The 65,971-nt window shown below is 42.2% G+C and overlaps 1 protein-coding gene across 2 annotated transcripts; it reads left to right on the top strand.

The window, feature by feature from the left end:
* The first annotated feature begins 15,736 nt into the window (after positions 1-15,736).
* mrps33 (mitochondrial ribosomal protein S33) lies at positions 15,737-35,391 on the top strand. 2 transcript variants are annotated; one of them, XM_059977746.1, is made up of 3 exons: positions 15,737-15,840; positions 27,548-27,793; positions 34,197-35,391. In XM_059977746.1, the coding sequence occupies exons 2-3, from the start codon at positions 27,579-27,581 to the stop codon at positions 34,300-34,302; spliced, it is 321 nt and encodes a 106-aa protein (XP_059833729.1). In that variant the 5' UTR covers positions 15,737-15,840; positions 27,548-27,578; the 3' UTR covers positions 34,303-35,391. The 2 variants fall into 2 exon arrangements, with proteins under 2 accessions (XP_059833729.1, XP_059833728.1); XM_059977745.1 differs by having other exon boundaries at positions 15,799-15,921.
* The last annotated feature ends 30,580 nt before the right edge of the window (positions 35,392-65,971 follow it).

Below are 65,971 nucleotides of genomic sequence, written 5' to 3'. Positions count from 1 at the left end.
GATTCCTCACAGAGTCTTCCCCTTGGCTATTATCTTCATTTTGGCTGAACCAATAATGTCAACAAATTTCTTAATACCCTCTGCTTTTTGTACTGAAAGTTACCAAAGACCAAAATGCATCCAGTGCATGTCTATTATAAATACAATACAAAATCAATGCTGGCTGAGTGCTTAATAGAAACCAACCAGCTATCAATGTCAGACTAAAGTTTCTTCTCCTTCACACTTTGTTATCTCAGAATCAGAACCAAATATATTATCACTGACATGTGACGTGATATTTTCTGATTTGCACCAACAGTACAGAGCAAAGACATAAAAATAACTATAAATTACAAATATAAATAAATTGTGCAAAAAAAGAAATAATGAGGTGGCATTTATGGGCCATTCAGAAGTTTGATGGAGGGATGGGGGAGAAGCTGTACCTAAATCTTCCAGTGTGGGTTGAGCATTTCCTCCCTGATGGTAGTATCAAGAAGAGGGCATGTCCCAGGTGGTGTTGGATGCTGCCTTGTTGACACACATTCTCTTGAAGATGTCCTCAGTGGAGCTGGCTGAGTCTACACACACAGAATTAGCCCATTATTGTCAATTTCACTTTTTAAAGGGATTAGTCAGATTAATATATCTTTCCCTGGAGGGTCCTTAATGATGGGTTACAACTTCTTGAGGCACTGTCCATTAAGGATGTCCGCCACGGTGATATCTTTCTCCTGTAGCATATATTCTACAACTAAATATATTTGAAGGGTTATTCTTACAATGTGTACAATTCCCATTTTGACTTTGGTCTGTTTTCTAATTATGATGTGTTCTGGGTCTGGGTCTTTCCTGTATTAACTTTTTAAAATTCCCAGTAATACAAAAAAGAGAAAATCTGCAGATGCTGGAAATCCAAGCAACAGACACAAAATGCAGGAGGAGCTCAGTAGGCCAGGCAGCATTATTGGAAAACTGATAAATTTTTATTATAATAATAATAATGAAATACTGCCTGGGTCTGAAACGTCGACTGTACGTACTTCCCATAGATACTGTCTATAGCTGTTGCATCTCAGCTCTGAAGTCTCCCCCTCTTTTGCCTTTTCTTTCTTACTCACACACAATAGAGTGAAAAAAACTTGCGCGGAACTTCTTCCTTTCCAAAGATCCAACTCCCTTTAATTAGTTGTTTTCTTTGTATCCCTCTGTATTCCTGTCTTGTCCTACCACTGGCCTCCTTTATTCCTATAACCCTACAAGATATTGGATCTCTTTGGATCCTGATCCCTTGTGCATCTCTGGTTTTAACAGTAGAGCTGGTATAGCTGATGATATGTCCGCTCTCCATCTCTTTTTATTCCCTTAAGACTGCCCTTACAATTTCTGACTTTGACAAAGATTTTGGTCACCTACCCTGATAGCTGTAATCAAAATATTGCAGATGCTCAAAATCTGAAATAAAACCAGAAAACCTGAAATACCTATTCTGTTTCCTGCTCCACAGACACTGGTTGACCTATTGAATATTTTCAGCACTTTCTGTTTCATGCCGCAGTAACTTCTTAAACTATACGACAATGGAGCAGAATTAGAGCCAGTCAAGTCTGTTCCACCACTCCATCATGATTAATTATTTACCCTCTCAATCCAATCTGCTGCCTTCTCTCTGTAACCTTTGAAGCCCTTACTAATCAAGAACATATCAACCTCTGCTTTAAATAACCTAATGACTTGGCCTTCACAGCCGTCTGTGGCAATGAGTTTCACATATTCACCACCCTCTGGCTAAATAAATTCGTCCTCATCTCTGTTCTAAAAGGACGTCATTATATTCTGAGGCTGTGCCCTCTGGTCCTAGACCCTCCCATTATTGAAGACATCCTCTCTATGTCCACTCTGTCTAGGGCTTTCAATATTCAGTAGGTTTCAATGAGATCATCCTCATTCCTCTAAACTTCAGCAAGTATAAGCACAGAGCAATCAAATGCCCCTTTTATTCCTGGGATCATTCCTGCAAATCTTCTCTGAACCCTCTCCAATATCAGCACGTACTTTCTTAAATATGGGGCCCAAATATGCTCACAATACTCCGGATGCAATCTGTCCAATGTTCCTCACTTGCAGCATTTCAATACAGTAAAGAACACCAAAAAGTATGAGCATGAGTAGATCACCAGGTCTCTCAAGCCTGCCCTGCTATGTAGTATGATCATGGCTGATCTATAATTAACTTAATTCCGCTTCTCTCTGCCAGAACCCCAAAGCCCTTAATTCCTCAAACTTTCAAAAATTTATCTATCTTCAGTTTAAATACTTCTGATAACCTAGACTCCATGTCCTCTGGAGTAAGAGAATTCCAGAGATTCTAAAAAAAAACTTCTAATACCTCAGTTTTAAATTACCATCCCTTTATTTTTTAACTATATTCCCTTTTCTGAGACTCCTCCACCATTAAAAATACCTCAATCCTGTTATGCTCAGTTTTGTCTCAATAAAATCAATATTCAATCTTTTAAACACCAAAGAATATGGATTCATAAGCAAAACGTGTAAAATGCTGGAGGAACTCAGCAAGTCAGGAGGCATCTATGGAAATGAATAAGCAGTTGACATTTCAGACCAAGGAGCTTCATCAGGACTGGAAAGGAAGGGGGAAGATGCCAGAATAAGAAGGGAGGAGGGCAAGAAGTACAAGCTAGAAGATGATAGGTGATGCCAGGGAGTGGGAGAAGAGGGAAGAAGTAAGAACTTGGGAGGAGATAGATGAAAAGGGCTTGAGAATAAGGAATCTGATAGGAGAGTGGACCATGGGAGAAATGGAAGGAGGAGAGGCACCAGTGGAAGGTGAGGAGAAGAGATGAGGGAAGCTGGAGTGGTGAATGGAAGAAAAGAGATGGGAGAGGGAAATAAATTTCTGGAAATTAAAGAAGCCCACACAAAATGCTGGAGAACATGTAATGAGAATGGGAAGTTGGAGTGAAATGGTGGCCACTGCAATATCTTGGCTATTGTGCTCTGAACAGGAGACTGGACCCGGCTCTGTTGACTTCCCTGAAGGACAGGTGTCTGTGCTGAAACCTCTTCACGTGAGACTTCCATGCAATTTTAGGAGCAGCCTGTGGAAAAATGTCGAGTCAGCAGATGCTGAGGTGAAGGACAGTGATCCCCACACTGAGAAAAATTAACCTTTAAGCAGGATTTCTCACATGCTTTGCCAGCATTATTACAAGCAGCCTGCACCTAGACTCGGTGCTGTCAGGGGTAAGTGTAGCTGCCACTCTGCTTCAGGGACACAGAAGTCTGCTCTCCTCTGCCATCAGATTTCTGAACAGACTCTGAATCCATGAACACTAACTATTTTTGCAACACTAATTTAATTTTTAAAATCTATTTCTTACTGTAGTTTATAGTATATTTTATGTATTGCACTGTGCCTCTGCTTCAAAGCAAAATATTTCACGACATAGGTCAGTGATAATAAACCTGATTCTGAGTTCAGGTTCGAGAAGCAACACTTCATATTTCGTCTGCGTAGCCTGATGGCTTGAACATTGGTTTCTCAAATTTCCAGTAATCACTACCCTCCTCGCACTCCTTCTCTGCCTTTTTACCATTTTGCATGCTGGTTACCCCTTCTCTTATCACTTTCACATCATTTTCATCTGATTTTCTTTCTCCTTCCATTTCTTACATGGTCCACTGTCCTCTCCTATTAGATTCCTAATTCTTCAGCCCTTTTCCTCTCCCACCTAACACTTCCCAGCCTCTCATATTATCCTCCATCCCCAGCCCACTACCTTCCCCCTCACCTATCACCTGCCAACTTGCACTCTTCCTTCCCCTGCGCCCGTCCCCCCCCCCCCCCATCTTTATAATCTGGCTTCTTCCCCCTTTCTTTCCAGTCCTGATGAACCGTCTCAGCACAAAATGTTAGCTCTTTATTCCTCTACATAGATGCTACTTGACCTGATGACTATGTAATTGCCTCCATAGATGCTGCCTAACCTGTTGAATGGTCAGTTAAGTTGCACCAGCATTCTTTTACCGTTCCAGATTTCCAGCATCAGCAGAAACTCTTGTTGACTCCTATTCCGAGACCTCTTGCCCCACCTATTGGCTAGCAGTAACACTGCATCAACTGGTTGTAACCTGGAGATCTGTTGGGCTGGGCACTTTTCCTGGATGTATGACGAGACCTTCTGCCTCCATTTGCCCAGCCTGAACATCAGCAGCAGGAAAAATGCTTGGATCTTTTATTAAGGAAGCAGTAACAAAGTACTTAGAAAATAATAACAGATCAGGGCAGAGTCATTGTGGACCTGACAAAGTTATGAAAGTGTTTAAGCATCAACTTAAGAATCCTTAAAAGGTCAACTTTATTCACCCAATACATTTACATGTATTAGGACTTTTCTGTAGTAAGTTAGCACAACATTCAACAATTATAAAGAATAAAGAACTAAATAAAGTTAAAGGTTTAAGTATGGATAGGGAATAAAATGAGATAAATTCTTGAACTTCTGGTTAGCCTCCAACCCAATGGCATGAACATCAATTTCTCGAGCTTCCAGTTATGCCCCCCCCTTCACCATTCCTCATCCCCTTTTCCCTCTCTCACCTTATCTCCTTGCCTGCCCATCGCCTCCCTCTAGTGAAGCTTCCCCCTTTTCTTTCTTCCATGGCCTTCTGTCCTCATATTAGATTCCACCTTCTCCAGCCCTGTATCCCTTTCACTGACCAACTTCCCAGCTCTTTACTTCACCTCCCACCCTCCCAGTTTCACCTATCACCTTGTGTTTCTCCATCCTCTCCCCCCAACTTTTAAATCTACTCATCCTCTTTCCACCAGCCCTGCTGAAGAGTCTCGGCCCAAAACATCAACTGTACTCTTTCTCGTAGATGCTGCCTTGCCTACTGAGTTCCTCCAGCATTTTGTATGTGCTGTTTGGATTTCTAGCATCTTCAGATTTTCTCTTGTTTGTGATTGGAATACATAAATACCAGCATGTAAACAACATTATAAAAAGTGGCTTGAAGTGTTTACAGTGCAGTGCTGAGAAGAGTATAATAAATTGAGGGAGGTGGGTGGGGACTAACTAGAATGGTCGATCAGATTAACTGCCCAGGGGAAGAAACTCTTAAGATTGCAAGAAATTATTTTTTTGTTTTAACAGCCCTATAGTGCTTTCCAAAGGGAAACTTTTGGTAAAGGCATTTTCTTGGATGGGTAATGCTAGCTTGCCAGTTTTGAGGCTAGAGAGTAGATAACGGGAACTAATGGTTGTGGTGTGCATGGAGCTTCAGAAGTTTTTGGATAAGGTGCTACATAAAACAATTAGCTGAGATGGTTTAGGGGGTGAGATATACTGGCATGGAATGATGACTGGTAAATGGGCAGGGAACAGAGGCTGGGGAATAAATGGATTGAAGTTAGATCAGCAAGCAGAAATCTGTGCTGGGGCCCTGCCTATTCACAATCTACTGTAAATCAGCGATGTGGATTAAGGATGAAGAACCCATTCAGTGTATCTGCGTTTGCTGATGCAGTAAGAGTCATGGAGTTGTACAACACAGAAACAAGCCTTTCAGCCCATCTTGTCCATGTGGGCCAGGATGCCTGCCTGAGATAGTCCCACCTGCCTGTGTTAGCCCCTGTTCCTCTAAACCTATAGAACTAGCTGTGAGTTGTAAAGGGGATGTAGTGAGACTTCAGAGAGTTATGGACAAACTACATGAATGGGTGACAGCATGAGAGACGGAGTATAATTCAGAAAAAGTGTGACATCATCAACTTCAGCGGCAAAACAGAAAAGCAGAATATCTTTAAAATGATGAGTGATTGAAAAGTGTTGTTGTTAAGAGAGACCTCGTTGTCCTTGTACATGAATCACTGAAAGGTAACAGTAAACAGTTAGGGAAACCCTGAGTGACCTAGCATTTACTCTGTGATTCCTGCTTTAGTGTCCTCCATCAAGGGAAGCATCCTCCCTGCATCCAGCCTGTAAGCCCTCTGAGAGTTCTGTACTTACCAAAAGTGAACTCTTGATCTCTTACTTGAACCCAAACAGGCCACCTTGACAAGGCTCTTGTACTTTATTGTCTATCTGCTGCTACACTTCCTCCGTAACTATTTATGTTCTGCATTTTGTTCATTCTTTCGGCTTTGCACTACCTCGATATGCGGAGGTTTTTTGAATGGTCTTTATGGATGGCATGCAAAATAATTTTTCACTGATACTTGTGACAAAACAGAACCAATTACCAATCAGATATGCACTCATTCCTCTAAACTCTAGATAACAGAGTCCTAGCCTCATCCTATGACAGACCTGACATTCTGTCATTCCAAGAAACAAAAGGGTGAATTTTCACTGCAATCCCTCTGTAGTAACTATATCGAGCAAACACGAGGAAATCTGCAGATGCTGGAAATTCAAACAACAACACACACAAAATGCTGGTAGAACACAGCAGGTTAGGCAGCATCTATAGGGAGAAGCGCTGTCGACGTTTCGGGCTGAGACCCTTCGTCAGGACTAGCCGAAAGGAAAGTTTTGATAAGTTCCTTTCGGTTAGTCCTGACGAAGGGTCTCGGCCCGAAATGTCGACAGTGCTTCTCCCTATAGATGCTGCCTAGCCTGCTGTGTTCTACCAGCATTTTGTGTGTGTTGTAGTAACTATATCCTTTGTTTTAGATAAGAAATCAAGGTTGTAATCTGATGCACCATCAATAACTCACTCTGAGACGTAAGGTGAGATATCGGCTTTTATTGACTGGAAGAAGGAACAAGCAGTGAGTGACCACCATACTACATCCTGGAGACTGAGAGGCTGGGCTCAGGCCTCAATCGCCTTTATACAGGGGTCTGTGGGAGGAGCCACAGGAGCAGTCAGCAGGGGGTGTGTCCAGACAGGCACGTAGTTCACCACATAAACAATACTGAAGTGTTCCCATATATCAGTAAGATGTCCTTCCTCTGATTCTCTAAACCAATGGCAATGAAGGATTACATGCCTTATACCTTCCTAGACTTCCTAACCTAGTGATGTATTTGGAAAAAAACACCTAGGCTCCTTTGAACATCAACATTTCCCAATCTCCAATGCACAGGGTTGAAAGAAGCTGCAAAAGGACAGAACCCCCCCCTCCCCCACCATCAGGGACATCTTCAAAAAATGCTGCTTCAAGAAGGTGGCATCCATCACCCTCACCACCCATTACATGCCCTCTTCTCAGTACTACTATCAAGGAGAATGTACAGGAGCCTGAAGACCCACACTCAACATCTTAGGAACAGCTTCTTCCCCTCCACCATCAGATTTCTGAATGGTTCATGAACCCATGAAACCTACCTCACTATTCCTCATTCACGTTATTTATTTATTTATTATTTTGTAACTTATAGTAATGTTTTGTCTTGCACTGTACTACAACAAATTTCACAGCACACTGTATGTCAGTGATAACAAACCTGATTCTGATACTCTGTTTCTGTCATTTCTATTGAAAAAGATCACCTCCCATTTTTCACGTTCTACTCCATCTTGTGAATTGTAGCCAACTCATTCATACTCGTTCACTCCATTTTGAAACATATTTGTGCCCTGATCACATTCCCACTTGCTTGGTAACATCGACAAATTTGAAAACGTCATGTTTGGTCCAAATTGCTGATGCAGTTGGTGGGTAGATGAGGCCCCAAGTATTGCTTCCCCGATACTCCTTTTGTCACAACCTGTTGACCTGAGAAGTTCATTTATTTCCACTCTGCCTTCTAACTGTTAACCAGTTCCCAGTCCTCTCCAGTACATTGTTTCCAATTCCATGTGTTCTAGTCTTGTTCAGCAATCATCTGCAAATCTAAACACAGTACATCATTATCATGGTTCCTCATCGGTATCATTAGGCACCTTTAAACCTTTAAAACTTCCAATTATATAATAATGATTTCTAATGAAAGTGGAGTCACAGGTGGAAAAGGCTTTGGCATGTCAGACTTCATCAAATCTTTCTCCTAGAGATGGGGGAATTGAGAACCAGAGGGCGCTGGTTTTGAGTGAGAGCAGAAAGATTTCATTGGAATCTGAGCAAAAACTTATTTTACAGAGTGTGGCTAGTATGTGGAGTGAGATGCAAGTGGTTGAGGCAAAAATAACTTTTAAAATTCAGTTGGACAGCTATGTGGATAGAAAAAGTTTAGAAGCTTATGGGCCAAACTCGGAATCAGAATCAAGTTTAGTATCACCAGCAAAAGTCATGAGATTTGTTGTTATGCAGCAACAGTACTTTGCAACACATAATAATAAAAATTGTGAATTACAGTAAGTATATGTAAGTAATTAAATAAATTAAATAAGTAGTGCAAAAAAAGGAGGTAATGTTCATGGTTCCATGTCCATTCAGAAATCAGAAGGCAAAGGAGAGGAGGCTGTTCCTGAATCATTGAGTGTGTGCCTGCAGGCTCCTGTACCTCCTCCTTGGTGGTAGCAATGAGAAGAGGTCATGTCCTAGGTGATAGGGATCCTTAAAGATGTCTTTTTGAGGCATCACTCCTTTAAGATGTCTTGGATGCTTTAGAGGCCAGTGACCATGATATAGCTGACTGAGTTCACAACTTTCTGCAACTTCTTTTGATCCTGTGCAGTAGCCCTCCCCCACTCCCACCCCACCACCACCATACCAAACAATAATGCAGCCACTTAGAATGCTCTCAGTTGCATGTCTGTAAATGTCTTTGGCGATGTACCAAATCTCCTCAAATTCTTAATGAAGTATAGCCCGTCACACCTTCTTTGTAACTGCATTGATATGTTGGGCCCAGGATAGATCTTCAGATATCGATATCCAGGAACTTGAAATTGTTCACTCTTTCCACTTCTTATCCATGAATGCTGCTGTGAGTTCCCTCATCTTACCTTTCTGAAGTCCACAGTCAGTTCTTTGGTCTTACTGACATTGAGTCCAAGGTTGTTGCTGCAACACCACTCAACTAGTTAATGTATCTCTCTTCTGTACACCTTCTCAGCAGCATCTGAAATTCTGCCAACACTAGTTGTATCATCAGTAAATTTATAGGTGGCATTTGAGCTGTGTCTAGCCACACAGACCTGGATGTAGAGAGAGTAGAGCAGTGGGCCTAGCACATGTCCCTGAGGTGCACCAGTGTTGACTGTCAGCAAGGTGATGTTATTTCTGATTTGCGCAGATTGTGGTCTTCCAGTTAAGAAGGTGAGGATCCAGTTGCAGAGAAAAGTACAAATGCCCAGGTTTTGGAGCTTTTCGATCAGAACTGTAGGAATGATTGTGTTAAACTGAGCTACAGTTAATAAGCAGCAAAGTGATATGTATTAGTTTTGTCCAGGTGATCTAAGGCTGAACGAAGATCCAATGAGAACACATCTTCTGTAGACAGCAGGCAAAAACAACCAGTTTGGATGAGCATCTTGGTCAGCGTGGTTCAGTTTCTGTTTCTGTGCTGTGTGACTCTCTGACTCTAAATCTATAATCTTGTTGAATGATGCAGGAAGCACAGAGGACACTTCTAATCCATTGTCCCTACACCCAATATGTTTTACAGGTAAGTAGAAACACATAAAAACCATTCCAAATGTACTTCTTCCTGTTCTCATGATTTCCCGTCATCGGTGTGTCTTCAGGAACTGTTCTGTCAATGAAGGTGTGTCAGAGTACCAATGATCCACCACTACCTCTTCCTCTGGTATACCTTGGAGTTAAATGCAACCTGATGGGTTTTGGACACTAGGAAGTGTCCCAGACCAGGGCATGATGAAGACACCAGTGCATCAAAAACTTCCAGATCTGAATTTCTTAATTTAAACTAGCGGAAGAAAAGGAAATAGGCTTCACCCAACTGTGGATGCAAAGCATCTCGAGTTCCTAGCTCCAAGATAAGGGCAGAGACCAGACTGCAACTGACATGGCTCTTCTCACTCCAAGGCTCTTCCATCATCTTCAAGGCACAAGTGTGGACTGTAATGGAATTCTCTTCTCTTACCTGAATAGTTCAACAGCATTGATGACAATCCCATCTTGCCTCTTAAACCTTCAGCATACCATCAGCATACCTTAAACATAGCCCATACCAAGTACAAAATCTGCTGATGTTACTCACCTAGGACTCTCTGAAAGTACATTCAACCAACAGGGACAAGGACTGGAGATACATAGGAATGCCACCTCTTACAGGCCCAAATAAATAAAGGGAAAATAAACTCCATGACATCAACCCTTCTGGGAATACAGGCCAATCTTATCCAACTACCCCTCATAACTTAACACTGTATTAAATTTTATAAATACATACAGCATCTCGCCAAGGACAATTAGCTCCTTTTGATGTGGTGCTTAAATCTAATCATAATACACCAAATGTGGTTTGACCCAGGATCTGTTCAACTGAAGTACAGCTGTTCCCAACTGCACCAATTACCGAGTGACCTCTCCAGCAAAATATGAATCACAATCAGAATCAGGTTCATTATCACTGACATATGTCAAGAGTGGTAATGAGGACAAGCTCCCACTACCTATTAAATGCTCCCAAAGGCATGCGCCTCAAATAACCTCTGGCAACCAAATCCAGCTCCCGGCCTTCATGTGTGGTTTAGCTATTAAGCCCGGCGGAACCATTTCTACTGACAGAAGGGGCAAAGGCGGATTATTGGCGCCTTAAAACCAGTTGCTTCAGGCAGATGGGGCTCGTCAGCCATGTTGGCAGCTCACCTAAGAGAAGGAAAACACTGATCTCAAGCCTCCACTGCCTTGTGGTTATACCCACTCATGGGGAAGGCTTTGGGAGAAAACCCTGAGGAAAATATCCAGAGTTGGAATCCCTATGGCAGTCCTACATCGAGTTCAATGATGACTAGCAAATCCTGCAACGCTTCTGGCACCAAACTGTATAGATCTCCGCCGTTCCTTTGGGTTCATCAGATGCATGGACAGGGAGAGCTTGCTACATGGGCAACAGCTTACTCTCCATACCGTACTGCCCAGGCTTGCATATCTTGACAGCTAGGACACAAATCCAGGGTCGACTCTGACTGACGGAGGCCAAGAAGAAGAAGAAGCAGAGATGTCATGAGTGCAGAGACATTTTTATACTTATTGTACGTATTACATTGTATAGGCGGAGGGGAAGAAGCTGTTCATAATATGCCGAATATGCATCCTCAGGCTCCTGTACCTCCTCCCTGATGGCAGCAATGAGAAAAGGGCATGTGCTGAATGGGAAGGATCCTTAATAATAAGGCGGCATCCATCGAGGCAATGCCTTTTGACTACTTCCTCAATGTTGGGGAGGCTAGTGCCCATGATGGAGCTGGCTAGGTCTACATCCCTTGTGCATCCTCTTTCGATCCTGCACATTGAGCATCCATACTATTCAGTGATGCAACCAGTCAGAATGCTCTCCACTGTGCATCTGTAGAAATTTGCTATAGAGTTTTGCTATAAGCAAAACTGACTTTTCTTTCTTCATCATTAATGTAGTGTGGAATCCGAGGACCCAGGTAACACTCTATGTCACAACTCATCAATCAGATAAACAGTATTTATTTATCCTAATGAAGGGGTACAAAATGATACCTACGTACATCACTTTGAATGACTTTTTCCTACAGTTTTTCTTTTACAAAGCTCATTTCAGTAGGCTCTGACTTAAAGTTTGAATAACAAAAAAAAATCTAGTTACTAGAAACCTAAAATAGAAATATAAAATGCTAGAAATACTCAGCAAGTCAGGGTAGCACTGGACATGAAAAGGTACCTGTTTTATTTCTTTCTACGTTCACTAATTGAGCTTCCTCTGTGTTTCCACCATTTTCTGACTTGGATTTTGGTTTGAGTATGGTCTTTATCCTTCAACATCTTAATATCAGTTGTCATAATTTTCAAGATGCTTCCTTTACTAGCAAAGTTCTGCTCTTGTTCATTGTAAACCTATTATGGCAAATTCCCTTCATTTTGAACCTACAGGCTGTCCCCAGGTGACAAGCAGGTTCCATTTTCATAAGTTGAATTAGTTTGTAAATCAGGAAACACTTTCAAATCACTTTATATAAAAAAAAATACCAAGTAACATTTCTGAAAGACTGGTGTCCTGTCACACACACCTCAATATTAAGCAAATGATTTGAGAGGCTGGTCAAGGGTTACATCTGCAGCATGTTGCCACCCACACTGGACCCCCTACAATTTGCCTACTGACACAACTGATCGACAGATAACACAACAGCCACAGCTCTACACACCGTCCTTACACATCTGGAGAAGAAGGATGCTTATGTGAGAATGCTGTTCTTGGACTACAGTTCAGCATTCAACACTATAGTTCCTTCCAGGCTCGACAGGAAGCTCAGAGACCTCATCCTTGAACCTGCCTTGTGTAGCTGGATCCTGGACTTCCTGTCAGATCACTGGCAGGTGGTAAGAATGGGCTCCCTCACCTCTGCCCTTCTGACTCTCAACACAGGTGCCCCTTTACTCTCTGTATCTCCATGACTGTGTCACCACTCACAACTCCAATCTGCTAATTAAATTTGCTGACAACACTACACTGATTGGCCTAATTTCAAATAATAATGAGGCAACCTACAGAGAAGAAGTGATCACCCTGACACAGTGGTGACAAGAAAGGAATCTCTCCCTCAACATCACAAAAACAAAGGAGTTGGTTGTGGACTATAGAAGTAATGGAGACAGGCTAACCCCTATTGACATCAATGGATCTGGGGTTGAGAGGGTGAACAGCTTTAAGTTTCTCAGCATAAACATCACTGAAGATTTCACGTGGTCTGTATGTACCGGCTGTGTGGTGTAAAAGGCACAACAGTGCCTTTCACCTCAGACAGTTGAAGAAGTTTGGTATGGGCCCCCCAAATCCCAAGAACTTTCTATAGGGGTACAATTGAGAGCATCCTGACTGGATGCATCACTGCCTGGTATGGGAACTGTACTTCCCTCAATCGCAGGACTTTGCAGAGAGTGTTGCCGACAGCTCAGCACATCTGTTGATGTGAACTTCCCACCATTCAGGACATTTACAAACACAGATGTGAAAAAAGGGCCTAAAGGATCATTGGGGACCCAAGTCATCCCAATCACAAACTGTTCCAGCTGCTACCATCCGGGAAACAATATAGCAGCATAAAAGCCAGGACCAACAGGCTCTGGGACAGATCTTCCACCAGGCCATCATGCTGACGCTATTGTATTTCTATGTTATATTCACTGTCCTGTTGTATATATTTATTATAAATTACTACAATTGCACATTTGAATAGAGATGTCACATAAACAGTTTTACTCCTCATGTATTTGAAGGATGTAAGTAATAAAGTTAATTCAATTCAGTATTGGTATCTGTGCCTCCAGTGTGGTGTAATGAATGGTGCCAAAGGCAGAAAAGACATACAACATGTGGAAGAATTACTAAAAGTGAAGAGAAAAATCTGGTTCTGACCCTCATAGGAACAAATATTATGTATGTGCCTCAGCCTTTTGAATTTAATAACACCTTACAACCTGCATATATCACTTTAATATATACAGTGAATGTAGAACTCTGGAAACTTTGGGAGAACAAAATCCTCCTTCCTGTATATCAGACGAGGTTTATTTAAGTAGTTATTTTCCATACTTAAAACTCTATAAAGGAAATATAGGTTGGATTAATTTATTGAACTGAATACCTGAAGACTAGTGTAACTAGGTTCCTATGGTTGTCAAGCCAAGAGGTGGTAGTGGGATAAGCTCCCGCTACCTAAAAATGCTCCTCACGGCATGCAACTCAAATAGCCTCCAACAACCAAGTCCAACTCCTGGCCTTCTCGTGTGGCTTAGCCTCTAAGCCTGGCGGAATTGTTTCTACTGACAGGAGAAGGGGCAAAGGCAGGTCCTGGCACCTTAAAACCAGTGCTTTGGGTAGGTGGAGCTCATCAGCCTGGGAAAGCAGTCCATCTAAGAGAGGGAAAACTCTGATTTCAAACCTCTGCTGCCGTGCAGCCATACCCACTCATGGGAAAGGCTTCAGGAGTAAACCCTGTGGACAAATTTGGAGCTGGAGTCCCTAAGGCAGTCCGATGTTGCCTTCAACCTCGTTCTGGCAACTCATGAGATGACAGCAGTGCCAAGTTGTATCAGCCCTTGCCCTTCCCTTGGACAACATCGATGGCGTGGAGAGGGGAGACTCGCATACAACCTTGCCCAGGCCTGCGCCCTGGAAACCATTCCAGGCGCATATCCATGGTCTCGTGAGACTAACAGATGCCATCATCAGTGTAACTAGCAGTCAACATTCTCAAATTTGTTTACAGCTGGTCTCCCAAAAAAATGATTTGGTTGTAAAGTTTCCACAGCATAGCAGGATTTATCACAGGAGTCCCAATCTGCGGACCATGGACCCCTTGCTTTATGGTATTGGTCCATGGCATAAAACCGGTTGGGAACGCCTGATTTATCATGATGGAGTTCAGTTATCTTCAAACAAAGTGATTCAAAAGGCCCTTTTTGATACTTCTCTCATTGGCAAAATTAGCTTCAGACTTCAAAATTTCCCCAATATATGTAATCTTCAATATGCCCCACTGCAGAGTGATCTTAATGTAGATACAAAAACAACTTGGGCTTTCTTCCAAACAAGAGAAAATCTGCAGATACTGTAAATCAAAGTAATAAGCACAAAATGCTGGAGGAACTAGGCGGCATCTGTGGAAAAGAGTAAACAATCGAAGTTTTGGGCCAAAACCCTCAAGACTGGAAAGAGAGACGAGAAGTCAGAGTGAGAAGGTGAGGGGAGGGGAGGGAGAACTACAATATAGTAGGTTGATAGTTAAAACTGGGAGAGGTGGGGGGGTGTGTGAAGTTAAGAGCTGGGAAGTCAATTGGTGAAAGATATAAAGGGCTGGAGAAGTAGGAATCTGATAGGAAAGGGCAGAAGGCCATGGAAGAAAGGAAAAGGAAACGGGGAGGAGCACCAGAAGGCGGTGATGGGCAGGTAAGGAAATAAAGTGAGAGAGGGAAACAGGAATGGGGAATGGTGAAGGATGGGAGGGGAGAAATCAATGTTCATGCCATCAGGTTGGAGGCTATCCAGATGGAATATAAGGTGTTGCTCCTTCAATCTGAGTGTGGCAATAAAGGAGGCCATGGACTGACATGTCCTAACGGGAATGGGAAGAAGAATTAAGGTGGATTACCATCATGAGACCTTGCTTGTTTTGGCGGATGGAGCGGAGGTGCTCGGCGAAACACTCTCCTAATCGGAATCGCTGAGGCTCTGATTGCTGGCTTTTCCAGTTCTGATTAAGGGTTCCGGCCCGAAACATCGACTGTTTACTCTTTTCCACAGATGCTGCCTGGCCTGCTGAGTTCTTCCAGCATTTTGTGTGTATTACTGGGCTTTCTCCCAAGTTGTTAATTGCAATGCGATTGTTTTAGCAAGGCCCTGCGGGCTCAACGTTCACACCTCAGCTTAATACAGAAGGAGGCCAGGAATCGGAGGAGGGGGCGTGTTTATTTACCCTGGGATTGTCCCGGGCCTCAGTAACAGGGAGGGAAAGAAGATGAGGGTCGCACTGCTAGAACTTTGCTTTCAGTCTCCGTTTCTCGAAGTTGTGGCCTGGCTGGGTACAGAGCTCGGGACATTGCCACAGTTTTCGCTCTTCAGTCCTGGGGCCACAGGGAGGGTGGTCAAGACAAGCGACCTGGAAGTCCTCCTCCATCTCGTTAGCCGCCTGGAACTTTCTGTCCGGGAGTGAGCGGTCGGGGGATCGTGATGACGGACAAACTTCCGGCGGAAGCAATGGGTGCAGGGCACAAGTGTGAAACGCAAGGTGAGGCGGAACGTGAAGAGAGAGCTTGTGTAGCTTCGATTTGGAATAAAGAACTGAGCCTGCTTTGGGAATTGCTCTCAGGTTCGAGTCTATGTGTAGAGCCCTTTGAGATGTTTACAATATCAGGAATTTTGGCCATGTAGCAGCTGTGGTTAAGCACAGAAACCGGTGTGGTAGATATAGTGAAGAACATAATTATGACAATTGTGGAGAAGGCGTTAGGCTAAAAAGTTCTCCTTCACATAGCTCTGCTTATTCAGGGTGTACTGGATATAAGGAAGCTGTGGAAGTGCAGCGTGTTCGGATGGAAATGGACATATCATATGCAGAGGCTCTGCAGAAAGAAAAAAGTGTCAGTGGGACTTGTTAATATCAAGAATACAATACAGTCTGTGTGTAAAATGCTTGATTTTATAACAAAGGACTTGTTGATAAACTGAAGTTTACTTTCATGACAGATGTCAATTGTACAGCAGAAGCTAAAAGTAAGACTGGAAGAATTATATTAAAGGCTGCAATAAATCACCTAGCATTTAAAAAATTAACTCTAGAAGTTATGATACTTTACAAGGTGGAGTAAATATTTTCAGACTTCAAAGGTTAATTGGTTTTCTAATCTTACAATGGAATACTAGAAGCATGTTAGTTAATGGTCAAGAGTTTAGAATAAAATTATTGAAGAATTATCAAATAAACCTGATGGTTAAAATCTTGTCTAAGTTTTAAGATATAAGGTTGTGTTGATAAAAGACACAATTGGAAAATGGGCAATGGAGGAGAAGTGGCTACCTTTGTCAAAATGGGATAGCACATAGTTATTGAAATTCGGGTTGTTATGAGTTAGTTGTGGTATGTAGGGAATGTAAAGTACACTTAAACTTTTATAAGGTTAATACCTGATTTACTGGGGCGGGTGGCACGATAGTGCAGTAGTTAGCACAACAACTTGCAGTACCAGTGACCCAGGTTCAATTCCAGCTGCTGCCTTTGAGTAGTCTGAATGCTTCCCCCCCCCCCACCCCCAATACCGTGTGAGTTTCCTTCATGTTCTCCCATTCCCTTCCACAGTCCAAAGATGTACCTGTTGTATGTTAGTTGGTCATTGTAAATTGTCCTGTGATTAGGCTAGAATTAAATCAGGGGTTATGGCAGCACACCTCAAAGGGCCAGAAGGGCCGATTCTATGCTTTATCTCAATAAATAAGTATTGGAAAATGGGGGAAAAATAAGATCATGTGATAGTACTATGGGGTTGTGGTGATACAAATGCGAATGGGGCAGTGGTAGAAGACTTTCTGAAAGAAAAATGGTGTGCTTGAATGATGAGTACAAGGATAAATCTATTTAACAACACTGTTTCTGCAAAAAAACAGTATCTTACACTGGTATCTGAGGATACAGCAAGTGTGTGTAACTGAGAAGTGTATGATGATGCAACAGTGGGGAGTGATCATTCCCCCATTATCTGTACAATGAGAATAGACATGTATCAGAGGAAAGGTTTTCATATTCCCCAGGTGGAATTGGGATGTATTTGATGATTTGTGTGGAAATAGATTTCCTGATCATTTGATTTTGGAGGATATTGAGTTTAGTAGTGATACTTTGTGCTTTGCACTCAATTCAACAGCTAAGGAATCAATTCCCAGATAATTGGGAGATATTAAAAGGAAAGCTGTGGACAGATGACTGTAAAAGAGCTGTGAAGAAATTGAACGAAGTTTTTAGGGAAGTTGTGCAGTGTTACTCCTAGTTATCTTTCATATAATATAAAAGAGCTCAAGTTATAGTAGTGAGAAGGGCAAAGAAAATGTATTGGAGAATGTTCTGTGATAGCATTGGGAAAGAAATCCAGGTAGAGGAAGTTTGGGGTTTGATGCAGAAAATGGGGGGGAGGGGGGGGGGTTAAAAAAATGTTGATGCATTACTGTTGTTTTTTATGGTGGTTGCAGTTACTGTGAAAAAGGACAATTATTAGCAAAAAACATTTGTCAGTGTATATAGTTCTGCTAATTTAAGTAAAAGAAGAGCGGTGTCGAGAAACAGTTTTGGCAAGCAATACTCAGATTGCTGAGAAAAAAGGATGTTTCAGTTCCTGATTGGATGTTGAATTTACACTGTCGGAACTTAAAACGGTGCTAGTTAGACATCACCTCGAAAAGATTTGTTACAATATGTCTACGCAGTTATTGAATTTGAAACTTGTTGGTTTTGAACTTGTTTAAAACAATATGGGTTGAAGGATTACTTGTTTCCAGGAAATTAGTGGTTGTTATCCTATATTGAAATCTAGTAAGGATCAATCAAATCCTTCCAGTTATAGACCTATTTAATTGATTTCACATGTATGTAAGGTAATGGAATGAATGGTAATTGCAATGTTTTCTTATGTTGCGGGAAGTAGTGGGAAATGAGCTGCATACCTGTCAGAATTTCATAAAGGGAGAATGACCATGAACTTGCTGTTAAGTTTGGAATCTGGTATTCGTAACGCCCAGGTTAATAGAGAATCTGTGGTAGCAGTTTTCTTCAATGTAGAGAAAACTTATGTTGTATTATGGACTCAAGTATTGCTGCTTACGCTAGAAAGATGGGAATAGGTGGTAGAGTGTTCAGTTGTTCTTTTGTGTTGGGAAGGTGCGAGTTAAGGTGGGGGCAACATTCTTTTGAGTATGAGATTAGAGAATGGGACTCCTCTGGAGAGTGTGTAACCCATTCCTTTTTTAATAATATGATTAATGATATTTTCTTAAATGTTGACTCAGGCATTTCCAAGTTGTTATATGGCAGTGCCGTGTGAAAGAGAGGGAGGAATATAAATTGTAGAGTAAGGAAAATGCAGACAGCTTTCAATGAAAAAGAGGAATGGTGACGTCAGTGAGGGTTTACATTCTCTGTTACAAGTTATTTGTTTTTCTAAATGTGCCCAGGTCCCTAGTTTGGTGTGATCGGGTTGGAAGTAGGAGGTCACTTGATGTATTTTGTTTAATCAGATCTGTTTTTGATTTTGGATGTGTTGCTTATGAGTCAGCCTCACCACTCATCTTAAACCCCCTAGACGAAGTTCAAGCTCAAGCATTGAGATTATGTTGTAGTGCTATTAAATCATTACTGGTGGAAATGGGTGAAGTACCTTTATATCGACAGAGGTTACGGTTAGCAATGGTTCATTGGGTTAACGTAAGAACATAATGTTGGTCTTCCAATATTGGCAACATTTGTAGTGTTGGGAGCACTTCAATTTTGGGTGGATGTGAACTGAATGAGCACAAAATCTTGAGCTGTTTAATGTGAAATGTGGCCCCAGTGTGCCCCTTTCTGTCACTCCTCCATGCTTTTTCCCTTTGCCTGTGGTTGATCTGGGCCTTCAGGAAAAGATTAGGATGAGGAGTGATTGTTAATCAGTGGCACAGGAAGCTCAGCAATATGTACAAGGCAGATATCATGGCTACCAGAATACCTATACAGATGGATCAAAAGATCCAGTGACAGGTCATTCAGGTGTTAATATTTATGTTCCAACACTTCAGGTGACTGTTAAGAAAAGATGATCAGACAAAGTATGAGTATTCACATCTGAGAAGGTTGCTATCATTTTAGTCTTGGAATGAGTTGAAGAGGTCTGACCTGATTGTGTGCTTCTATGTTCTGATTCATTCTCTGTTTTGACATCTATTAAAACAGGTATTTCAAATAGTAGGCCAGACATTATTCTTGAGATTGGACAGCATCTGTTGAGGCTGCAGGGTCTAGATTTGTGTACACATTTCTTATGGATCCTTGTCCATGTCAGGGTTGAAGGAAATGTAGCAGATGTTCTAGCCAAGCAGTCGCTTGAAATTGGGTGCCACGGTACCTTGGCAATTTGCGCGACACTATTACAGCTCGGGCGTTCCGGAGTTTGGATTTTCAGCTCCAGTGCTGTTCTGTAAGGAGCCTCTGCATGTCTTTCCCAGAGAATGCATGGGTTTTCTCTAGGTGCTCTAGTTTCCTCCCACAGCCCAGAGACCTACCAGGTAGGTTAATTGGTCATTGTAAATTGTCCCATGATTAGGTTTACGTTAATCAGGTTTGTCAGGAATTGCTAGGGTGTTGTTGCTCAAAGGACTGACTCCGTGCAGTATCACTAAATAAATTGAGGATGTAGATGCAGTGGTGTCTTTACAAAAAAGGAGAGGTGAAAGCCATAAAAGGCAACACAATTGGGATAAGGAGAAGAAAGAGTGACGTGCATAATATTCAGAGGATCATGGGATTCAACTGGTAGGTGGGTATAAAAGGAGGGGAGAAGTTATACTTGCACATTTATGTAGTGGACATACCAGGTTGAATAATTCCTTATTCAGAATTAATGTGCGTGAAATGGACATCTAGGGAGTGCCCTTGTCCAGAAGCAGTACTGTTTGAATGTAGTTCCTATGAGGGACAAAGGAAACATCTAATTGCTAAATCGAGATCTTTGGGACAGACACAGTTCAACATGGAAAGTTTGTTAGGATATCACTGCCATTGTAATGTATATAAGTGTGTATCTGACTTTCTGAAAAGCATTAGACTTTTCGATATTATTTAAGGTTTTTGGGGGGTTTAATTTAGTGGGAATACTTCCTGTCTCTTTGCTCCACACTCCACTCAATAGGTGGCAGTAATGCACCTTTTGTTGGTCTGCCAACCACCATTAATCTTTAGGAGAAGGTCATCAGATGTGAATCTGTTACACTGATCCAGTGAGGATGTGGGTCTGTGAAGCTGGGTCCAGTGTGGGGCAGATGTGGCTTTATGACAGGGGATCCCATTCTGGAGCAGTAGTGGCTCTGTCGTGCTTGGTGGGTGTTGCTCTATCACACTGGATCCAGTGTAGTGGATCGAGAATACACTGGTGCCAGACTCTATCATTCTCTGCTGTTCCTTGTGGAGAGGGGGAAACTGCTGCATGGGCACCAGCTGGCTCTCCATATCATACTGCCCAGGCTTGCTTATCATGTAGAGAGCTGAGACACAACATCCATGGTTGACCCAAACCAATGGAAGGCCTCAGTGCTAGTAACAGGATAGCCACTAAGGCACAGGAATTTACCTGCATTAAATTACCAGAATATTGTGCGTGCATCAGTCATGGTATGACACTGGCATAGTGTTTTGAGATTGTTTTACTACTGTACAATTCTAGATTGCAGAACTGGGTCGCAGGCAGTCACTTCCTTGTATTGGATGCAATCCTGGGGTAGGTTGATCACTTGATAACACTGGGTTATAGGACTGGTAGTCAGGTATGTTATGGTAAGGCACGAATCTACTGGAGGTCCTTCTAGCAGTGTGTAATTTTGATGCACAATGCCATTTGCAGTTCAGCCTCTAGGACATTACAGGACTCATGTCACTGTATAATTGGGGCACAGTACTGGAATGGAAACAAGATTTTTATAACTTTGGAGTACAGTATTAGCAGATCTCTCCTTATGACATACAATAGGTACAGTAATGGGGGAACACATTTCACTATAATGTAGTTGCAGCCAACTCCTATGTTCCAGCTATTCATTCAGATATTGTAAGTTCACCCTTGTAGAATTTACAAATCACTAACTAGAAATTTGAGATATGGAATTCATTTGTTCTCATTTGAATTTATTGAGAAGGAAAGTAAATTAATACATTTTTTTAACTTGTGCTGACGTATGTGGAGATGATGTAGTTTCCTGTTACGGAAATTGCAACAGGGTCTGTTCTAAGAACATAAACCTGTTGTAATGCAGGGATCACCTGTATTGTACAACTGGTTGTCATTGGTTACTGTTCTGGAGGGTGCAGTTCTGTCATTCTGTACCAGTGGTATCAAGGATTTCAGGCACAAATTTAAGCAGGTGCCAGGTTAAGGTCAAGCTGAGGGTGGATTTGAATGCTCCATCATCCTCCCTCCCTCAGTCTTCATCATTGGAGGGAACCGTGTTTACATGGTGTTTGCCGGCAACCGAGATTGTGCTGCAACTTCAATGAGTCTGGACATGTGACGGTCCAATGCAATGCAGTGATCTGCAAGAACTGCACACAGAGCTGCCAGGGAAACAAATGCTGCAGCCCCTGTGGAGAGGCAGATCACCTTTACAAAGCCTGCCCAAAACATGCTAGAACCTATAGACGGGCAACAAGAGGGGGAGCTGGCACTGCAAATGTCAACACGCCCACCGCTAGTGCAGAAACCATGACCAACACCGAAACGTGGACATTAACGGAGAGAAAAGCCCACCATGTCGAGCTCCCAACCCCCCCCCCCAGGCCTCTCTACAAGATGAAGAGGAATCCACTGGGGGGGGGTGCAGAGGCAGAGGGACAAAAAGAGGAATGACAGGTGATGAAGAGGAAGAAGTACCAGAAGACACCATCCAAAAGAGTAAAACGAATGCGAAGAAAGGGGCAGGACAGCAAACATGGCAGCAACCCCTCTTCATTGGAGGATAAAGCAAGCGTGGAAAACCGATGGTGCAGAGGATTTGCCAAAGAGCAGAGTGAAAAGTGAAAGGGAGCCAGCAGGAAGATATGGATGGGGAAGGAACTCTGCTCGCCAAACCCCAGCCTGTTAGATCGGAGGCAGTACAGAAACCATAACCTCCCAGCTCCAGAAGACTGAGAGTAGCCCAACACCAAATTAATATCAGCTCCAGGAAACCGGGAGTTGTAGGGAGCTAACTGGCCCCCAGTTCCTGGAGACGGGGAGCAGCACAACAGCTGTCACCCCCAAGCTCAGAGTCCAGAGCAGACCAGTGACCAACCCCCTCCAGCATCACCATACCCTAGGGGAGGGGGAATCATCCTAAATCTGAGCCCACAAACAGTTTATCAAGGCTGTGGGCATGACAGCTCAGACCGAGTGATCACTGAGCTATGATTCAATAACTATCATGGGCATAACTCTGGCTGCTTTGAATGTGTGCAGTGTAAAGAAAACAATGCAATGTGTCAACACCTGGTCAAGGCCAATGTGACTAGCAAGGTCAAGGAGTGCAGGCTATCACACCTCTGCAAACTAATGGAGGTAGTAGCAATGGTGGCCCCACAGTTTGCCTGTGTAGTCAGGGTACAATTTTTGTCATGCTTCTGGCCTGGGGAATCCGCTACGGGGAGGCAACCTCAATCACCCAAGTCAAAGAGGTTGTTGTGGGGGGGGGGGGGGGGGGGAGTGTAATATACCAAACACACTACTCTGGCTAATTGATATGTACACCTCACCATGTGGAGTGAGTGCCTGGCTGTCCTCAAGCAGTCCTCTGGCTGGTGACTTCAGCTGTGCCATCGCTGTGGCTGTTCAGTTCTGTATTGCAGACTGCAGACGGAACAGCGCCTCAAGATTCCTGACGGAAACGGTTAAATTAGCCAAGCTGCCTAACACCATCAGCAGCCCTGGAAGTGGAGCTCAGTCACAACCAGGTGGTTACATGAAGCTGATAAGGATCTGGTTTGAAGGGGCCAAAGTGTGCAACTAGAATTGGCTAGAGTGGACTGGGCAGGTAGAACAGAAATTGGGACTGTGGGAAGGCACTCCCCGTCAGTGACTGGGAAGAAGCTGGTCATTAGGTGTGAGGTGATCTCAGGGTAGTTGTACTTGGCGCAGGTCTGGGCCCATCCCCTGCTGCTCCAGCTTAGGAATCACCTGAACGGTCTTCAGGTTCATCTGGGGTTCCAAGATGGAGTGGGTCACAATGCACAAGCCCCTGGACAACAGGGGCAAAAATATACCCTAAGTCACCCTCACCCTGATGACCACTTTTGTGTGTGACTACATCATGCTGTGTGTGGAACCTAAATAAGTGGGCTCCAAGTGCTGACATTCTGGCTGGTACTTTGAGCAGACGAGCCAGACCATTTGGCAGAATGGCTCATTGCCAGACCTCACCAACAGGCACTAAAACCTTGTCTGGCTGGCGGGGGTTGTGTATCAAAATTACACACTGCTAGAGGGGGGGGGGGGGGGGGTCCCTCCCAGGCAGAGCCTGCCTGCATACCCAAAGCATCACTCCCAGAACGAGCAACCTGTGGGATGACTAGTGGGGAAGAGACAGTAGCTTGCCTCTTGTGGACTGTGGGTTTGCGAAGGAGGAGTGGAGAGAGAGATTGAAGGGTCTGTGTTGCAGTTGATCCTGAGTAGCTGCGCGATCGGGCTCTTTTGATGTACGCCTGTACCCAGGGACACGCATGGAGACAAACGTCAAGTGCTGCTGGTAGATCATCAGCTTTGGTGAAAGATGCTCTTTGGTCCGCCTGAAACTTGTTGGCCTGCCAGGACATTGCGATGTCCATGGAGGAATGCTGCCAATGACTGCAGGGTATCTGCTGAGGGTTGCACTGAAGTATGGGGTAGCCACTGGAAGCCCTTGGGGAAGGACCATGGTATAGGGTTCTTCTGCTACTGGAGAAAGGGAGGCTGAGTTGAGGAAGAAAGCCCCTCAATTATTTTTTGACCCTCCCTCTGGGGTTGGATCTTCCTACAAGTGGCAGTAGTGCTATTGATGTAGAGGAATGCAATAGAACAATATTGATAGCGTCAACTTTGATTGTAAAGAATGAAAAGGCATTGCATATTTTATTGCAAATTTTCATTATGAATAAAGTGTATTTTAAAAAAAAAAGTTTGTATAATGCTGGAAAATATAGCATTGCAACAGCAATTTCAGAGTGGATGAGCAGATTCACTGTGTGAATGCTGTGGTATGGCAGGGGTTAAGATACTGTGTCGCTGTACAGAACAAGGTCCTTGGAAGAATAAACTCCCCTTTGTACAGTGTGAATTAGCAAAGACATGAGCAGACCAGATAGGATAAAGATGTTAATGAAGGATTGAGGAGCACACACTAATTACTGGACAATAATACATTATGAAAACTGAGGTAGGTACAAGTTGCTGCTTTTGATCAAATGAAATGCAAATGAAGGATTGATTAGCATGTAGTTTTCATCGAGTTATTTACGCCTGTAAGAATATATAGGGATTGGTTATTTTTATTCCATGTATGCAAATAAGGGATTAGAAAAAGCACAGTTGGTCATTATCTGTATAAAGTAGACAGTTCTGAGCAGACGTTTTAGAACAGCTTGGTGACACAGTCTGCACAGTTTGCTTGTGCACGAATAGTGTTATTGATAGTCAGAGACCAACTGATCGGCAACAACAATTGGTTTGTGACTGTACAACTTGTTGAGGAACAAGTTTGACAATAAATAGTGGAGCCACAGGTTTATATTATCGTCTAGTCAAGTCTGTTACTGTATATTGAGTTTTGTCGGGCAGATTTGCAACTGCAATACTGTGCAGAAATCTTGGACACTGGATTCTTATATAAATTTTGTTTTAGTTGTTTATTTTTGTCTTCTGCAGTAGTATGTAAGTAGAAAAGAGCAAATTTTAGATTTCCAAACATTCATTTTCCAAAAAATAAATGTCACACAGAAATGTTTTATATCTTGTGAAAGAAAGTAATGTATTATTTAAAAAGTGGTCTATTACTTATAAACCTGTTTACTTAGTAGGTATATAGCCCAGTGCATAATTAAACAAAGGTAACAAACAGGATGCTAATGATCAATGACATAATAAGTTGAAGGAACTGATCTGATAAAAAGAAACCGGTGTAGAACGAATCAATCTGGACAAAAAACAACTAAATTGAAAGGTGAGGGTGTGGCAGATATGACCGTTTAACCTTCAAATCATCAATTCTTCATGGCATGAGTATAGCAACAAGTCACAAGGTGGTCATTCTGCAACAAGTCACAAGGTGGTCATTCTGCATCAGCAAGGTTCTCCCAAGCAGAAGTTTCACAGCAGACAGGAATTTCAAGATGTGCAGTTTTCTGAAGTAGCACAAAAAAATGGGCAAGGTTGAGGACCAGAAACGCAGTGGTCAGCCACAGAAACTGAATGCACAGAAACCACTAGAACCTTGTACAATCCAGAGAAGTCTTCAAGGAAGAACTGCTGTCAAAAAGCCATTCTTCTGAAGTGGAAACAAAGCCAAGAGACTCACCTGCGCACAAAAACACTGGGGAGCTGAACAATGGTAGCAAACGGACTGGCGAGTTGAAATTTTTGCTTCAAATCTGAAGCGGTTTGTCTGTAGAAGAGCTAGAGAATGCTACATGGATAAGAGTCTGCAGCCAACAGTGAAGCTCTGTGGAGGTTCCCTGCAGGTTTGGGGTTGCATTTCTGTAAATGGAGTTGGTGAGCTGATCAGAATTAATAGATTTCTCAGTGCTAAGAATTAGCAGGTTCTCATCCATCGCGCAATACCATCAGGGATGTGTCAGCTTCATTTTGAAGTAGGACAATGACCCCAAACTCATGACCAATGTCATAAAGAACTAACTTCAGTAAAAAAGAACAAGAAGTTCTGCAACAGATGGTATGGTCAGAGTCCTGACCTAAACATTGAGGCTGTTTGGGATTATCTGGAGAGACAGAAGCAAACCAGACCTGAAGAACTGTGGCAAGTTCTCCAAGGTGCTTAGTGTAACCAACCAGCTGATTTTCTTATAAAAGCTGCACAACAGTGTACCTTAGGGAATTGATGCCATTCTAAAGGTCTTTGATTTAGTTTTTTACTGCTTACTGCTCTTTATCTTAATTTTTTTGATATTTAGAAACTTTTCATTTCATTATTATCTTCGCTTTACAGAATTATTTTATGTGCCTAAGACTTTTGCACAGTACTGTATATGACTGCTTATCTGTGGGGCAGATCTGTCAATATGGTGGGCCCTATATCAGGAGCAGTATGGGCCATAATGCAGGCACAGTACTAGCACATACAGGTCATAAATATTCAATAGAACTGTGAGGCAGTACAGTGCATGTGACACTATCATGAGTTCAATACAAGCAGACAAGTTTGTCACTGTACAGACTTGATATGTTACTGGTGAGGACAGGTTGGCCACTGAAACAATACTGCCAGGTATTAATGTACTTTGAAGTAGGTTCTGTCAATATAATGAGTCTACAACGTCAAGTGGTGGGAAGTAGAGCTGTTACTACATAATGTGGTTAAGGTGCTAAGAACATCTAAAACTACAACATGGGCACAGTAGAGGGACATGTCGTATGTAATGGATAATGTACTTGGAAGACATCTTATGATTATTGCATTTTCTCATGGTATATTACCAATGGTACATGGCTATTGTAGATGGTGGAAAGTCTATTGGGACTAGAAAGAAAAGCTTTAGGAATTCGCTTGCTTCCTTGGAGATGTTGATCAATACTGGCTGCCTCATTATGGGAAGGATTTGGAAGCTTCAGAGGAGATTTACTAGGAAGCTGCTTAGATTAGAAAGCATTTCTTGTGTGGAAAGGTTGAGTAAACTGGGGCTTTTCCATTGGGAGAGAGGGAGAATGAGAGTCAATTTGATAAGATTGTACAAGGCATAGATTGACTGGACAGCCAGCACCTTCCTCCCAGAAGGTTTTTACAGTCTGTAAGTGCCTGGAATGCACTGCTGATGAGTGGTTGAGGCGGATGTGTTAGGGAGGTAGACAAGTGAATGAAAGAAAAATGGAGGGTTATGGGCTATGTTGGAGGGAGAGGTTAGATTGATCACAGAGTAGGTTTATATGGGTCAGCACAACATCGTGGGCTGAAGCACTGTACTGTTCCAGTTTGTAACACTGAGGCCTGTACCCATTTTTGTCACTTCATTTTGCTATTATTTTTTGCAGGGACCGCTACTGTTGTTCCCGAGAAGCAGTGATGTCGACGCTGTCCAATTATGGGCGGCGCATGATGCGCCTTAGTGCACAGATATTTCAGGAGGTGGTACAACCTACTGATGAGCGGTCGATGAAGGTGGTAAAGCTGTTCAGTGAGCAGCCACTGGCACTACGGAAAGAGGTATTTGACTGGTACCCACAACATAACCACTACTACACCTTGATGCAGAGGCTGCGATTCATGGGTTTATACAGGTAAAGTAGAATTGGAATTGGTTTATTATTGTCGCATGTATCGAGATACAGTGAAAAGTTTGTCTTGCATACTGTTCATAAAGTTCAGATCATTACACAGTGCATTGAGGTAGAATGAGGTAAAACAATAACAAAATGCAAAATAAAGTCTAACAGTGCAGAGAGGCAAACAAAATGGTCTTAGGGTCACATTGTGAGGTCAAGAGTCCATTTTATCATATTAGTGAACCGTTCAGTAGTCTTATAACACTGGGGTAGAAGCCATCCTTGAACCTGCTTGTACATGCTTTCAATCATTTGTATCTCCTGCTCAGTGGAAGAGGAGAGATGAGAGAATGCCCCGAGTGGGTGGGGTTTTTAATTGTGTTGACTGATTTACTGAGACAGTGAGAAATTATACACAGAATCCATTGAGGGGAAGCTAGTTTCTATGATGTGCTGAGTTCACTGAAGTCACGGGCAAAGCATTTGCCATATCAAGCCATTATACACCCTCTTGATGGGAATGAGCCAAATTTCTTTAACCTCTTGAGGAAGTTGAGCCATTGTGAAGCTTGGCTGTGATTCATTTCTCTCTTGTTACATTAATTTCTAAGTAATCTCGCCTTGAGGTTCCAGGATCACGGTGAGGCACATCCACGTGTGGAATGATGGACTGTCCAGGCAAGCAATGAAGAGAAACAGATGCAGAGGTTAAGCACACCTTCCTTTTCACACCAGGTTCAAACTAAGTTAACAGCTTGGTTCTTTTCAAGTCCAGCATGGAGACTATCAATCAATCCATTGTGAATGATGTCTCCTGAACATAAGCAATTTGTCTTGCTCTCTTTCTCTTTTGTCCTTTGTTTGTGGGCAGTCATCTCTCAATTTGACCAAGACAGTTGGCGAGCACTGTGGCTTCTAATAGAATTTTTTTGCCTTTCAGAAAAGCCTAACATTTCAGTCTAGACCACATCTCTGTCTTCCACCCTTTAGTGTTCTTTTCCCCAAGTTAGCAGGAAATATTCCTCAAGATTCTCTCCATTCACTTGAACCATGGGAACAGGAGAATAAAATTCTGAGAAAACAGCATGTATATTAATCAACACCACAAGAAAACTTCAGTCAAACTTCCTGTGTGACGCACAACTTTTAGGCCTGCTTACCATAAGTGAGTGATTATGATGTGCTTCCATTAGTTTTGTATGTTCTGAAGAGAGGAAAAGTCAGAACACTACAGCACCAACAGGCCCTTTGGCCCATTTAGTCTAGGTCTAACCATTACTCTGCCTAGTCCCATCAACCTGCACCCAGACAATAGCCCTCCATATCCCTCCCATCCATGTACTTATCCACATTTCTCTTAAATGCTGAAATTGAACCAAATCCACCATTTCTGCTGACAGCTTGTTCCACATTCACACCACTCTTCAAATCTGGATGAGTATGCCACGGTTGTTACCAACTTCATTAAAACCTGTGTGGATGAATGTGTGCCTGCACAAGCTTGCTGTACATTCCCAAGCCAAAAGCCCTGAATGAACCAGAAGGCTTGTCATCTGCTGAAGGCTAGATCTGTGGCATTTAAGCCCGACAACCCGGGTCTGTTCAAGAATTCCAGATATGAGTTGCGGAGAACTTCTTCAAAAGAGAAGAAACAATTCTGAGTGAAGTTGGAGGCAACATTGGATGCATATAAACTCTGGCAGGATTCGCAGGATATTACTTCCTGCAAACCTGACAGCTTGAGGAGTCCGCAGCCGACAGGGCTGGGTGGCATGCCCTGACTGGAAAAGCTGCATCTGATTTTGAAGATGTCCGAAATCAGCGCCTTGCAGCAGCAGGAGACCGACGTCACAAAGCTGTGTATGCACCTGTTCCAACAACCGCCATTCCATGTCCAACCTGCAACTGCATGTGTGCTTCGACCTTCGGCCTCCAAAGCCACATGTCTAACTACAGATGACTGCACAATGTTTAGTCTTCCTCGGACCCCGAGAGACAATCACCACTTCCTACAAAACAAAACCCAACATTGTGAATGGCAGCAATGCTTCACTACCAGACGATCTCAATGCCTTTTATGCCTGCTTTTAAAGGGAGAATATAACTAGAGCTGTGAGAATCCCCGTTGCACTCTGTGATCTCTGTCTCAGAGGCAGACATCAGGTTGTCTTTCAAGAGGGTGAACCCTCGCAAGGTGGCAGGCCCTGATGATGAAGCTCTGAGAACTTGTGCCAACCAGCTGGCAGGAGTACTCAAAAAAAAAAAAAAAAAAGCAATTTGCCTATTGCCCCCAATAGGTCTAGGGTAGACATGACCTTGGTGACACTTCACACAGCCTTAGATCACCTGGACCCTATAAATGCCTATGTCAGGATGCTGTTCAATGACTATAGCTCAGAGTTTAATACCATCATTCCTACAGTCCTCATCGAAAAGCTACAGAACCTAGGACTCGGTACCTACCTTTGCAGTTGGATCTTCGACTTCCTAACTGCAAGACCACAATCTGTGTGGATTGGTAATAACATCTCCTTGTCACTAGCAATCAATACTGGTGCACCTCGGGAATGTGTGCTTAGCCCATGGCTCTACTGTCTCGATACCCACAACATTGTGGTTAGGCATAGCTCAAATGCCATCTATAAATTTGCTGATGATACAACCATTGTTGGCAGAATCTCAGATGGAGGCAAGATGGCATATAGGAGCAAGATATACCAGCTAGTTGAGTGGTGTCACAACGGCAACCTTGCTTTCAGTGTCAGTAAGACCAAAGAGCTGATTGTAGTCTTCAGGAAAGAGTAAGACAAAGGAACAAGAACCAGTCCTCAGAGGGATCAAAGAACTTCTAATTGCTCACTCTCTCCACTTCTGGTCTCAATATTTCTGTGGATCTTACCTGATCCCAATGTATCGATGCAGTTGTAAAGAAGGCGAAACAGCCACTATATTTTATTAGGAGTTTGAGGAGACGATTTGTCACTTAAAACACTAGAAAACTTCTATAGATGTACTGTGGAGAGCATTCTGACAACTGCATTACAGTTTAGTGGGGGGAGGGTCTACTGCACAGGGTCATAAGAATCTACAGAAAGTTGTAAACTTAGTTCCATCATGCGTACTAGCCTCTAGTATCCAAGACCTCTTCGAGGAGCAGTGCCTGAGAAAGGCAACATCCATTATTCAAGACCCTCATCACCCAGGACCTGCCCTCTTAAATATAGAAAACATACAACACAATACAGGCCCTTCGGCCCTTGATGCCATGCAGAACATGTGCTTACCTATGGTTACCCATAGCCCTCTATTTTTATAAGCTCCATGTACCTATCCAGGAGTCTCTTAAAACACCCTATCATATCCGCCTCCACCACCGTCGCCAGCAGCCCACTCCACGCACTCACCACCCTCTGTATTTTAAAAAAAAAGCTTGCCCTGACATCTCCTCTCTACCTACTTCCAAGCACCTTAAAACTGTGCCCTCTCATGTTAGCCATTTCAGCCCTGGGAAAAAACCTCTTGACATGAACAATGCCTCTCATCATCTTGTACACTTCTATCAGGTCACCTCTCATCCTCCGTCACTCCAAGGAGAAAAGCCCAAGTTTGGGTTTGGGTATTTGATCCTCCACAATATTCCGCGTGGGAATTTAAACTGGATGTGGCAGTGTTTTTTTTTATGAGGTCGAGTTGCGAGCTCAATATCAACCGGGCACAGATGGAGAGCGCGCTTGGGAGTGGTCTGTCACTGGATCGATCTCAGGAACCTCCGTTCTCGAGCCCGGCACTGATCTCACTGTGCCACCAGCCGACCTCACTCAGCTGTTCATTCCACCTCACTCCGTTCACTCAACCTATTCTCATAGGGCATGCTTCCTAATCCAGGCAACTCTCGTTGTTACTGTCAGGAAGGAGGTACAGAAGCCTGAAAGCACACATTCAGCATTTCAGGAACAGCTTCTTCTCCTCTGCCATACGATTCCTAAATAGACATTGGACCCACAAACACTACCTCACTTTTTTAATTTTATTTCTGTTTTTGCACTATTTTTAATTTAACTACTTAATATGCATTTTGTAATTGATTTTATATTTTACATTTTATATTTATCATTATTATTGTTATGAGCAGAGAGACAACATCTGCCGGAAGTAAATTCCTTGTCTGTACACAGGTACTTGGCGATTAAAGTCTGATTCTGATTTAATATTTTTCTATATTGTCATGTAATGCATTGTACTGCTGCTGCTAAGTTAACAAATTTCACAACATATGCCACAGATATTAAACCTGATTCTGAATGAGGTTTGTGTTCCCCTAAACGTTTCACCTTTCACCCTTAATCCATGACCTCTAGTTCTCACCCAACCTCAGTGGGAAAAGCCTCCCTGCATTTACCCTATCTATACCCCTCATAATGTTGTATACCTCCATCAAATCTCCCCTGTATTCTAAGGAATAAAGTCCTAACCTGTTCAACCTCTCCTTGCACCTCAGGTCCTCAAGTACTGGCAATATTCTTGCATATTTTCTCTGTACTCTTTCAGTCTTATTGACATTCTGTGGGAATGTGGCTGCTGTTTAAGACCAAGGGAAAAAGCTGTCTTTGTGGGCATTGTTTTTCCATTTCCTTGTGTAGTCTCGTGGGATGGAGGATGACTTGCTTCTACTCTGATTGCTGGGTTCTGGAGTGGCGGGTAGGGCCAATGCTTGAACTGCAGGCTCTTGCATTGATGGACCAGGAGGTGGCCAGATAGTGAAGTGGTGTGCTCCTTCCCTTGTTTGCTCTCTTCCTGCCTTATAGTCAATGCCATCCTTAAAGATCCTTCCCTATTTGGCATGGTCTTGGGCTAGAGATTTCCAGGAGTGAGAGGATATTTCATTTTTTGTTCAGGAGGCTTAGAATACATCTCTAAAACATTCTTGTTTCTCTCTTATCCCTGTCCCTGCACTGTAAACACTTTAAACCACTTTTTATAATGTTAGTATTTAGTGGCTGCTTTATTGGATACACCTGTGCACCTTGTTAATGCAGATATCTAATCAGCCAATCAGATGGCAGCAGCTCAATGCATAAAAACATGCAGATGTTCAAGAAGTTCTGTTCAAACCAAACATAAGAATGGAGAAGAAATCTAATCTAAGTTACTTTGACCATGGCATGATTGTTGGTGCCAGACAGGGTGGTTTAAATATCTCAGAAACTGCTGATCTCCTGGGATGTTCACACACAACAATCTGTGGAGTTTACAAAAAATACTGCAATAAACAAAAAAAAAATCCAGCGAATGTCAGTTCAGTGGGTGGAGACACCTTAATAAGAAATGTAAGAGGAGTTAAGCCAAATGGGTTCAAGGTGGCAGTGACTCAAGTGGTATGCAGAAAAGTATCTCTGAATGCACAACACATTGAACCGTGAAGTGGATGAACTACAATAGCAGAAGCCCACAATTCTACAGAAATATACTCAGTGGCCACTGTATTAGCTACCTCCTCTACCAGTGGCCACTGTGTGTATGTATTTAGCACATTTTATTCCATATCTGTACTTTAACCTCTAACTATATTTTTTAAATTTATAATCGTTTAATATTGTTTTTTGTTGCATGCTGCACCAAAACCACAGCAAATTCCTAATACATGTAAATGTATATGGTGAATAAAGTTGATGAGTGATCCTTCAATATCATCCCCTGGAGTAGGTTTCTGTTTTGGAAGTGTTGCGCAAGGAAGTAACATCCAACATCTAGGCGATTGTAATTTTCCTTACATTAGCTAGGGCTGTCCTACTGTTAAGGGCTTAGATGGGGTGGGATTTGTTAAGTGTGTTTAGGAAAGTTTCTTCAGGCAACGTATAGAGGCTGCTATCGGAGGGCAAGTCTTGACCTACTGTTGGGTAATAGGATGGGGCAACTCTCTGAGATAACAGTGGGACCAGTCATCATAGTTTTAAATTATGCAAAGGGACAGAACTTGTCCTGATGAAGGGTTTCTGCCCGAAACATCCAGTGGTTTATTTCTCTCCATAGATGCTGCCTGACCTGTTCACTTCTTCCAGCAGTTTGTGTGCTGCGCTTATCCAAAGGTTATATTTAAATTAGAGCAGGGCAGATTTTGACGGTGTGGGATAGGAGCTTCCAAAGATTTATTGGAGTAAATTGTTTGTGTCAAAGGGACCACTGACAAATGGCAGCATTTAAAGTTGAGATAGTCGGCATCTTCTTGTTACAGTGAAAAGCTATGCTGGAAGGAGTAGGGATGCCTTTATAATGAGAGATAATGAGGCCTAGGCCAGGAAAAAGAAAAGCTCCAGCTCACTCAACCTATCCTCTTAAGACAAGAATTAGATAAGATTAGAACTATGCTTTGTAGCTGCCAGGCAGACTTTAACAATGTCCGGTCTTTTTGTCTCTACAGAGATGAGCATGAGGATTTCAAAGATGAAATGAAACGGCTGAGGAAGTTGCGAGGCAAAGGGAAGCCAAAGAAAGGAGAAGGGAAGCGAGCCCTGAAGAAGAAATAGGGGCCAGATCTGGCCAGACCACAGTCCTCTCTTTGTCCAGTCACATCTGCCTACCTGTCTGTTGCTCTACAGTCCCTTCTTGTTCTTTGCAACACATACCAAATTTAGTTTTGTCACCTTCCTTTTAATTCCCTCTCTGCTGTTGTAGGGAGTGCTGTGTTTCTGGTCCTCAAAGCAGCAAAGTTTAGATGTAAGGAGCAAGTCTAAGATGAATTACCTGTGTCCCAGCTGGTCTGGTTGGATGGGAGTATTAATCCACAGAGAGAGGACGAGGTCAGGAATTCCTGATGTGTACTTTTAGAATAACCTCAACCTGCATGCTACAGTTTAAGGATTTCTGGATTGGAACTTCAAATCTGCCAGAGATTCGAATACAATTCAACAAGCCAGAAATGGGCATTCTATGGGGTTAATACTGCGGTGACCCCTCAATATTCATAGCTCATACTCCTTCAAGGGGAAGCACTAGGCACCCATGGGAACAGTTTAAATGAGGTGCTTTGGGATTAAGATTGAAGAGAAAGATTTTGACCATTTTTACAGCAGCAGTTGTCATATGCACTGCCCAGAACAATAGAGAAAGAATGATGAATGAGGGAGCACTGATGAACAATGCCACAGCTACAGCTCTCCTCATCAGACACTGCAGTGCCACTTTCAGTTGTGTGGCTGTGGAAAGCAGCATGAGTCTTGCTAACCCCTTCCATCCCACTGCCTCTTCCATTGTTTGTCCGTTCAGCACGACATTGACTCAGTTCCTGAATGACAGCCACATCAAGATTTACCAGTGAATGCCTGAGAGAGGGAATTATAGCTTTAATATGCTCAGGGAGCATTGTGTATTCTAATCTTCGAACTGATGGAACCACAACCAGTTTTTCAGCCACAGAACACTTAACAATCTGAAATGGTTCTAAATGTTATTTTCTATCTGTACAATGGCCTGTGATCCATGGCAGTTTATAACTGGCTTGTAACCAAACGTGTGTGTAAAGGATTAGTGGATTTTGACCCCGGACACCTAATGCCACTGAAATGCAATGCAAATACAGCTGGTGACTCTGCTGTTGTAATAAATGGTGAAATGTGTTGGGATTGTCTTGTATCATTCTGTCTTTTGGCTGGGAAATTCAACATCTTCTGATTGTAAAATCTGAATGATCTGGGGGAAGTAACCTGAGTTCTGGTTGCCTCATTATGGAAGGATATGGAAGCTTTAGAGGGGGTGCAGAGATTAGGTAGGATGCTGCCTGGATTAGAGAGAGTGTCTAATTATAGATAAATTGAGTAAGTTAAGGCTTTACTCTTTAGAGGGAAGGAGGATAAGATGTAACTTGATGGAGGTGTACAAGATGATAGGCATAGGTCGACTGGGCAGCCAGAGATTTTCCCAGGATGGAATGGCCAATTTGAGAGAGCATAATTTTAAGGTGATTGGAAGAAAGTATGTGTGTGGGGGGGGGGGGAATGTCAACGATAAGTTTTTTTTTAACACGGTAGGTGCATAGAAGGGCTTGCTGGGAGCAGTAGAAGAGGCGGATGCATTGAGGACATTTAATAAACTCTTAGGTAAGCACATGGATGAAAGGAAAAGGAGGGAAAAGTTAGATTGATTTTGGAGTAGATTAAAGAGTTGGTACAGCATTGTGGGCTGAAGATCCTGTGTTGTTCTATGATACAATGTGAAGGAGCCAGGTAAGGCTCTGAAAGTGCAGAGATAGCAGCATTTTGTTTGCCCTTTACACCTCTCCCCTCCTAGGATATGGTATCACAATGACCAAGAGTTCCACACTCTAATGGCTTATCCAAGTATCCCAGCCAAAGGCAATACCTATGTTACTCAAAGCCTCCTTCCAAAAGAATGATAGCTTCTCTTTCATTTAGCCAACTTAAGGCTCCTGAGGTAAAGACCTGTTCCAGTATTTCATCTGTTGCTCTTGATGAAAATGTTGAAACGTAAGAAATAGGAGCAGGAGTTGGCCATCAGTCCTATCAAGTCTGCTTCACCATTTAATAAGATCATGCTGATGTGGCTGTGGACTCGGCTCCAACTACCTGCCTTTTCTCCATCACCCTTAATTCCCCTGTTATGCAAAAATCTAACTGTCATAAATTTATTTAATAAGATGGTCTCTACTGCTTTCCTGGGCAGAGAATTCCACCGTTCATCTAATCTCTGGGGCAAGTTGCTTCTCATCACCTAAATTCGCCTGAATGTTGAGGCTATGTCTCCAAGTTTTAGTTTCACCTACCAGTAGAAACAACTATGTTTCTATAAGAGATCCCCTCTCAGTCTTCGGACTTCCAGCAAGTATTAGTTCCAAATAATTTGGCCTGGATTTACAAGGGATGTGAAAATCCAGAGTCCTACACTATATATACTTGCACTGAATGGTTAGCACATACTCTAAGCATTTATTACCTGCATTTTTATTTAAATACTATATGTCTTTGGCTTTTCGGTAGTAGGGGTTGGCACATTCCTTGTTTTATGTTCTGTATCAACTTTTCTGCAGTGTGACAGCCACACAGAGTTGAACTGATTACTCAGACTAATTACTTGTGAAAACAAGGGTGAAGAGAGAGGAAGTCAAACTTCCTCATTCATTCAACCGTGACCTCATTCCTCCTCGTACCAGCCATACCATCCAATAGATCAAGAGCCCAGGAGAAACTCGCCTTTTCTGGAAGCTTCTAAGCCCTTCAGGCAATTGTCCAAGCTGTTGCTGGCTAAAATACTCCAGAACTTCAATAAGCTGGCCTCATTTCCCCAATTTGTCTGATTTTATATAACTGCTTCATGTTAATCTTCAGCATCTTTTCTAAAGGAGCATTGAAATGCAGTGTTCATGTTGCTGGGCCTGTAATGAAAGACCAGACAGACGAGAGATCATGTATTCACATTCCTAGTTTAACCATTTAAATTCAGTTTTTAAAAAATTGCCTGGGAATTAATGTCTGGTATCTGTAAAAATAACTGGACTGTTGAAATTTGAGTGTAAGTGGCAGAGTACTGCGAGCCTGATTCATTGGTGAGACCGCAGGGGAGCTGTATTGCCTAGCTTGGTAGACAGGGCTCATTTGCCTCAGAGTCGCCAGCAAAGGAGATGACAGAGTGAACTGTATGTCACTGGGTTTTGTACTGGGCTGGCAGCTGGCCCCTCCTGTTGGTGCTGCCCTCATCTGTTTGCTTGGTGGACAAACAACCTGGACCAGGACATTTCAGGGACTTGGGCTACTTTTGTCTTCGTGAATGTTTTTTTCTAAAATCATAACCATATGTGCTGTGTGTAATGTGTTTTGCACCTTGGCCCTGGAGGAACGCTGTTTCATTTGGCTATATTCATGTATGGTTGAATGATAATTAAATTTGAATGTTAATCTCATTCATTAACACCTTCTTTGGAAGAAAGCCTGTAGTTCATACCCATCAGGCTTAATTCCCATGTTCTTAAATGAAGCATTTAAGAAGTGATCTAATGGCCTCTTGACTGTCAGCAGTTAACACAGAATCTCTGGAATGAAGGACGAGAGGTGGTTTGATAAAAGCATTAATAGGCTGGATAGCCAGCGACTTTTTCCCAAGGCAGGAATGGCTAATGTGAGAGGGTATAATCTTAAGATGTTTGGAGGAAAGTACAAGGGTTTATCAAAGGTAGGTTTATTACACAGAGTGGTTGGTGTGTAGAACACGTTGCTAGGGTGATGGTGGAGGTAGATACATTAGGGATAGTTAAGAGACTTAGATTGGTACATGGGTAATATCAAAATAGAGAGCTATGTGGGAGGAAAGTGTTAGATCTTTGAGTAGCTTAAAAGTTCAATACATCATTGTGGGCCAAAGACCATAACTGCTCTCTTAGGACAAGTAGGGATGAGCACTAAATGCTTGTCTGGCCAATAATGCTCACACCTCAAGAACAACTATGTCCTTCTGGCATCAAGCTCTTCTGGAATTGTCTACAGAGTTGTGTATGCCTGTAGAGGTGACCACAGAGGTCAACTGGTGAAGGAGAGAATAATGATTAAGTCTGAGAAAGTTGAGCAGAGGCATTGAGCCATAGTCACATGGAGGCCTGTGGTTTAGGACTGTGCCTTGGCTATCTATGTAGTATAGCATTTGTTATTTTGAAAATGGGCTTTACACACATTGTGTTGTAGAATGGACACACACGTCTGTAATGTTGGTTGGTTTATGGTTGTCACATGTACAGATGCTCTGAAAAGCTTTTGTTTACATGCCATCTAAACAGATCATTTCATGCATAAGTACATCAAAGTTCAAAAGGGAAGATAATAGCAGAAATATAGTTAACAGGAAGTACAATGCAGATAGGCAAATAAAGTGTAAGGGCCACAACAAGGTAGATTGAGAGATAAAGAATTCATCTTCAGCATACCAGAATTCATTTCAAGGAAACACTAGAGATTCTGCAGGTGCTGGAAATTTTAAGCAACATATGCAAAATACTGGAGAAACTCAGCAGATCAGGCAGCATCTATGGAGGGAATGTCATAAACCAAAGACCCCATATTGTGCTGTTCTATGGAAGTCAACTCTTTGGGCTGAGATCCTTCATCAAAACTCGAAAGCAAGTGTACAAAAGTCAGAATAAGAGGGGGACACACACACACACACACACACACACACACACACACACACACACACACACACACACACACACACCCACACACACACACCCCCCCCCCCCCCCCCCCGGCCAGGCAGCATCTATGGAAAAGAGTGCAGTCAACTTTCCAGGCTGAAAAGCTTCAGCAGGGTCTCAGCTCAAAACATTACACTCTTTTCCATGGATTCTGGGTGGCCTGCTGAGTTCCTCCAGCATTTTGTGTTTCTTGAATTTCCAGCATCTGCAGGGAAGAGAAGGGGTGAGAGGGCCACCAAAAAGAGGGAAAACAAAGGAGGTGGGGGAACTAATGGGTTTGGAAAAGATTCCTCTGAGCAAATCGAGAAAGCAAAGAGATGTTTCAGAGGTGTTCCAAGTAAATTTGATAGTAGGATTGAAGTTGGAAGCAAAGTTGATGAAATTGATGAACTCAGCATGAGTGCAGGAAGCATCACTGATGTCATCAACGTAGTGAAGAAAAAGTTGAGTGTTACCTATGTAGGCTTGGACCACGGACTGTGGTCCAATGAGAAGGCAGACATAGTTGGATTCCATGCGAGTGCTAATGGCTACACCTTTGGTTTGAAGAAAGTGGAAGGAGCCAAAAGAAAATTAGTTGAGCACGTGAACCAGTTCTGTCAGATGGTGGAGGGGATCTGGTTAGGTCTGTTGTATGGAAAGAAGTGGAGATCTTTAAGGCGTTTTTGATGGGAATAAAAGTGCACAGGGAATTGATGTCTGTAGTGAAACTGTGGCGATAAAGCCAGGGAACTGAAAGTGATGGAGAGCATGTGAAGTGTCACGATGTAAGTGGAAAGGGTCTGAACCAAGAGGTACAAAGTGTAGTTGTTTTATCCGGACACAAGTTCAGTGGGGCAGGAGCAGGAAGAAATAGTGGACTGACCAGAACTTCTAGCTTTGTGGATCTTGGGTTGGAGTTAGAAACCAGCAGTATGAGTTAGGGGAACTATGAGGCTGAAGTGGAGGGATTTCCAGAGGTGAGGAAGTCAGTGATAGTGTGGGAGACAGTAGCCAGATGCTTCTTAGTGGGGTTCTGTTTAAGGGTTATGTAAGAGGAACTAATTGAGAGCTGCCATCTGGCAAGGAAGAAGTCAGTCTGCCAGACTACAGTAGTATCCTCTTGTCTGTGGGTTTGATGATAAAGTTGGCATTGGTGTGGTGAGGGCATTGTGTTCAGAGAGCAGGAGGTTGGAATAGGTGAGGGGAGTGGTAATTGGGTGATTGGTGCCTCATAAATAGCTAGAGGTAAGAAGATACAGAGCAGTCAGAAGGCCAGATCAGAGCATCTAAGAAGAGGAAGGCTTAAGGTGGGAGAAGCGGGTCTTCTTTGGGGGGAAGAGGGATGGGGGAATCTCACCAAAGAAGGAGGCTTGGAGACAGGAAATGGAAGATTAGTTCAGCGTCATGGCGGGTGTAGAACTCACTGAAGAGCGAGTATGGGGGGACAAAGGTGAGGACAGAATATCATGCCTTGGAAGGGAAGATGCAAGGGGATGGTGAAGACGCAGAAGGAATTGGATCTAGGGTCAGGGAAAGGTAGAGAGTTGCAGGGGTCAGAGGAGAGGAGAAAAGAGGTTTGTAGTGTTCAGGGAAAAGGAGTAAGAGGAAGATTTGGACTCAGGAATAAAAGGGATGTTAGAGGTAGAGGAGAGCCTGAGTAACCAGGAATGGGTGGGAGGTAGTGGTGGAAAAGGAGGAGCAGCAGGACCCAGAGGCATTGAGAAAGGTCTTGACCTGGAGGAGGCCAACGTTGAGCTGGGGCTGTGGGCTGGAGGTGGTCAAGCTTCCAATTCTTCCTGGATGAAAGGAAGGAGATAAATCAACTGCTGAAAGTGTGGATGTAGCAAAAGACGAAGCTTTGGAAAGGTCTGTGGCAGGTGGTGAAGAGCGTGGCCTGGAGCTGCAGTAGAGAAATCAACAAAGGCCCACATATCTGTGAATGGCAGTGATGGTGGTGTGTAGAAAGAGAGGGAGAAGTGGCATGAGAAGCAGTCAAGGTAAAAGATACTGGGGTCCTCGTTGAGTCCAGACTCGGAAGCCTGGAAATGAACTGATAGACATCTGGCACAGGATGGCAGTGGGGGGTATGTGGCCATGGGAGCAAGTCTGACCAATTACATGGTTGAAGAGCAGCAGGGATCACAGAGGGGAGCAGTGAAAGAGGGCTTCAGTGAACTCCCATCAAAGAGAGGAGGAGCTCATTTCAAGGATCTTATAACAGAGAAATATAAGCTGACATTGGACCTGACAGGAAGGAGTGAGAGGAGAGAATGCTGGGACTGGGAAGGGTCTTTGATTATGTTGGCTGATTTTCCAAGGCACCGCGAAATGTAAATAAAGTTGGATGAGAAGCTGGATTTCACAATAGACAGAGCTGAATTCAAAATTCTCTGCAGCTTCCTGAGGTCCTGGATGGAGCAGTTGCCATAACAAGCTGTGATGCGCCTGAATAGGATGCTTTCTATGGTGCATTTGTAAAGACTAGTGAAGGTCATCGGAAACAGGCCAGATTTCCTTAAGTTTCTGAGGAAGCAGAGTGTCATAGAATCAAAGAGCACTACACACAGAAGCTGGCCCTTTGGCCCATTTAGTCTGTGCCAAACAGTTATTCTGCTAATCCCTTCAACCCAAATCTAAACCATAGCCCTCTATACCACTCCCATTGAATTACTTATCGAAATTTCTCTTAAATGTTGAAATCAAACCTACATCCACCACTTCCACTGGCAGCTCATTCCATATTTGTAAAAACCTCTGAGTAAAGAGATTCCCTTTAAATATTCACTTTTCACTCTTAAACTATTACCTAGTTCTAGTCTCACTTAACCTAGGTGGAAAAAGCCTGCTTGCATTTACCCTGCCTATGCACCTCATAATTTTGTATACCTCTTTCAAATCTCTGCTCATCCTCCTACACTCCAGGGAGTAAATTATTCAACTTTTCCTCTAATCCTTAAGTCCTGGCAACATCCTTGTAAATTTTCTCTGCACTCTTTCAAACATATCTTTCCTGTAGGTAGATAACCAGATCTACACAGTGCTCCAAATTTGGCCTCACTGACCTTGTACAATTTCCTGGGTCTCAACTCCCGTTGTCAGTACTTTGACTTATTAAGGCCAATATGCCAAATTCTCTCTTTACAGCCCTATCTGCCTGTGACACCACTTTCAGTTTACCAAGGAAATATGGAGCTCTATTCCCAGATCTCTCTGTTCTACCATGCTTCTCAGTGCCATATTGTTCATTTGTAAGTCCTACTCTGATTTGTCCTCCCAACAAGTGCAACACATCACACTTGTTTGCATTAAATTCCATCTCCTATTTTTCAAACCATTTTTACAGCCTGTCCAAATCCTGCTACAAGCTTTCCTCGCTGTCCACTACACCCTAAATCTTGGTGTCATCTTCAAATTTGCTGATCCAGTTAACCACAGTAACATCTAGATTATTGATATAGATGACACAACAGCAATGAAGTGCTGGTGTGCTTTCTTGTCCAAAAGCATCTATGTGGTTAGACCACGGCAAGTTTTCGGTGACATGGTTGAGCATCCCTTATCCAAAATGCTTGAGGCTGGAAGTGTTTTGGGTTTGATTTTTTTTGGATTTGGAATATTTGCATGTATAATGATTCAGACCATTTCAGCTATTTCACCATTGGTCATTGACCGAATTGAGGTTCATTATTGATGTTAAGAACTTCTTCGATATCCACTTCCTCCAGTTTAATGATGGACTCTGAGTTATTCCTTTTGCATATGTAAAGAATTCCAACACGTCTTTTTCTTACTTAACATACGTAAACCTTCAAACTCTTTGTTCAGCGACGATGATGAACAAAGCATAGTCGTAGGCCAGAGGTTACGCCAGGCCTGCACGATTGTGTCTTCAGTTATAGTGTTCCGTGTGTTAGGCAGCAGTATAAATGGCATCATTCAGGCTAAACTCCTTTTGAAAACCTTCCAAACTCATGCCTCTGTTCACTGCTGTGAAATGTGCTGTTCAAGAAGCTGTCTTTATCTTTGCTCTTCATTGATCATGGCTGAATTAATGAAGTCACATTTGGTGGGAAGTACATAGCATAAGCATTATTTTTGATGAGAGGTTCAGCTGGAGAATGAGCAGAACAGTTGTAAAGGAATAACAAAATCTTGCAGTTTCCCTGCAGTGGGCACAAGCCACTAGTACAAAATGTTTGTAAAACCAATCAGAAAAATGTCCCCAGTGATCCATCTCCTTTTGTTATAACAAGATGGCATCAAACACCACAGTGACATGTTGCGGGCTGCTTATAAAACTTCTAACTATACCTCTTTTAAATTACTCACTACAATCTGCAGCATGTAATTTCAATTTTAAGCAACATATTTTTAAGCTGTCTTAATAAATTAGTGATTTCACTCTTAGTGATCGCAGAACAAGATTGCTGTATTGGAGGGAAATAAGGAATTGCTGTGCTCTGAGTTTCACAGAAATATGGTTCACTCCAGGCATTCCCGATGCATTGATAAGAACTGGAAGTCTTACCAATACACCAGGATGGGCTGGACTGCTGATCTGGAGCAGGCAAAAGGAGGGGGGGTTGCACTCTTGTTCCCCCAACCCAGAACATCTAACAATTAAGTGTCAACTGTTCCACTCACCAAGAGAGTTCTCCATGATCCTGACCCCAGTTTACATACCACCAAAAGCCAACAGTAATCTCGCACTCAAGATACTGAATGCTGCCATCACCAAACAAGAACCAGTTCACCCTGACACAGTTCAAATCATAGTCAGACTTCAATCAGGTTTGTTTGAAGAAATCTCTGCCAATTACCTTCAACATATAACCTGCAACACCAGATCTCTCAACACACTAGACCACTGGAATACTACCATAAGAACTGCCTACCATTTTATGCCCAGACCTCATTTCAGGACATCTGATCACTTGGCTGTCCTTTTCCTACCTATATAAAGGTAGAAGCTCAAGAGTAAGGCTCCAGAAATAAGGACAACAAAGAGGTGGTCGCAGGAAGCAAAGGACACCTACAGGATTGCTTCAATTCAGTGGACTGGGCCACTTTATAAAAACTTTAAAGACTTTATAAAAACAGCTGTAGATGAGTGTGTCCCTACAAAACCATAGTCTTCCAAAATAAAATCTACAATCTGCTGAAGGCCAGATCAATGGCATTCAAGTCTGGGGACCAGGAAAGATACAAAAAGTACAATCTCCAGAAAGCCATCTCACGGGCAAAGTGGCAATTCAAGACTAAACTTGAATCACTGAAGGATGCTGGACAGCAATGGCAGAGCTACAATGCCATAACCTCTTACAAAATGAAACCAAGCGACATAGGTTTCAACAGGACTTTCCTTCCAGATTAGCTCAATGCCTTCTATGCTCACTTTGACCATCGAGGCATGGAGGAACCTTCACAGACTCCTACAGCCCCCAATGACTGTGATTTCCGTCTCTAAGGCCAACATAAGAATATCCTTCTGGAGGGTGAACTCATGGAAAGCATCTGGCCGAGTACTAAAGATCTGTGTGAATCAACTGGTTGGAGTATTCACAGATATCTTTAATCTCTTGCTTTGGCAGTCTGAGGTACCCACATAGTTCAATAATACCAGTGCCTAAGAAGAACTTGGTAACTTACCTCAATGACTACCATCCAGTAGAACTTACATCCACAGTGATAAATTGTTTTGAGAGGTTGTTGATGATCTGCTCCAACTTGCCTACCAGCTCTACCGGTTCACGGCAGATGCCACTTCATTTGCTTTTCAATCAGCCCCAGAGCATCTAGAAAGCAAAGATGCATGTATGAGGATGCTCTATTGACTACAGCTTGACGTTGAATCCTATCATCCCATCAAAACTAATCAGTAAGCTTCAAGCCCTTGACCCCAATATCCCCTTGTGCATTCGGGTCCTTGATTTCCTCACTTGCAGACCTCAGTCAGTTGGGATTGGCAAAAATATCTCCTCCACAATCTCCAGCAGCACAGGTGTACCATAAGGCTGTGTGTTTAGTGATCTTCTCTACTCATTTTATACTGTACGAGAGGCTGAGCACAGCTCCAATGCCATTTTTAAGTTTGCTGACGACATCAGTCATTGGCTGAATCAAAGGTGGTGACAAATCAGTATACAGGAGGGAGACTGAAAACTGGCTGAGTGATGGCACTACAGCAACTTACCACTCAATGTCAGCAAGACCAAAGAGCTGATTATTGACTTCAGGAAGAAACTGGAGGTCCATGAGCCAGGTCTCATTGGGAGATTAAAGGTGGAAAGGGTCAGCAACTTTAACTTCCTTGGTGTTATAATTCCAGAGGATCAGTCCTGGGCCCAGCATGTAAGTACATTACAAAGAAAGTGCAGCAGAGCCTCTACTTTTTTAGGAATTTGCAAAGTTTCAGAATGATATCTAAAACTCTGACAAACTTCTATAGATGTGCGGTGGAGATTATATTGACTGCTGGAATCACGGCCTGGTATGGAAACACCAATTCCCTTGAACAGAAAATCCTTTTTGAAAGGTAGTGGATACAGTCCAGTCCATCAGGAGTAAAGCCCTCCCCACTATTGAACACATCTACACGGAGCATTGTCACAGGAAAGCAGCATCCATCACCAAGGCCACCACCCACCACCCAGGCCATGCTTTCTTCTCACTTCTGCCATCAGGAAGAAGGTACAGAAGCCTCAGGACTCACACCACCAGGTTCAGGAACAGTTATTACCCTTCAGCCATTAGGATCTTGAACCAGTGGGAATTACATCACTCAACTTCGCTCGGCCTATCACTGAACTGTTCCCACAACCTATGGACTCAGTTTCTAGGACTTTTCATCTCGTGTTCTAGATACGTATTGCTTATTTATTTATTATTAATATTTATTTTTTCTTTTGCATTTGCACAGTTTGTTGTCTTTCACACATTGGTTGTTTGTCTACGCTTTTGGGTGTGATCTTTCATTGATTAGAACCATAGAGCATTACAGCACAGAACCAGGCCTTTTGGCCTTTCTTGGCTGTGCCAAACCATTTTTCTGCTTAGTCCCACTGACCTGCACCTAAACCATATTCCTCCATACCCCTCTCATCCATATACCTGTCCAAGTTATTCTTAAATGTTAAAAGTGAGCCTGCTTCACCACTTCAACTGGCAGCTCATTCCACACTCCCACTACTCTCTGTGTGAAGAAGCTCCCCTAATGTTCCCCTTAAACTTTTCCTTTTTCACCCTTAACCCATGTCCTCTGGTTTTTTTCTCCCCTAGCCTCAGTAAAAAAAACCTGCTTGCATTCACTCTATACCCATCATAATTTTATACACCTCTATCAAATCTCCCTTCATTCTTCTATGCTCCAGGGAATAAAGTCCTAACCTATTCAACCTTTTTCTGTAACTCAGTTTCTCAAGTCCCGGCAATATCCTTGTAAACCTTCTCTGCACTCTTTCAACCTTATTAATATCCTTCCTGTAATTCGGTGACCAAAAATGCACACAATACTCCAAATTCAGCCTCACCAATGTCTTATACAACCTCACCATAACAGTCCAACTCTTATACTCAATGCTTTGATTTATAAAGGCCAATGTGCCAAAAGCTCTTTATGACCCTATCTACCTATGATGCCACCTTTAGGGAATTGTGTATCTGTATTTCCAGATCCCTCTGTTCTACTGCACTCCTCAGTGTCCTATCATTTACCTTGTATGTTCTACCTTGGTTTGTCCTTCCAAAATGCAATACCTCACACTTGTCTGCATTAAGCTCCATCTACCATTTGTCAACCCATTTTCCAGCTGGTCCAAATCCCTCTGCAAGCTTTGAAAACCTTCCTTTGTTATGATTCTTGAAATTACTGGGTATGCCTGCAAGAAAATGAATTTCAGGGTTGTATATGGTGACATATACTTTGAATTTTTGCTAGCATAATAATGGACTACCATGTTTATCTTTATAGCATGTTTATCTTTATACATGCCGATTGCATTATCACATCTTAGCACAGTTATTCTGCCCTTGGTATCCTTAATTCTACATAAGAGCATAAGAGATAGGAGCAGGAGTAAGCCAATCGGTCCCTCAAGCCTGCTCCGCCATTCACAAGATCATGGCTGATCCAATCTTAACTCTAGTTTTCACCGAATCCCACAAGGCAACAGTGCCAACCAACAGGGCACCATGGCGCCCATTTTATTTTATTATTCATCCCGCCCAAACCCATGTGATCACCCAGGGAAAAAAAAACGATTTGCCAATTGAGGAGAAAAAGTTTGGAAAATTCCTCTCCGACCCATCCAGGCTATCGAAAACTGGTCCAGGAGATCACATGGCTGATCTAAACCTAGCCTCATGTCCACTTACCTGCTCGCTCACCGTATCCCCTAATGCCATTTTTATCCAGGAAAATGTCTATCTCCGTTTTGAATTTATTGAGTGTAGTAGCTTCCACAACCCCACTACCCTCTGAGTGAAGAAATTTCTCCTCATCTCAGTCCTGGAACGGCATCCCCTTATTTTAAGATTATGCCCCCTAGTCCTAGTTTCACCCATCATTGAGAACATTCTCCCCGCATCCACCCGATCAAGCCCCTTCACAATCTTATATGTTTCAATAAGATCGCCTCTCATTCTTCGGAACTCCAATGAGTAGAGTCCCAATCTACTCAATCTCTCATCATACATCAACCCACCCATCCCCAAAATTAACCTAGTGAACCTTCTCTGCACTGCCTCGTGAGTGGCAGTGACAGTGAGAGTGACAGGAGCTCTCTCATCAGTGTCTTCCTGGGGTAATAATGCCAGAACGGCAACGTCTCATTAGCATTGTAGACTTGTTCTGGTGTTAGATTTTCATCAGAGATGATCTTCGCAAACTCATCAATGAATTTCTCTGAAATTAAAGCCTTTTCGCAGATTTCTGCAATCAGCCTACGGAATATTAACAATTAATTTTAATTTTCAGTTTATCATGATCAGTATACCGTTAAGTGGCATACCTTCAGTCCAATGCTGATGAATCCACTCTCTCAATACACAATTGAGATCTTCATTTTTGCTTTTTGCAGTGTTTTTCTATTTTTATTAACTTTTGTTCATTACTTTAAGTGCAGAACTTTTGCCTTTCTGTTTCTTCAGGTCTTAGATGGTGATAGTTCTAAAACCATACTCCTCTATCAGAAGCTTCACACTTACACCGCTGTCAAGTTTCTCCAAAAACTTGACTTTCTGTGTTGCAGATAAACATAAATGCTTCCCCTTTTCTTTTCACAGTTACTCATGGGGTAACTGCAGCCTTTTTGACATTTTCAACAATATCTTCTTAGAGAATAAGCACAAAACACATGGTTATCACCATGAGTAATGCTCGAAGGTCTGGCTACAAGGACTGCTGAAAACAAATTGGCATAAACAGGGTCCTACTCGGGGTATGTGAGGTCACTTCTCAGAACAGTTGGTGGTGCAGAGACCCAGGGCCTTGTGGAGTTTCCATCTGTGGTGTTCAAAAAAATGTTGGATTTTTGGATAAACGGTTCTCAACTGTATTTGCATCTTGGGAACATGAAGCTTTGAACTATTTCCACCTCTGCACCATTGATATAAACAAGGGCATGTACTCCTGAAATTTGAAAACTAGCATTAGCCAGCAAGTAAGGCAGTGCTGCCATATCAATGATTAAAGATCATATTTATTCCCCCATATATATTGACATGTATTAGTGATTTGCTGTGGACAGGGACACTAGCTTGTTTACCTCCTGGGAGCACTTGGATTCATCACCGCTGGTGATTAGTCCAATGACAGTGGTGTAATATCAAATGGGATACTGGTTTTATGAAGTTTCGTTGTAAAAGCAGAGGCAGGAAAAGAGTGCAGATGCTGGAATCTGGAGTGAAAGGAAAACTGCTGGAGGAGCTTAGCGAGTCAGGCAGCATCTGTGAAGGGAAATGGACATTCAACGTTTCAGGTTGAGGCCTTTCATCTGGACTGAAAGAAGGGATGTAGCCTGTATCATGGGGTTAAATGAAGGGGTGGGGCAAGAAGTGGCAGATGATAGGGGGATCCGGGTGAGGAATGGTGTTAGGCAGATGAACGAAGGGAGAGTGGGAAAGTGACAGAGGCTGGGAGCTGAAAGGTTGAAGCTACAAACAGCTACAGGTAGAATCTGACAGGAGGGGAAATGGGCATGGATCTAAATAAGGGAGCTGGGTGGGCTGATGGGAACAGTGAGAGAGATGACTCAATGGACTGTCCACTTCCCTCCACACTTTTATTTACCACAGGTAAATTATGATTTATCTCTAAAGCTGAAAGGGTATATTCCATCTTCTCGTAATATAAAATAATTAACACTCTTATGCTTCCCCTCATCATTTTTGTCTCTACACTCAGCCTCTATTATCTTGAGAACACCAATGTTTTATAGCAGCTATTCTTCCTCAGCATATTAATTGACCTTCATTTGTGATAATGTAATGTCTATTTTCTGTGCAATGCAGACACCCAGCTCTCAGACAACCATAATTAATCTTCATGTGAGTTGTTTCCAATAATAGCACTTGGTAAACCTTAAAAAATCAACACATATATTCCCATCACAATGAGGTACTAGACAGTTGCAGGTGTTCCTGGCAAGGACCACTTTGGAAGAGAAAAAGTTGAAAAAATGTACTAAACGCAAGGTTCTGCAGATGTTGGAAATCCGGAGAAACACACACAAAATGCTGCAGGAACTCAATACATCAGGCAGCATCTTCGGAGAGAAATAGAGAGAGGGTCAGGGTTTTAGGACTGAAAAGGAAGGGGAAGGAGGCAGAATAAGAAGTTGGAAGAGGGGGGAGGAGTACATGCTGGCAAGTGATAGGTGAAACTAAGTGAGGGGAAAGGTGGTGGGTGAGGGAGAGGTATGAAGTCAGAAGCTGGGAGGTGATAGGAGGAAGAGGTAAAGGGCTGAGGAAGGGGGAATCTGAAAGAAGAGGAAAGTGGACCACGGAAGAAAGGAAGGGGGGCCACCAGAGGGAGGTGAAGGGCAAGTGAGAAGGAGCAGAAACATATACTTATTTTATTCGTACTAAAAGCAGGAATTGCTGGAAATGCCCAGCAGACCAGGCAGCACCTGTGGAAAACGAAACAGATTTAAAGTCAGACCAAAGATTCTTTGCGTAGTTGGTTTGATTTTCATCAGCTGGATGTAGAGTTGGGTTTCTGGCCCAGCAGAAAGAAGTGGCAAACATATCCCTACCAGAATGAAGAAACCACTTGTGATATATAGTGTGGAGAAAATTGTATGAACACTGGCGTTCAATGAATCCTTTCCACCCATTTTCCAGAGTTTACAGTGAAAACTCGTGCGGGCTCAGGTTTCTCCTGTCTTTTTGCATTACATGGAATAAACCTTGTTTCAGCCCTACTCAATCTCCCCAACTCTATCTCCAGTACTTGTAGGTGCTGCTTCCTGCACTGATGCAGAATGAGACAATTAAACCATTCTTGCTTCATTTCTCTCCTGCTCTCATCCTCACACGGCCCACTTCTGACTCTTCCCTTTGCTTCCTGGATCACTCTGCCTCCATTTATGGAGGTGGCTCACTACAAAACTACATGAGCAATTCCACTTTATTTTCAGACTATGAAACCTACCATTGGACATCAGCCAGATGAGACATCATCCCTGCATCTATGCAGTCAAGCCCAATAGACTGTTGTATGCTTCAGTGCCATCATATCATCTCTGTTAAACTCTGAGACAGTAGAGGCTCTGTAAGCTTAATTTTCTTTCAAAGGATTATTTCCATCCCACAATCTCAGCAATTGGTCATTGGCTATGTGCTATATCATATGAGATTGGTGATCATGGTCTTTCCATGACTATGATTGTTTTTGGCAAATTTTTCTACAGAAGTGGCTTGCCATTGCCTTATTCTGGGTAGTGTCTTTACAAGATGGGTGACCTCAGCCATTATCAAAACTCTTCAGAAATTGTCTGCATAGCGACAGTGGTTGCATAACCAGGGCTTGTGATATGCACCGGCTGCTCGTACGACCATCCACGACCTGCTCCCATGGCTTCACGTGACCCTGATTGGGGACTAAGCAGGTGCTACACTTTGCCCAAGGGTGACCTGCAGGTTAGCAGAGGAAGGGAACACTTTACACCTTTGGTAGCAATGTATCTCCAGTTTTCCACCCAAATCCCAGCAATCAACTGGTTGAATCTGCATTGCATTCCAGCTAGCATCTCGTTGGATGTTGGCTGTGTGTTGTTCTGCTGAACGTTGTGAGCATGGTACGTTGGCACAGGAAAGCGTGGCAACACTTGTGGTCTGCCTCTATCACATCCTCAGACTGAGTTGGTTGTTTACGCAAACAACACATTTCACTGAATGTTTTGACGTACATGTGATCTAATCTAATCTAATCACCTGTGACTTTTTCTGATGACAGGAAGTCCACACACTTGCTTCTCGACTGTCTCCTGACTTCTTGAGCTGGCTTCCCCTAAGCCACTGCCGACAGAGCTCTTGACTTCATTTCCTGTACCTCTGCTCTCACACCCTTTCCTCCTGGACAGACCACATCCCCTCGATAACAGATCAACCCCCACCCTGTCCACCAGCTTCAATAAGATTCTACCACCGGACCCATCTCCACCCCTTTCACCTTTCTGCATTCAAAAGGGAATTAGAATTGAAATTGTTTTTTTATTCTTGTTAACTACTGAGATACTGGAAAGGTTGTCTTGTATGTTGCTCATACAGATCAAACCATTACACAGTGTATTGAGGTTAAACTCAAAAACAATAGAGTGTGTGGGCCTCCGTTAGTCTCAAAATAGACCATGGATTTGCGCCTTGGAAAGTTTCCAGGGCGCAAGCCTTGGCAAGGTTTTTTTTTCATGGAAGATTGGCAGTCGCCCAAGCTGCAAGTCTCCCCTCTCCACACCACCGATGTTGTCCAAGGGAAGGGCATTAAGAACCATACAGCTTGGTACCAGCGTCATCGCAAAGCAATGTGTGGTTATGTGCCTTGCTCAGGGACAGACAAGCAGCCTCAGTCAAGGCTCAAGCTAGCGATCTTCGAATCACTGGATGAAAGCCTTAACCACTTGGCCACGCCCCAACCAACAATAGAGTAAAGTGTAACATCTCCAGAGAAAGATCATAACTATGCAGATTGTGAGGTCAAGAGTCCATCTTGTTATACTAGGAAACCAGTTAATAATTTTATAACAGTGGGGTAAAAGCTATCCTTGAGCCTGATTTACATGCTTTCAGGCTTTTGTATCTTATGAGGGGAGAAGAGAGAATGTCCAGGTTAGGTGGGGTCTTTGATTATGCTAGCTGCTTTATAGAGGAGGAAAGACTGGTTTCCATGACGTGTTGAACTGTGTTCTCATCTCTCTGCAGTTTCTTGCGGTCAATGCGCTGAGTAATTATGCATCCAAAGAGGATGTTTGCTGTGGTGCAATGATAATAACTGGCAGAGGTTGATGGTGACATGGCAATTTTCTCTACTGTCCTGAGGAAGTAGCAGTATCAGTGAGCGTTCTCAGTGGTGGTGTTTACATGTTTAGGCCAGGACATGGATTTGCCAATATTCACTCCTAGGAGCTTGAAGCTCTCAACTCTCAACCTCAACACAGTTCATGTAAACAGGAGCGTATACACTGCCATCTCCCCTTCCCAAAGTCAATGGCCAGCTCTTTTGTTTTGCTCCATTGAAAGGTTGGTGTCATGACAGTGTGTTACTAAGATCTCAGTCTCCTTCCTGTGCTCCCACTCATCGTTATTTGAGAAATGGCCCACTACAGTGGTGTCATTGGCAAACTTGTATATAGAATTAAAGTAGACTCTGGCCTCGCAGTCATGAGTGCACAGGGAGGAGAATAAGAGACTGAGGCCACAACCTTGTAGACTATCAGTGTTTAGAATAGTCGTGGCAAAGGTATATCCTTACTGGTTGTGATCTGTTGTTGAAGAGGATCCTGTTCACAACCAGGATCCAGCTTCTTTCCTTCTACCATGAGATTTCTTAACAATCCGTGAACACTACCTTACAATTCTTCTTTTGCACTAGTTATTGATTATTTTGTTTTAACATTGTAGTTTTTTATGTCTTGCATTGCACTGCTGCCACTAAACAACAAATTTCACAATATATGTCAGTGATAATAAACCTGATTCTGATCTCTGCAAAATGAACTTCCTCCCTTCGTCCTCACGAATAGCCGCTCTCACAAACTAGATATAGATGAGCAAGGATATTTATCTTTCTTGTTGAAGGTCCTACATTTTCCATTTCTCTATTCACTTGCTTCAGTAATGTTCTAAGGTCCATCACTCTGACTGTTAGTTCTCCTTCCCAGTTCTGATGAAGTCTTCAACCTGAAGTGTAAACTCTGCTTCTCTTTCCTCACCCTGACCTGCTAAGCATTTCCAGCCTTTTTTTTTATTTCTTTGACCAAACAGTCTATCTAGTCATCACTTTATTGTTTGTGAACTGCCTTAATGACTATCGTCCAGTAGCACTCACATCTACGTTGATGAAATACTTTGAGAGGTTGGTCATGTCTAGAATCAATTCCTGCCTCAGCAAAGACCTGGACCCACTGCAACTTGCCTTTTGCCACAATAGGTCTATAGTGGACGCAATCTCATTGGCTCTCCACACAACCTCGGAGCACCTGGACAATGCAAATATCCATGCCAAGATGCTGTTTATTGACTTCAGCTCAGAGTTTAACAACCCTGATTGAAAAGCTACAGAACATGGGCCTCTGTACTTCCCTCTGCAACTGCATCTTCAGCTTCCTAACTGAAGACCACAGTCTATGCAGACTGGAAATAACATCCCTACCTCGCTGATAGTCAACACAAGTGCACTTCAGGGATGTAGGCTTAGCCCACTGCTGTACCCTCTCTACACCTATGACTGTGTGGACAGGCACAGCTCAAATGCCATCTATAAATTTGCTGATGATACAACCATTGTTGGCAGAATCTCAGAAGGCGATGAGAGGGCGTTCAGGAGCAAGATATACCATCTAGTTGAGTGGTGTCATCCACTCAACATTAGTAAGATGAACAAGCTAATTGTGGACTTCAGAAAGGGTAAGATGAGGGAACACAAACCAATCCTCATAGAGGGATCAGAAATGGAGAGAGTAAGCAAGTTCAAGTTCCTGGGTGTCAATATCTCTGAGGACCTAACTGGACACAACATATTGATGCAGTTATAAAGAAGCCAAGACAGCAGCTATATTTCATTAGGAGTTTGAGGAGATTTGGTTTGGCACCTAAAACACTCAAATTTCTAAAAGTGGAGAGCATTCTGGCAGGCTGCATAATTCTGAAATTTGTTACGTTATGTGCAGAGTAAGAACTTCAACAGAGTTGTATAATTGAATGTTTTTAACCAAGTTATGTTAGTCATGGTACTAGTTGGGCAACTTATAGTGCAACAGCAAAGAGCCAGGCCTGCCAAGATGGAAATATGTTCACTCAAAAGTCTCCGCCCAAAAATCAGTGCCTCCTGCTGGTAGAAGGCACGCTTGTCACACTGTGCAGTCAATCTGCTGCATGCAAACTCTCTACGTTCTTGCAATTGATCCGATATGGTACAAAATTGGCTGCAGGTTTTCCAAAACAAAGTGCTTTGCCAGTTGTGAATCTATTTATGACATTATCAAGGTCGTGAATGGCATTAACCTAAAGATATTTTCTTGGAGTACACATTAAGTAGAAAGCAAGCCATCCTTCCCCAATCATTATACACCTCTTAAAGTTTTTTGCCAGCAGGCTCACGTCTTCACCCTGAAATACTCAAGCTCAAATTCAGTTTATTGTTATTCAACTGTACAAATGTTTACTACAAAACAAAATAACATTCCTCCGGACCAAGCTGCACGACATAGTACATATAATTCACGTACATAAACACATGAAGTAATATTGCCACAAGTAAGTTAACAAAAAATGAGGTGCATTTACGACACAAGTTAAAAAGTGAACAGTGTAACACTGTTGGTCCTTGATACATGATGAAGCCTGGATGGACTCAGGGAGTTCAGTGGTCTTACGGCCTGGGGGAAGACACTGTATCCCATCCTAACGGTTCTCGTCCTAATGCTGCAGTTCCTGCTGAAGGTAGGAGGTCAAAGAGTTTGTTGAATGGATGGGAGGGGTACCTGACAATGCTAAGTAGTCCTGATAAATATCTCTGTTGGATGGAAGATGAGCCTCTCAGCAGACTTTGCAATCCTTTGTAGGGACTTACGATCAAATGCCTTGCAATTCCCATACCAGATGGTGATGTAGCTGGTCAGGGCACTCAAATGGTGCTCCTTTAAACATTGTTGAGAATGGGGGGGGGGTGCCTTACTTGCCTTTCCCCTCAGAAACTGGAGATGCTGCTGTGCTCTCTTGACCAAGGAGTTGGTGTTGAGGGGCCTGGAGATCGTCTGTTATGTGCACTCCCTGAAACTTAGTCCATACCACATGGAATATAAAATCTTGTGGAGTTAACCAGAGTGTGTGCCTTACCAGAGAAGGAACAGCCCTCCCACCTGAACCTGGAGTGGAGGATACAGCCCAGTTCATCACAGGCAAAGCCCTCTCCATTATTGAGCGCACTTGCATGGAGCTCTGTCACAAGAAAGCAGCATCCATCATCAAGGACCCACCACCCAGGCAGTGCCCTCTTCTCATTATTACCATCGAGCAGGAGTTCCTATTAAATCTTTCCCTGCTCAGCGTAAACTGATGCCTTCTAGTTCTTGATTCCCCTTCTCTGGGAAAAAGACTGAGTGCATTCACATTATCTGGGCCCATTATGATCATCTCTGTCTTTGTAAAGTCACTTCTCAGACTCCTGCACTCCAACAAATAAAATCCAAGCCTGTCCAACCTCACTCCAAAGGTCAGTCCCTCAAATCCTGGCAACATCCTTGTAAATCTCTTCTGCATTCTTTCCAGTTTAAACCTTTCCTACAACAGGGTGAACTAAACTGAACACAATAATACAAGTGTATTTTATGCAACTGAACCATGACCAACTTTTATACTCAGTACCCTGATTGATAAAGGCCAGTATGCCAAAGACATGCCAACCTGTGACTGGCCTTTTAGGTAGCCATGTACCTGAACTCCAAGGTCCCTCAGTTCTATAACACTCCCCAGGTCCCTTCCGTTCACTGTGAAGTCCTCATCTTGATTTGACTTTCCAAAATACAGCACTTTGCACTTAAGGGAATTAAACTCCATTTGCCACTCTTCGACCCAGTTGATCATAATCCCCCTATAATTTTTAATAACCTTCACTGTCCACTATTTTATTGTCATCTGCAAACATCTAACCATACCTTGTACATTTTATCCAAATTGTTTATGTAGATGGGCTCAAGACCAACCCCTGAGGCATTTCATGTATCATGGGCGTCCAGACTGAGAAACAATCTTCCATCATCATCCTCTGCTTCCTAGAATCCTGCTAACTGTGTATCCAATTAGCCAGCTCTTTCTAGATTCCATGTGATCTAACTGTCCAGAGAAGCATACCATGTAGAGAGAGGGAGGTAAAAGAGGTGGGGATGTGGCATTGTTAATCAGGAATAGTATCATGGCTGCAGAAAAGGAGGAGGTCATGGAGGGATTGTCTACTGAGTGTGGGTGGAAATGAGAAACAGAAAGGGGGCAATAACTCTACCAGGTGTTTTTATGGACCCCTGCAATAGTAACAGAGACATTGAGCATAGCTATCTGTATAGGTATGTTCCATTGAAGCAGGGAAAGGATGGTAGGGTAAAAAAAACATTGTGTACAAAGTATGTAGAAAATCTAGTTAAGAAAAAAAGAAAAGCTTACAAAAGGTTCAAGAAACTAAGTACTGTTGGAGTTCTAGAAAATTACAAGGTTGCCAGGAATGAGCTTAAGAATGAAATTAGGAGAGCTAGAAGGAGCCATGAGAAGGCCTTGGCGAACAGGATTAAGGAATTTTACAGAGCAAGAAGATGAGCCGTGTAAGTATAGGACCAATCAGTTGTGATAATGGAAATGTGCATGGAGTTGGAGGAGGTAGCAGAGTACTTAATGAATACTTTGCTTCAGTCTTCACCATTGAAAAGGACCTTGGTAATTGTGGAGATGACTTGCAGCAGACTGAAATGCTTGAGCATATAAACATTAAGAAAGAGGTTGTGCTGGAGCTTTTGAAAAGTATTAAGTTAGATAAGTCACCAGAACCAGATGAGCTGTACCCCAGGCTACTATGAGAAGTGAGGGAAGAGATTGCTAAGCCTCTGGTGATGATCTTTGCATCATCAGTGAGGATGGGAGAAGTACCAGAAGATTGGAGGGTTGCAAATGGTGTTCGTTTGTTCAAAAAAGGGAGTCAAGATAACCCAGGAAATTATAGACCAGTGAGTCTTACTTCAGTGGTGGGCAGTTGTTGGAGAAGATCCAGAGAGGCAGGATTTATGAGCATTTGGAGAGGCATAAACTGATTAGGGATAGTCAGCATGGCTTTGTCAAGGGCAGGTCATGCCTTACAAGCCTGATTGAATTCTTTGAAGATGTAACAAAACACATTGATGAAGGTAGAGCAGTGGATGTTGTGTTTATAGGGTTCAGTAAGGCATTTGATAAGGTTTTCCATGCAGGGCTTATTCAGGAAGTAAGGAGGCATGGGATCCAAGGAGGCCTTGCTTTGTGGATCCAGAATTGGCTAGCTTTGTGATTGTAGATGGTTCATATTTTGCTTAGAGGTCAGTGGCCAGTGGTGTTAAGCAGGGATCTGCTCTGGGACCTCTCCTCTTTGTGATTTTTATAAATGACCTGGATGAGAAAGTAGAAGGGTGGGTTAGTAAGTTCGGGGTTGTCAAAAAAGTTGGGGGAGATGTCGATAGTCTGGAGGGTTTTCAGAGATTACAGTGCAACATTATTAGGATGCAGAACTGGGCTGAGAAGTGGCAGATGGAGTTCAACCCTAATAAGTGTGAAGTGGTTCATTTTGGTAGGTCAAATTTGACGACTCTTGGCAATGTGGAGGATCAGAGAGATCTTGGGGTCCGTGTCCATAGGACACTCAAAGCTGCTGTGCAGGTTGACATTGTTGTTAAGAAGGGATATGGTGTGTTGGTCTTCATCAACAGGAATTGGTTTCAAGAGCCATGAGGTAATGTTACAGCTAAAAAGACTTTAGTTAGACCCCACTTGGAGTACTGTGTTCAGTTCTGATCAACTCACTGCAGGAAGGATGTGAATACTATAGAGAGAGTGCAGAGGAGGTTTACAAGGATGTTGCCTGGATTGGAGAGCATGCCTTATGAGAATAAGTTGAGTGAATTTTGTCTTTTCTCCTTGGAGCAACAGAGGGTGAGAGGTGACCTGCTAGAGGTGTATAAGATGATGAGAGGCATTGATCATGTGGATAGTCAGAGGCTTTTTCCCTGGGTTGAAGTGGCTGACATGAAGGGGCATAGTTTTAAGGTGCTTGGAAGTAGGTACAGGGGGATGACAGAGGTAGGTTTTTCACACAGAAAGTGGTGGGTGCATGGAATGATCTGCGAGCAATGGTGGTAGAGATGGATACAATAGGGTCTTTTAAGAGATTCTTAGATAGGTATATGGAGCTTAGAAAAATAGACAGTTATGCGGTAGGGAAATTCTAGGCGATTTCCAGAGTAGGTTACATGGTCAGCACAATATTGTGGGTCAAAGGGCCTGTAATATGCTGTAGATTTCTATGTTCTATGTTCTAAAATTATCAAATGCCTTATAAAGTTCACATAAGCTATGTTTACCACCTAGACCTCATTGACTTTGTGACATCATCAAAAAAAAACCTCTAACAAGTTCATGAGGTATGATCTCCCATACACAAAGCCATATTCACTGCCCAAATCAACAACTGTCTTGCCAGATCTATGTCTTCTGTGCCCCTCAGAATACTCTCCAGTAACTTACTGATTTGTTGGTCTGTAGTTTGAAGGTTTTTTGTGCAGCTTGTTCTTAAATAAAGGCACAACGTTCACTACACTCCACCTCTGGCTAACAAAGGTGCAAATATCTCAGCCAGGGCTCCCCCAGTTTCTTCGCTAGCTTCCCACAGTGTTTTTGGATATGCCTGAGCAGGGCCCTGAGATATGTTTCCCTCCAGACATTTTAAAGCATCTTGCACCTCTTCTGTAATGGGGACTATCCACAAGATATTCCACTAATGTTTCCTCATTTGAAAGTTGTCACGTCTCTCTCTTTCTTTTTCTTTTTTCTTTTTCAATATTTTTATTGATTTCTCACATAAAAGAATACAGAGTACAGTAGGATATATAATATATATCAATTACAATATATTGGAATCACAAATATAGTATCATTACCCCATATGCATATAAATTAAATTTAAACATAATATTGAAAAGAAATAATTTTATTATACAAAAAAAATCTAAACCCACTACCAGAAAAAAACAGCTGTTTGGTTTACAAAAAGGAAAAGAAAATATCCTTAACATATAGTAAAACATATTATTAGCCAACATCTGTGCTTAATAGCAAAGCAAAGATTTTGAAAGTAATTTAAAAAAGGTCCCCACAATGTTAAAAAATCTAGTCTAGGTTCAGAAATTGAACAGTGAATCTTCTCTAAATTTAAGCAAGACATAACATCATGTAACCAATGAGTATGAGTAGGCGGAGTGACATCCTTCCACTTAAGCAACAATGCCCTCCTGGCTATACGAGCAATAAAGGCCAAAATGTGCAAATCATGTGTCTCCAAAATAATATCATTTCCTCCAACAATACCAAATAAGGCAGTCAAAGGATTAGGTTTAAAATTTACTTCAAAAAGCACTGAAAAAGTTTGGAATACTTCCTTCCAATATTTTTCAAGACTCAAACAAGTCCAAAACATATGAATTAGTGAAGCTTCTCCATTGTTACATCTATCACAATAGGGAGATATATATCAGAATAAAAACAGGACAGCTTATCTTTGGTCATGTGGGCCCTATTAACTGCAAACTATAAATTGTAGAAGGGAACAACAGGCATATAACAATGCGTTATTAACCAATTTAAAAATTGCATTCCAAGTATCCTCAGAAACTGGAATCTGTAAATCTTGTTCCCAGAGATTTTTAATTTTGTTTAAAAGAATATTTCTCATTCCCAACAACATACCATAAATATTAGATATAGATCCGTTATGCAAGTGTTTCAAATTAAAAATTGTATCAAGTAAGTTGTTATCTGGACCTTTAGGAAATGTACGTACTTGAGAACACAACAAGTCTCTAATTTGTAAATATCGAGAAAAGTGGGTTTTGGGTAGACTGTACTTAGCTGACAGTTGTTCAAATGAAGAGAGACTATCTCCAACAATCAAATCCTGAAAACATTTAATACCCAATCTATTCCACTGTTTAAAAATTACATCAATCATAGGTTTAAAAAAAAAGTTAGAAAAAATGGGACTTGAAAGTGAAAAACTCAATAAACCAAAACATTTTCTAAATTTTACCCAAATCCTCAAAGTGTGTTTAACTACAAAATTATCAGTTAAGTTACTTAAAGATAAAGGAATTGAGGATCTGAGAAGAGAAATGATAGAAAATTTATTAACAGAGTTAGCTTCTAGAGAAAGCCAGACTGGACAGTCCTCTCGATTAATATAACCAAAATGTAAGATTCGGTATATTGACTGCCCAGTAATAAAACCTAAAATTGGGTAAGGCTAGACCTCCATTCTTTTTTGCTTTTGGAAGATGAACTTTATTTAATCAAGAAATATTTTTCCATATATAGGAAGATATAATATAATCCAGAGAATCAAACAAGGATTTAGGAATAAAAACAGGGACTGTCTGAAATAAATATAAAAATTTAGGCAAAATATTCATTTTAATAGAATTAATTCAGCCAATCAATGATAAAGAGAGGGGTGATCAATTTGATAGTGCCTTCTTAACATAATTCAGAAGTGTAAAAAAAATTTTTTAAAGGTATTTATAATTCCTAGTAATTGTTACACCCAAATAAGTAAATTGATTTCTACAATTTTAAAAGGAAGGTTAGTATTAACTAATACCAAATTGTTCAAAGGAGAAAGTTCACTCTAATGAAAGTTAAGTTTATATCCTGAAAACTGACTAAAGCACGAGAGTAAAGAAAGTACAGAAGGTAAAGAAGACTCCACATTAGAAATGTAGAGCAGAAGGTCATCAGCATAAAGCAAAACTTTATGGGTAATACCCCTCCTTAAAATACCAGTGATATCATTAGATTCCCAGAAAGCAATAGCTAGAGGTTCTAAGACCACAACAAAAAGCAAAGGATTCAAAGGACAACCTTGTCTAGTTCCACTTTGAAGTTTAAATGGTTTAGAATTCTGAGCGGAGGGAGATAGATGAAGTAATTTAATCCATTGAATAAAATCGGGCCCAAAGTTAAATTTTTCTAAAGTTTTAAATAAATAATTCCATCTAAAGATATCACACATTCTGATATCTTTTTAGAAGGAGAATAAATAACATACAATAATTGACAAATATTAAAGTGGGAGTATTGATTTTTGATAAATCCAGTCTGATCATCAGAAATAATAGATGGCAATATATTTTCAATCCTATGAGCCAAAAGTTTAGATAAAATGTTAGTATCAACATTAAGTAAGGAAATTGGTCTATAAGAAGAACATTCAGTTGGATCCTTATTCTTTTTAAGAATAAGTGAAGTAGAGGCTTCATAAAAAGATTATGGCAACCTATCTAATTTAAAAGAGACCCAAAGGACTGAATATAAGTGAGGTACAAGCAAAGAGGAAAAAGCCTTATAAAGCTCTCCAGAAAATCCATCAGGATCCAGAGCCTTCCCCAAGTGCAAAGAGCAAACAACCTCGACAATTTCCTCATAAGAAATGTGTTGATCCAGAAATTTTCAATTATCATCAGAAAGTGTAGGAACTTTTAATCGATCTAAGAAGTTATTCATTACAGTATTATCCTTAGGAGGATCAGAACTATAAAGTTTAGAATAGAATTCTCCAAAAGTATCATTTATTTCTTAAAGGTCAGATGTTTTATTATCATTAACGTTACAAATTTCTGTAATTTGGCACCTAACTATAAAGGTTTTTAATTGGTAGCCAATAGTTTACCTGTTTTATCTCCATGAACATAAAACTGACTTTTATCTTTTAAAAATTGAGTTTCAATTGGATAAGTTAAAAGCAGATCGTATTTAATTTCAACACGTCTTTTATATAAAACAGGATCTGGAGCCAAAGCATGTTTTTGGTCTAATTGTTTCAACTGATTGGCTATTTCAATTCTCTCCTCATTAACGTTTTTCTAACACGTGCGGTAAAAGAAATAATTTGTCCTCTAATATAAGCCTTTAAAGCACCCCATAAAATAAGACTACCAGAGCCATGTGCTAGTCAGAAATAGGAGGATATTTCAGATGAATACGTGGCTTGAAAAATGGTGCAAGGGGGAGGGATTCAAATTTCTGGGGCATGGGAACCAGCTCTGGGGGAGGTGGGACTGGTATAAACAGGACGGTCTGCACCTAGGCTGGACTGGAACCAATGTCCTAGGGGGAGCATTTACTAATGCTGATCAGGAGGCTCTAAACTAATGTGGCAGGGGGATGGGAACAAGTGCAGAGAGACAGAAGGTTGTAAAATGAGGGTAGAAGCAAAAAGTAGTAAGGTGAAAAGTAAAAGTGGCAGGCAGGCAAATCCACGGCAAAAAGCAAAAAGAGCCACTTTTCAACATAATTGTCTAAGGGCTAAGAGTGTTGTAAAAACAAGCCTGAAGGCTTTGTGCGTCAATGCGAGGAGCATTTGTAACAAGGTGGATGAATTGGATGTGCAGATAGTTATTAATTAATATGATATAGTTGGGATCACAGAGACATGGCTCCAGGGTGACCAAGGATGGGAGCTCAACGTCCAGGGATATTCAATATTCAGGAGGGATAGACAGGAAAGAAAAGGAGGTGGGGTAGCATTGCTGGTTAGAGAGGAGATTAACACAATAGAAAGGAAGGACATTAGCCTGGAGGATGTGGAATCAATATGGGTAGAGCTGCATAACACTAAGGGGCAGAAAGCACTGGTGGGAGTTGTGTACAGGCCACCTAACAGTAGTAGTGAGGTTGGGGATGGCATTAAACAGGAAATTAGAAATACGTGCAATAAAAGGAACAGTGGTTATAATGGGTGACTTCAATCTACATATAGATTGGGTGAACCAAATTGGTAAAGGTGCTGAGGAAGAGGATTTCTTGGAATGTATGCTGGATGGTTTTCTGAACCAACATGTCGAGGAACCGACCAGAGAGCAGGCCATTCTAGATTGGGTATTGAGCAATGAGGAAGGGTTAGTTAGCAATCTTGTCATGCGAGGCCCCTTGGGTAAGAGTGACCATAATATGGTGGAATTCTTCATTAAGATGGAGAGTGACATAGTTAATTCAGAAACAAAGGTTCTGAACTTAAAGAAGGGTAACTTTGAAGGTATGAGACGTGAATTAGCTAAGATAGACTGGCAAATGATACTTAAAGGGTTGTCGGTGGACATGCAATGGCAAGCATTTAAAGATTGCATGGATGAACTATAACAATTGTTCATCCCAGTTTGGCAAAAAAATAAACCAGGGAAGTAGTGCACCCGTGGCTAACAGGGGAAGTTAGGGATAGTATCAAGTCCAAAGAAGAAACATATAAATTAACAAAAAAAAGCGGCACACCTGAGTACTGGGAGAAATTCAGAGACCAGCAGAGGAGGACAAAGGGCTTAATTAGGAAAGGGAAAAAAAAGATTATGAGAGAAAACTGGCAGGGAACATAAAAACTGACTGTAAAAGCTTTTATAGATATGTGAAAAGAAAAAGATTGGTCAAGACAAATGTAGGTCCCATACAGTCAGAAACAGGTGAATTGATTATAGGGAACAAGGACTTGGCAGTCCAGTTCAATAACTACTTTGGTTCTGTCTTCACTAAGGAGGACATAAATAATCTTCCAGAAATAGTAAGGGAACGATGGTCTAGTGAGATGGAGGAACTGAGGGAAATACATGTTAGTAGGGAAGTGGTGTTAGGTAAATTGAAGAGATTAAAGGCAGATAAATCCCCAGGGCCAGATGGTCTGCATCCCAGAGTGCTTAAGGAAGTAGCCCAAGAAATAGTGGATGCATTAGTGATAATTTTTCAAAACTCCTTAGATTCTGGATTAGTTCCTGAGGATTGGAGGGTGGCTAATGTAACCCCACTTTTTAAATAAGGAGGGAGAGAGAAACCAGGGAATTATAGACCGGTTAGTCTGACATCGGTGGTGGGGAAAATGCTAGAGTCGGTTATCAAAGATGTGATAACAGCACATTTGGAAAGAGGTGAAATCATCGGACAAAGTCAGCATGGATTTGTGAAAGGAAAATCATGTCTGACGAATCTTATAGAATTTTTTGAAGATGTAACTAGTAGAGTGGATAGGGGAGAGCCAGTGGATGTGGTATATTTAGATTTTCAAAAGGCTTTTGACAAGGTCCCACACAGGAGATTAGTGTGCAAACTTAAAGCACACGGTATTGGGGGTATGGTATTGATGTGGATAGAGAATTGGTTGGCAGACAGGAAGCAAAGAGTGGGAGTAAACGGGACCTTTTCAGAAAGGCAGGCAGTGACTAGTGGGGTACTGCAAGGCTCAGTGTTGGGACCCCAGTTGTTTACAATATATATTAATGATTTAGACGAGGGAATTAAATGCAGAATCTCCAAGTTTGCAGATGACACGAAGCTGGGCGGCGGAGTTAGCTGTGAGGAGAATGCTAAGTGGATGCAAGGTGACTTGGATAGGTTAGGTGAGTGGGCAAATTCAAGGCAGATGCAATTTAATGTGGATAAATGTGATGTTATCCACTTTGGTTGCAAGAACAGGAAAACAGATTATTATCTGAATGGTGGCCAATTAGGAAAAGAGGAGGTGCAACGAAACCTGGGTGTCATTGAAGGTGGGCACGCAGGTACAGCAGGCATTGAAAAAGGCAAATGGTATGTTGGCATTCATAGCAAAAGGATTTGAGTACAGGGGCAGGGAGGTTCTACTGCATTTGTACAAGGCCTTGGTGAGACCGCACCTGGAGTATTGTGTGCAGTTTTGGTCCCCTAATCTAAGGAAAGATATTCTTGCCATAGAGGGAGTACAGAGAAGGTTCACCAGATTGACTCCTGGGATGGCAGGACTTTCATATGAAGAAAGACTGGATCAACTAGGCTTATACTCACTGGAGTTTAGAAGATTGAGGGGGGATCTTATTGAAATGTATAAAATTCTAAAGGGATTGGATAGGCTAGATGCAGGAAGATTGTTTCTGATGTTGGGGAAGTCCAGAATGAGGGGTCACAGTTTAAGGATAAAGGGGAAGTCTTTTAGGACTGAGATGAGGAAAAACTTCTTCACACAGAGAGTGGTGAATCTGTGGAATTCTCCGCCACAGGAAACAGTTGAGGCCAGTTCATTGGCTATATTTAAGAGGAAGGTGGATATGGCCCTTGTGGCTAAAGGAATCGGGGGTATGGAGAGAAAGCAGGTACAGGGTTCTGAGTTGGATGATCAGCCATTATCATACTGAATGGCGGTGCAGGCTCGAAGGGCCGAATGGCCTACTCCTGCACCTATTTTCTATGTTTCTATGTTTCTAAGACTAGAAGTCTCTTCTAGTGTATTCTCTTCAAAAAAAAGAGTAATTTGTCTCTCCAAAATTTTTTGAATATCCTTATCAGATAACAGAGTTGGATTAGAACACCAGAATCTGTTTATTTGGGAGACACCCGGAAGATTTAAAGATAAAAACACAGGAGCATGATCTGAAACAGCAATTTCTTCATATTCGCATGATCAAACCAATGGAATCAATTGACTATCAATTTTTTAAAAAATCAATCCTGGAATACGTATGATGAACATGAGAAAAAAATAAGTACTCTTCAACTGATGGATGCAAAAA

This window comes from Hypanus sabinus, chromosome 8 (assembly GCF_030144855.1).
Source record: "Hypanus sabinus isolate sHypSab1 chromosome 8, sHypSab1.hap1, whole genome shotgun sequence".
Taxonomy (NCBI): Eukaryota; Metazoa; Chordata; class Chondrichthyes; order Myliobatiformes; family Dasyatidae; genus Hypanus; species Hypanus sabinus.
The sequence above is the reverse complement of the archived record's forward strand: the minus strand, read 5'-3'. Positions and strand labels throughout refer to the sequence as shown.

Coding starts and splice junctions, on each gene's coding strand:
- mrps33 (XM_059977746.1), top strand. CDS start 27,579: ATGTCGACGCTGTCCAATTATGGGCGGCGCATGATGCGCCTTAGTGCA. Junction 27,794..34,196: donor CGATTCATGGGTTTATACAG/GTAAAGTAGAAT, acceptor TTGTCTCTACAG/AGATGAGCATGAGGATTTCA.